This window comes from Miscanthus floridulus, chromosome 8 (assembly GCF_019320115.1).
Source record: "Miscanthus floridulus cultivar M001 chromosome 8, ASM1932011v1, whole genome shotgun sequence".
In the NCBI taxonomy this organism is placed as follows: Eukaryota; Viridiplantae; Streptophyta; class Magnoliopsida; order Poales; family Poaceae; genus Miscanthus; species Miscanthus floridulus.
The window spans coordinates 177,969,176-178,041,264 of record NC_089587.1 but is presented as its reverse complement, the minus strand read 5'-3'; the positions used below and the strand labels follow the sequence as shown (position 1 = coordinate 178,041,264).

General features: G+C 46.1%; 2 protein-coding genes across 2 annotated transcripts; both read left to right on the top strand.

Annotated features, from left to right (window-relative positions):
- Positions 1–44,347: 44,347 nt before the first annotated feature.
- On the top strand, positions 44,348–45,127 carry LOC136470229 (uncharacterized). Its single transcript, XM_066468142.1, has one exon. It carries the CDS (start codon positions 44,348–44,350, stop codon positions 45,125–45,127), a length of 780 nt encoding a protein of 259 aa, XP_066324239.1.
- A 2,198-nt stretch (positions 45,128–47,325) lies between these two features.
- On the top strand, positions 47,326–47,757 carry LOC136470228 (uncharacterized). Its single transcript, XM_066468141.1, has one exon. The coding sequence runs from the start codon at positions 47,326–47,328 to the stop codon at positions 47,755–47,757; it is 432 nt and encodes a 143-aa protein (XP_066324238.1).
- Positions 47,758–72,089: the final 24,332 nt, after the last annotated feature.

The following is a 72,089-nucleotide window of genomic DNA, read 5'->3' as shown; positions in this document are numbered from 1 at the left end:
AGGAGCTCGCTGAGGCCTTAAAGTACGTGTCCCAACTTCACAAGTCTGACGAGGAGATCGAGATCGAGAACAGTCGTATCTCGGCTGTGGTGTACGAGTTAGAGTAGAATGACCCTGCAGTGGTCATGAGTCATGTCAGTAGCTTCCGTAAGTTGTACCCCATGATGTACCCCTTATGAGATGTATTATGAGACATTATGCGTAGCACGATTCTCGCACGTCTTCAAGTGTAGCTACTGGAGATGATGCTATGTAATAAAACCCATGTAATGAGTGTTTTGGATCTTATTGCATCTTATGGATCTTATTGCTATCTTTGTAATGAGTGTTGGATAGTATAAATGTTTTCTTTAAATCAGTCAAAATCACGTAATCATATCAAATTATAAGCACTTATGGCACAAGCACTAAAGATTCCTATGATTCGTGTTGCAGATGCCGAACCGCCGATCTAATCGCCTAATGAACCATGGACGTGCGCCCACCCCTGAACCAGTTGAACCAAATGGGGGACGTGGTGGCAACAACCGTGGCCGTGGCCGTGGCCGTGGACGTGGAGGGATACCCTTCCACCTGGAGAATACTCCGCCGCCTGAGGAGAACATTCCACCACCACCACCACCTGAACCTGGCAGAAGTGATGGCACAACAGACCCAGCTTCTTGCAGCTCTGGTTGAAGGAGCAAACCGTCGCCAGGGAGGTCAGCAGTATGACTTCCAAAGGAAGCTAGAAGGATTCCTGAAGCTAAGGCCACCTACCTATGATGGCACCGACCCTGACCCGCTTGTAGCCGATGACTGGCTCAAGGAGATGGAGAAGAAGCTTGACCTCACTACTTTCACCGACGATGAGTGTGTTGGAGCAGCCGCACACCAGCTCATAGGTGCAGCACGCGCCTGGTGGGACAGCTTCAGTGATTCCCATGAGGACCCTGCCAACATCTCGTGGGATGAGTTCGCCGAAGCATTCACTGAGTATCACATTCCCAAGGGTATCATGGAGGCCAAAGCTGAGGAGTTCCGCAACATCAAGATGGGAAAGGACAGGGTGACTGAGTACACTACTCGTTTCACCAACCTTCTGCGCTATGCACCTTCCTATGTTGTGAACTCTGAGAAGGAGAAGCTATACTATTACTCGCAAGGGACTTAACCCGCACATCAAGTTGAAGTTTGGCGGTATTGAGAGCAACACATTGCGTGCTCTGGTGGATCGCTGCATCCAGATTGAGAAGGACCATGCTGAAGCTGGAGAAGAGTACAGGGAGAGGAAGCGTAAGCCTGAGGAGTCTCTCCGTGGTCGTGATCGCAAGAGGTTCCTGCAGAGATGCACCATCTAGGGAACGCTCTCGCCACAATAGGGATGACAACCCTGGATCGAGTAGGGGAAGTGGAGGCTACACCGCCAAATACTCCCGCCCTGCTCAGGATCGTTACACCCAGGGACCGTTATGCTCAGGACCGCAACACTCAGGACCGTTTCAACCGTCCCCGCTCAGCGAATGAACTGCCCAGCACAGAACCGCTCCGCACCAAGCACTAGAAACTGGAAGGCAACCCGCGCCAACCCCTATAGGCGGTACGCCTTTCACCTGCTTTGCTTGTGGCCAACCAGGTCACAAAGCCGCTGAGTGCCCACAGAACTCAGCTGCTCAGAAGTCTCAGTTCAAGGGATCTGCTACTCAGTGGACGTCTCAACCATCTGGATGCCGAGGAAGCACAAGCTGCCCCTGACATTGTGTATGGTATGTTTTTAGTTAATGGCAATACTGCATCAGTTCTATTTGACTCTGGAGCAACTTGTTCATACATATCATCCAAGTTTGCACGAGAACATGACCTTCCTGTAACCCCACATGAAGAGCCTATCATCACCAGCTCACCCTTAGGAGACCTAAAATGCACCCACATCTGTAAGGGAGTGAGTCTTACCATTGAGGGTCTTATCTTTAAAGCCGACCTAACCCTGTTACCTTCCACCAACCTAGATGTCATCTTAGGTATGGATTGGTTAACCATTCACCGAGGTATCATATCATGTTCACCTAGATATGTCCAAGTGACCCACCCATCAGGCCAAGTCATTAGATGTGAACCCCAGTCTAGAAAGTCCACCTCTATCCTATGTGCCCTTAAAGCAAGTTCAGAATCACAGAAAGAGGAGAAGACAGTTCATGATGTGCCTAGTAGGTCAGAGACTATCCCGATGTATTCCCTAAAGAATTACCGGGTATGCCACCAGACCGTGATGTAGAGTTCATCATTGATCTTTTGCCGGGAACAGGACCCATTGCCAAGAGACCCTATCGCATGTCAGTTGATGAACTGGCCGAGCTCAAGAAATAGCTTGATGAGCTCATCTCGAAGGGATATATCAGACCTCAGTGCTTCACCCTAGGGATCCCCTGTTCTATTTGTCAAGAAGAAGGATGGCTCAATGAGAATGTGCATTGATTACCAGAACTTGAACGCAGTCACCATCAAGAACAAGTATCCCCCTACCAAGGATTGATGATCTGCTTGATCAGCTTCGAGGTGCCAAGTATTTCTCCAAGATTGATCTCAGATCTGGCTATCATCAGATGAAGATTCGAGAAAGTGACATCCCGAAGACAGCTTTTGTGACTAGGTATGGTCAGTTTGAGTTCACCGTGGTGTCCTTTGGACTCACGAATGCTCCTGCATACTTCATGAACATGATGAATAAGGTTTTCATGGATGATCTGGATAAGTTCATGGTGGTATTCATTGATGACATCCTTGTCTATTCATCCACCGCTGAAGAACACGAACATCATCTAAGAACGGTGCTTGAGAAGCTAGCCCAACATCAGCTCTACGCAAAGTTCAGCAAATGCGAGTTTTGGCTACAGGAAGTTGCCTTCTTAGGCCATGTACTATCAGCCGAAGGTGTCGCAGTTGACCCAGCCAAGATTGAAGCCGTGAAGGAGTGGGATCAACCCCGTAATAGTGACAGAAATCAGAAGTTTCTTGGGATTGGCTGGATATTATCGCCTGATTCATTGAGAACTTCTCCAAGATAGCCCGTCGAATGACCAACCTTCTGAAGAAGACTAAGGAGTTTGAATGGACGCCCGCAGTGCGAGCAAAGCTTCTAGGAACTGAAACTGAAGCTTACCACAACTCCTATGCTATCATTGCCTGATATCAGCAAAGATTTCGTGGTCTATTGTGATGCATCCTGTCAAGGACTTGGTTGTGTACTGATGCAAGAATGGAAGAGTGATAGCATATGCGTCTCGACAGTTGAAAGAACACGAGAACCGTTACCCTACTCATGATCTCGAGTTAGCAGCAGTTGTGCATGCCTTGAAGATCTGGAGACACTACTTGATAGGCAACAAGTGTGATATCTATACGGATCACAAGAGCTTGAAGTACTTTTTCACTCAGGAAGATCTAAATATGAGGCAACGCCGATGGCTAGAGTTGATCAAGGACTATGACCTAGAAATTCACTATCATCCGGGAAAAGCTAATGTAGTCGCAGATGCTCTCAGTCGCAAGAGTTACTGTCACGCCTTGATCACTGAATCCATACCACCTGAGCTCAAAGAAGAGATTGATGATTTCCAACTTGAGATACTACCGCATGACTTGTTGAATGAGCTCCGCATACAGTATGATCTCACAGATCGCATCCGTCAAGCTCAGAAAAGTTGTGAAGAGATCGAATATCTCCGTGGTCTGATGAAACTAGGCTACAAGACCAACCACCAAGAAGATGAACAAGGAACCATCTGGTTCAAGAACAGAATCTGTGTTCCATCTGACCTAGCACTACGAGAGGAAATTCTGTCAGAAGCTCACGATTCCAAGTACTAGTATTCACCCTGGAGGATTCAAAGATGTATCAAGACTTGAAGAAACACTTCTGGTGGAAAGGCATGAAGACAGACATTGCAGGACATGTGGCATGTTGTGACACCTGCAATAGAGTCAAGGCTGAACATCAAAGGCCTACAGGATTGCTGAAGCCTCTTGACATTCCCGAGTGGAAATGGGAGAACATATCCATGGATTTCATAGTTGGATTGCCCCGCTCACAGAAAGGCAATGATTCCATCTAGGGTGATTGTTGATCGTTTGACCAAGATTGCTCACTTTGTACCAGTTAAGACCAAGACCAATGCCTGAAAAATTAGCGGATCTATATGTTGAGCATATTCCTTAGACTGCATGGAGCTCCCTCTAGCATTGTATCTGATCATGGTCCTCAGTTTGTGTCCCAATTCTGGGAAGCTCTGCACAAGTCCATTGGAACCAAACTTGATTTCAGTACCGCTTATCACCCACAGACAGATGGACAGACAGAACGAGTAAATCAGATCTTAGAAGACATGCTTCACGCTAGTGTACTGAATTATGGCTCTGATTAGGGAGAAATGCCTACCTTATGCAGAGTTCTCTTACAACAACAGCTACCAAGCCAGTATCAAGATGTCGCCATTTGAAGCTCTATATGGCAGACCTTGTAGACACCTTTGATGTGGTCCCAACCAGGAGAAAGATCATTCTTTGACTCCGCAAAGATTCAAGATGCAGAAGAAGGAGTTGCACAAGTAAAGGAGAATTTGAGAATTGCTCAAAGTCGATATAAGAGCTATGCTGACAAAAGGAGAAGAGAACTTGAGTTCAATGTGGGAGATTTTAGTCTATCTCAAGGTATCCCGCTACGTGGAACTGTCAGATTCCATGTGAAAGGAAAGCTTGCCCCTAGATTTGTTGGCCCATACAAGATTTGCAAGAGGATTGGAAAGCTCGCCTACAAACTTGAGCTACCCGAGGAATTGATGGGTGTACATTCAGTATTCCATGTCTCACAGCTACGCAAGTGTTTGAGAGTGCCCGATGAAGTAATTCCAACTGATACACTTGACATTCAAGATACACTCGAGTATAAAGAACATCCTATCAGAATTCTAGGGCAGAGATACCAAAGAGACCCGAAGCAAGACTATTCCTATGTGCAAGATCCAATGGAGCAATCACACAGAGAGAGAAGCAACATGGGAGAAAGAGTCTGACCTCCGGCTACGATATCCTTACCTCTTCGAAGAGTACGTTACGCTTTAATCTCGGGGACGAGATTCTGTTAAGGGGGTAGGACTGTAACAACCCAAAAATCCACACACTAAAAATACCAACTACAAAATTTTTCTTAGAACTCCCATGTGATGATGAGTGTCATGTATAGTAACCCAACCTAAGAAATGCATTAGGTGTAACCCCAACCCAAGTTAACACATAAGCACGGCATGTCATTAGTTAATTGTGTTTATTTAAATTCTAACAAATAAAGTGTTGCATACATTTATTATTCAAAATGTGATTTGGATTTCCATTTGAGTTATGATATGCTTAACAACTCCAATGAATATGGTGCACCAATTTGGGAATCCAACTTAAAAACCAAATTTGAATTTAAACCAAGGAAGTAGAAAAAGAAAACAAAAAGGAAAAGAAATGAGGGAGAAGGCCTCGCAGCCTAGGCTGCTCGGCCCGCGCCAGCTAGCCAGCCCAACCGGCCTACCAATCCTTTTCCGTCTTCCCCAGCGCACGTATGCGGCCCACGAGCCGGCCCAGCGCGTCGCCCACGCCCGCGCACCCGTCTGCCTTGCTCGTAGCCACTGGCCGCTGGACCCCGCATGACAGCCGCACCCCCGTCTACAGTGTCGTCTTCCTCACCTACGCCTCAACCGCCTACGCGACTGGCGGCCGACAGTAGTGGCAGGGGCGGGCTAGGGGGTCACGCTCGGGGCATGACCCTATCCCCTTGCGCCGCGCCCACGCAACCCGGCACCACCGTCTGATGCGATGCACACGCCTCCACCGCACGATGCCATCCGCCATGGGAGGCATGGCGCTCGGCTATAAAGCCAGCCCGCACGCCGCTCACGCCCGGCGCCCTAGCTTCTCCCTCAGCCTCCGACGCCGCTTGGTGGCCCAGCAGCTGCACCACACCGAGAGTAGAGGGCCGAGAAGGAGATCGTGAGAGGAGGATCAGAGCCCTCGCACGCTGCCGAAATCGCCGGAGCCGAGGGCGGCGTCGTTGTCATCATCACGATCGCGGGTCGGCACTGCACGGCATTGCTTCCGGAGCTACATGGCCGTAACTCGACACTGCACCGCCATCCTCTCTTCCACAGCACCTACGGTGAGCCCCCGATTTTTCCCCTACTCGCTGCCAGACCTTGCTACTCTGACCATGGCGCTCCATCCCATGAGCGCATAGGCCAAGGCCATCCTCGGCCTCTACGCACACCAGCACAGCACACTCACGTTGACCGTGACCATCCCCGAGCCCTTGGACGCTGTAGGCCTCTCCAGGTTCCCCGGACGCCGTAGCCGAGCACGCATGCCACGCTCACGACGCCGCCATGGCACAGCCACCACCGGAGCACCAGACCACCTCCGAGCACCAGACCACCGTGCCGAGCACCAGACCACCGGTCCAAGCACCCGACCACCGGTCCAAGCACCAGACCGCCATGCCGAGCACCAGACCACATGTCCGAGCACCGACCACCGTGGCCAGTACCGATCGGAGCGCCTGGCGCCTCCTTGACTCGCCTGTCCCGATCGCTGAAGCCACGAGTAACTCACGCGCACGCTGTGACCACCCCGCTGGAGCCCCGTAGTGACCGCGCGCCTCGCTGTCGTCACCATGTCGCCGTGGCCGCCGGGAAGACCCTACCAGCCACCTGGAAACTGGAAGCCCTGCCCTGAGCTCTGGACGCCCTCGCCACGTCCACATGGATCCGTAGGAGCCTACACTCCCCACTATGACGCCCCTCCGAGGCCATAGCCCCCACACCGACGCCGCCATGGCCAAAGCCACCAGAGGCCCTGGAGGACCCCTCGACCTACCCAACATGCCCGCTGGAGCATTGTGATGCCCACGCGCACCACAGAACTGGCCAACACCGCTGCACCCGTGCCATTCCCACACGCCGGTTGTGCTTGAGCCATCGTTCGCCGTGACCAGGGACGTAGGAAGCGCCATCCGTCGCCCTGACCCCACAGTTGTAGTCGCCATGGTGTGGGGAGGCTTTTCCCCACCTCAATTGGATGCCTGAGCCATTGCGAGAGCTCGCCGGTGAGCACGTCGCCGGTGGGAGTGCGTCGTGAAAGAAATGGAGGAGAAGGGGCAAGTTGAGCAGTGCAGCCCTACACCCGGTGCACAATAGCCGAGCCGAGGAGAAATGACGATGGACTCGGTCCACCATGGACCCTGTCTTAGGTCTATGGACCGTGAACATGGGTCCACCGTGAGCCACGCTCACGCCCACAGCCGGGAAACGAAGCCCAGTAAGAGCCCAACTGCACCACGTGGCAGCACCACAGCACGCCACGTGTTCGGGTCAGCCCAACCCACACCGGCCCAACCCGAGCCCACCAAGGCCCGTTTGAGACCTAGCCTGTATCGACCATTGACCGGTCAACATTGACCTGGCCCCACATGTCAGTGGCACAGCCACTCTGGACCCACCTGTCAGTGACTCAAGAGTCCCTGGACCCACCTGTCGGAACGGGTGACGTTGCTGACGTCATGCCGATGTCATGCCGACGTCCGCTGGACCCCACCTGTCAGCTCGGAACCGAGACGATGATGTCATGATGACGTCATCATGCCACGTGTACCAGTCACACCGTGACATGTGTCAGCCCAGGATTAATTCAGCCTTTATCCGATTTCAGAAATTATTTAAACTTCGGAAATTCATAACTAATTCATACAACCTCAGAAAAATACGAGACCAGGACCAAAATTCATCTAAAATCAAGCTCTACGCAATGAACTCATGTTTGAGTGCATTTGACTCTTTTGAATTTTCATTGCTTCTTTGTGCTACTCTATAGACGTCGCTAACGCGACTATAATGCAAACGTTGCAGACTCAGAGGAGAACCTGATAGACGAGGACCGTGAGTGCCGTGAGGAGAACAGAGACGACTATACTGAAGGTGCCACATCCCACCCAATCTCATAGCACCTATTACGCATGGCTAACATAGAACTGCTATCGCTTTACTTTACTGCTACAGTCATATTATAATAGGACTTGCATGGTAGTATACTTTCTTGAAAGCCTTTACCTTGACGCAACCTTACCCCTACATACCCTACTATTAGGCTAGACACACGCTTACTGCTATATATTTCATTATATATACTTCTACTATGCTTATACTACGTGCGTGGTGGACACTGGTGTTAACTGGACCATGGGGAGAGTGTTGCGTGTGTGACTTGGGTGTGTGGAGGGTGAGGGTTGTGTCGACCAAGTTGGAGTATACGATGAGCCTAGGGCAAGTCTTGCTATGGGATGCTACCTGGGCACCCCTGGAAATGAATACCTGTGGTGGGTAAATGGTATATGAGGTGTACCTGGGTGTGAACCTGTGATGGGAGGAGCCCAGGATGGAGGTGCTGTGGTGGCATGGTTAATGGAAAACCTGATGGAGACATTCTGGCTTGGTCATCCCTAAGGACTTACTAGTACTCAGATTCACCGGGAAGCCTTACTACTCGCCCTATATGGTGTGGGACGGCTGGACTACTTGGTAGGATATTGCCACTACTACTGGGTTGATAGCAGACAGTGTAAGGAGGTACGGGGCGCAGAGGATCCCCCCCCCCACACCCTTCCAAGACTTCATGGAGACCTTGTGGACCCAGCTCATGACTCACAATTTCAGCCACCCCGGACTTGACTTGTGGTGAACCAGGGTTGAATGGTAGAGTGGCATTATCCTAGGCTAGCAAGCGGCCGGAATCAGCCTAGTTGACGACGGTCAGCGAGGAAGGCAGATCTTGTGGTTATGTAAAACCTCTGCAGAGTGTATGGTTGATCAATCGATACATGTGCCGACTTGTCGGCTATGGACCTTTCCTGGGTTTCGCTTAAACTAGATAGTGAGATGAGTCCTTCTTTTCTCCCCCTGGAAGTGAGTGTTCGGTCATAGCCAAGGGCTACGAGCCTTGAGACAGTGCCGAGAGGGAGTTGGCCTATCGACTGAGCGATGGTATGGTATGGTGATGGTATGGGGATGGTGGTATGTCGATCCCAGGATCGAAACCTGGCTCTGGAAAGGGAATAGGGTGGAGTGTGTGTGGGAATGGTGTTAAAACTAGACAAAATATTATTATTTACTTGATATGCTAATGCATAGGAAACCCCAGCCTTATAGGTTCATTTTGCTTATACCCAACTTGCATCCAATTTCCACAAAGCAATGCTCATAGGGTTGGGAGTGGCCAGTACAAATCATACTGATAAATTTTGGCACATAGGTTTTGCTGAGGAGTATAGCTCCGAGGAGTTTGACGGATGAGGGGTTTGTGCCTACGCTCGAGTTTGGCGATCTTATCTTCAAGCTGATCTGAATGAATGCTACTTTTGATTCCGCCAATGCAGCGATGTAATAAATTATGTAATTCCGCACTATTTGTACTCTGATAATATCGTTGTATGGATGTGATATTCGACTAGAATTTGGGTAATATGATCTACAATGATCTTATTACACTTCGACGCTGTGGATTTCCCTTCGCGGAAATTGGGGTCGTTTCAAAAACCATCTATACATTGACAGGCTTTCCGAAAGACATGCTATATGTGTGAAAGCTCGAGCGAATCGGCTGAAATAGCCGATTCAGGTGAAAAGGGACTACGACATGTGAACAATCGACTATTTAACATGGATAGAGCCATGACCTCATCAGACTTAACCTGTTATCTCTAACAGTGGGGTTCGACCGGATCGATGGCAGCCGTGATAAAGACAATAAATCAAACATTTAAAGTAAACAGATCTATTCACATTCAACAGAATCATGGAGACACACTGTAGGCGTTAAAACATAGGCGATCGGCTATTTAGCTGATGCAGGCATAGCAAACAGTCAAGGTTACGCCTGATCAAAAGCAAATCTACCAACTAGCATCCTCCGATCTAAAGTGCCATCAGTGGGGATCGACCGGATCGTTACAGCCATAATAGCGTACTATAGACCAGATTTAACAAGCCAACAAACCTCCTCAAGATCATACATGCCTTAACCACGTACTATGCATGATCAAGATCGAAGTAGAATAGCCGATGAAACATAACCCATCGCTCAAAGTAAGAAACATCGTATTGTAACAAAGCAAACGATGACTAAAAGGATGTGAAGCCGATCTAGATCGATCTCGACCAGGCAGATTGATGTTGCTAAAAAACTAATGACAATAAGAACATCAACAAGATTGGTAACTTAATGAATCTACCCGAAGGACGCCACCCTTAGGTAGAGCCGATAACTTGACCTTAATCTAATTCGAGCAGTGGGGGTCGAACTTAACCGATGTAGTCATACTTGAACTAGATAAGAGTCGATAACTAGCTTATACTAGAGTTCGCAGTGGAGGTCGAACTTAACCGATGCAGCCGTACAAACAAAAGTATAAGCCACGACGGTACTTACAGACAAGTCGGAGGTTGGTCGGACCGATGCAACCCTGCTTGTTGAAGAACTTGCCGAGATCTACACTACTCCTACTCCTAAGGGTTGGCATGACGCCAAAAAAAGTAATTTGTATTGATTCATTGGTTGTCGTTTTACAATAGCTAGGGTCTAATATTTATACCCAGAGCCTAATCATGAATCCTACTCAAGTACGATTCATTACAATCTTTGGTATAAAAGAAAACATTCCTAACTTAAGATAACTTGGACCCTAATCTTTCCCTTTTTGTAGAGTCCAACGTGTATTTCCGATGCCAATCGTAGCTTATTGTCGTCAACTGCTGACGTCATTCGAAGAGAGCCAATTCTAGTGCTGCATTTGAATCAGCTGATATCGACCCTTATGCAATCGATTGCATGATGACATAATCTTGGAAGCTTCGAGTTCCCATGTTTGCTGGCTTAATTTTGGTGTACATAGGTACTAATTTGTGTTGATCATTGGAGATGTCTATTACAATAGCCGAGGTTCAATATTTATACCCAACGCTAAACTATGAGTCCTGGTCTGACAAGACCGGTTATGAAAACTTGGAAAACAAAACAAAACTTCCTAATTTAAGATAACTTGGACTCCAATCTTTCCTTTCTATGGAGCCCAATGCGCCTTCTTGTTTCATGCCTCGCCGATTCATGCCAATGGGGCCTATTCCCTTGGAACGTTGATGTCATCCTATTCATTTGATGGCAACTTGGTTAGCCAATCCTTGCAGAATATCTTGGCCTTCTCTTGACAAATTTAGACTTTGGGGCCCTTTTCTCCTCGAACCAAATTTTGGTGTCAACAGGTTTTAACGAATTTTTAGTGCTTTTCATGTATTTTGGAATGTGCTTTTGATGAGGGCGCATAGGTAATGGCTTTCTTTGAACAGTGAACAACATTGTGACAAAATGAACAAACTGATATAGAAACTAAACAAACGCTGAATAAACAAGCGTGCTGTCAATTACAGATTGAGATACATTAGTATTATTAACATCCAGATACATACCACAATTAACTAAGTTCAAACCATCACCTAACTCATCTTGTTGCCCTTCCTCTTCTGCACCATTTTTTGCATGTCCGGCCTACGGCAAAATGAGGGGGCAGATTGTCCTTTGGTTGTTGATTTTGCATGTCCAAGATAAAAGAGCTGGCCGGACACCTAATGTACGGTCTGGACTCGTTTAATACAACATGGCCGGACTATGCTTTGGTGGCATAAAAGATTAGGCACCTATTCCTGGGTTGGATTTGTAGAGCTAGGCATGGCTACATGCATAATAAGAGGAGAGCAGTGCTACTAGAAAGACAACATAACATCAAACCAGACTTCATATATATATGTGGAGTACATCAATGATACAAGTTCAGACTACATAACCATGCCTTCATTGACCATAATAAGAGGAGAAATGTGCCACACTAGTCATACAACTACTACATAAACATACTAGTTCTAACTATAGATGATTAACATGACTTTGTAGTAGTAATGAGCACCAGGAAGCATACTCATCCTAACTAAAAATGTTTACATGGCTTGATACTACTAATTAATTCAATGAGCGGTGCCATCCCACAGCTCTAAGCAAGTCATGCAACAAGGGACCAACAGGCACGATCAAAATTCAACACCTACAGGGTAAACCAGCCTGGGTTGAAACCAGCAAACCTCTCCACCATGTTGAACCAGAGGATCACTTCACCTGCCCCCGCCGTGGGGCGTTGGGAGCCGATCCAGCGATGATGAGCTGGACCACGATGGGGCCACCTCTGTAGAGCCCTCGAACATGTCCTCGGCGGATGGTGAGCAGGGCCATGACATTGTAGGAGACTCGCTCTTGCCTTGGGGCATCAGGACCGAATCCAGTGACGACGAGCTCGACCACGACGGTGCCACCGACGATGCCTAGGTGGACCGCACTAGGAGTAGCAGAGGCAAGCGAACCACTTGTGTCAGTGGCATCAAAATCGGGAGACCAATGCCAACCTAGGGGTTGGCATGTGGGACCATGACGGTGCCTACGACGATGGCGAGGTGGACCGCACCGGGACCGGCGGTGGCAAGGGAACCACCGGTGCTGGTGGCGTCAACATCGTCATCGTAGGTGACTAGGAGACAAATGGCAGCCTAGTGGATGGCATCTAGCGGATCAGATACGGACGGATATCATCGATATTATATTTGTTTTTATATTTCTGTCCAGATTCGGATTCGAATATGGATAGTGTCAACTATGTCGGATAGGATACGATTAGATATCGACATAATAAATATGCGATTTGAGTATTCGGATATGGATACGGTATCGGATGTTGGATATCCGGACTCGGATACAGACAGATCTCAACTCCTCTAAACGGATTCAGTTTCGAATATAGTCAGAAAATATCCGTACCATTTTCATCCCTACCAGCAGTCAAGAAGGGTATGAATAGGTATCGAAGTAGGGTATGCTAGTGCATTGGAGGAAGCGTGGACCGGAGCCTGGCCATGGTTCCTTGAGGAGGACCTAGAGCGCTTCATGGGGATGGTGTTCATGGGAACCGATGGAGTGGTAGAGGTGGGGACTTTGCGACATAGTGTAGGGCCAGGGCTTTTGGCAATGCAAGGTGGGAGTGAGGCTAGGCTTTGTACATAGAAGGACGCCAAGGCCAGAATAGGCTTCTAATGTGACTGCATGACATTCATCATTACTAGCACTATCCAAGTAGTGAATATTTTAGATGGTCGGACCTTCTATCATCCGATGAAGTACACAATGCAGTCCATTCCAAGCAGTCGCATGCTCGTGGTAGCCGAGGGGCAGCAGCTAGCTAGAGATGGCTACATAGTTTCATATGTTCTAATCGTCTGCACACCCTCGGCTGTGTTTGAAGCTGCCGCTTCAAGAATCCAATATGCTACTACTTCATGCATGCAGCCATAGATGGTGCAGCTCCTATTTGTAACATAGCCGATCAGGCAAAAGTTTTACCCATAGCTAAGAACAAAAGTTATATGTCCATCCAGTTCAAATTTACGCTGCTTGGACTATCAGGCGAACATACGGTTTACAAGAAGTAGGTAAACATCAATTCATCTAATATCATAGAAGGACATGGTCGAGGGAAAAGTTGTGAGCGAGAAGGTTGGCAAAATGCAAACAGGTGAGGGAAGGTGGGAGCCAGAAGGTAGGCGATTGATGCAATGCTATCAGATGAGGGAAGGGGATGAGAGTGAAGCGAATGCGGCAGGAAAGCTAGACCCAAGAAGTGAATCGAGAGAAAGAGCTTTTGACCACCATGACACGCTTGACACCTGAATGCCTGGTGCGGTTGTGATAGGTCTTTTCTGTACTTATTTCACTCCAATCCAAGCAGTCACAGCAATTGAGGGGCAGACTGATTGCTACTCCATATGACACTTTATTCTGTCCTACAAGATCAAATACTTAGCGGGCGGACTTTCTTGTGTTCGTAGTAAAAGTCAATAGCTATGGCTCCTCCATTTTGCATTAGATCGAGGCGAGACTTGTTCAGATGAACTCCTCGCTCCATGGTTGTTTCAAGGTCAACCAAATTTTATCGAAGGCATGAGTTGGCATCAACAGAGATCGAAGACACTCAAGAATGTTTAGCATATTATAGATCACATCAAAGACAACTAGAAAGAAATATATAGTGAAAAGCTACAAAATGACTAAAGGACATGAGCTACACCATGCTCAACAGAGTTTAACCCACCTAATACAAAGTTCAACAGAAGTTAACACCAATACGCAAATAAGAGTTCATATATTTGTAAGGGCGTCCCACAGATCAAACCTATTCATGGCTACTAATACTACTGATATGTCCCACAAATAGGGTCGAGGCTCGCATGCATGATCAGGTCCACATCCACCTTCGCTAAGATGGCATTGGCGGCCGGCTCGAATTCTCGGCTAGATCAACAATGTCATCGTCCTTTGATCCTGGTAGAAAACCCTGCTCTACCACCCGGACATTCACCGCTATGCCAATCTAAAGCTAGGCAGTAGCCAGCACCGTGGCAGCCCCCTAACAAATGGCTTTGGTCACCATGGCTCGAAGGCAGACTGGCAGAGCCCGGAGGTGCTCCCCTACGGTGACCAGATTGTCCATTGTTTCCATGGGGAAGGCCGCATCACAAGCAGATTGTGCACATAGCTATAGGGTCTAGACCCGCATCCTTAGTTCCATAAGAAGGTTCATCATGCTATGGGCCTGCTCCTTGACCATCACCCAGTTGGCTAGTGCATGGGAGGCCTCATTCTCAAAAACTTGAATTGCGTCGCACGTGGTGTCTAGCTCACCGTGCAGCATCTTAGTGTTCAGCCTGGATGATGACAACAATGCTTGGACCTTGTGGTAATCCTTCAATAATTGATGGTAGTCTACGTTGTCTGAGTATTCGCACTCTTCTGATGATTCGCCAACTTCAGAACCAGAGGGTTGTACGGGGACACATGGGCTCGGTGGCGGCGAGCGGCGACAGGACGACTCTCCGGCAACATAGGGGCGAAGCCCCATGACCGGGGATGGCGTCATCATGGAGAAAGCACTGCACAATGAAAGCCATGTTCAAGGCCATATAGGATAAGGGGGAGAGCGATCGGATTGAGAATGCAAATGACTTATATTGAACTGACTGGCGTAGTATGGCATGGAATCGCGGGTGGCTACCCCATCGGTGGATGCCTCGTGGGGATGCTTTTCGAGCGTGATGGTGGACGAAGAACTGAGCTCCAGGGCCAACGAGGCTCGAGACACTGTCACACCCACGTTCACCTATTGAGAAAGTAGGCACATTCCAAATACTAGTTAAATTAAACAGCATGAACACATACTAGCTAGTGTGAGCATTGCTCACATATTCTAGTTAAATGAAGATAAACAACATGAACAATGGTACAGTGATGATCCACCTACGAAGGGGGAATTGGTGGTGGGTCAGAGACCATGCTAATGAAAGGTTCGTCTATCGAATGAGGATTGCTGGAGTGGAAGGCATCCAGGGCCTCTCCATCTCCATGATCCTCTGTGGACACTCCAATAGCTATCATCATCAGATCGTCTACCTCCTCTAAGTGGATGGGGACACTCAACTCAATTGTAGGGTCCGTCGTGCCCTAGAACTCCCACTAGGGGTGGCCCCTCATCTTCAAGCAGAGGACCCAATAGATGAACAAGGTATGGATCACCCTCGATGCTGTCAGTCCCTGGTCTTTCAGATCCTCGATCGCATCCAGCAATAAGCACAAATGTTGCAATTTCGACAGGGTTGGTGGCCTCGACCATGATTTCGGCGTGTCAGGACATAGAGAAAAAGTTGGCAGCAGTGGTCGCTCATTGTTGGGGACATAGAGCCACCTATGCTCCCAATCTAGGTCTGTGGCATAGTGGCGATCAAGGCTCAGGTAGCGCTCCACCAATCCAAGATGAACTTCGATCGAGGCACCCCTGATCGGACAACGATGGTGCCAAGAGGACGCTGATGGAACCACCTAGAAAAGAAACCGCCATAGATTATAATGGATAGGTATTCCAAGGAAGCCCTCGCATAGCATGATGAAGACCGAGAGGTGGTGGATCCCCTCTAGGGTTAAGTCATGGAGGTAGAGCCTGTAGTAGTAGAGCAACCACCTCAGTAAGGGGTGCGCCGGCAGCCCGAACCCAAGAAGGTGGAAAGGGACAAAAGAGACGACCTCATTTTCCTTCGACCTTGGCTCCACTTCGCTTCTCGCTGGGACTATCCACCCGAGCTCCTCGGTGGCCTCCGGGATCACCCCCCCCCCCTCTCTCACAACTGGTCGAACTCAACCTAATCAACAGACGACCTCGTCCACTCCGCCATGGTCCTAGCAGGAGGCATCAATGGTGCAGTATGGTGGAAGGAAAAGGCTTTGGGATGGAATCAGGAGCTCTGGAGAGAGAAGGCAGTAGGGATAACCTTTCCTCTCGCACCCTTGTCTCTACTGCTATACTTTGGGAGCCGTCGACCAGCCCACGACCGAGATGTTTATGTGGGTGGGTGGTGGGGCTTTGCCCCATGGTCTAGGAGGCGACATCCCCTGCTGTAATAGACTTCTAATGCCACCCACGCATGCGCGCTTGCATGGGAATGCAGGAGCACATCGTTTGGGTAGTCAAGATTTTAGATGGCCAAACCTTGTGCGATCCTGTGAAGTATAGACAGTGGGGCCTAATCCAAGTAGTCATGACAGTTGAGGGGCAGACTAAGGACTTGTTTCAATTTCTCTTGGTTTGCAGAGGCACGCATCAGATTATAAGAACCAAATTCTAAATAAAATTATCTTTGATGCATGGTTCTTGCAAGTTCAATAAATCTTATCAAATACACGAAAATAAGACCACTTGGGTTCAACATAGATCACAACCACTCATGACTACTACTACTACTAATACAATTGTTGTGACCGAGTGCACTCCGTTGGCAATAGTTTTACTCACAGCTCTGTACTGTTTAGTGTCCGACGAGATCAAATGTGTCGCATCTAGAATTTCTTGCGAGTGCGGGAAAATATGAACAGCTATCTGGCTGCTCTATTTCGGTGGGACATTTCTCGATGCATATTTCTTGGAAGGCGTGCTCCTCAGAGATCATGGAGATGTGGCCTTGCCTTACCTCCTGCTATCGCCCGACATTTGCTGGAATTTGGGTCCATCAGCCGTGCGCGTCTCCTGCTATAAAAACAGAGAAAAAACTAGGGAGTCAATATAGTTGCCTTGTAACCTTGCAAACTCACCTTTCCTTCTCGCTACCTCCTCCGTAGGACCTCGTTCTTCAAGCTTGAACCATGTCGGCGGAGAAGCGTCCAAGGGATGAGATGATGGTGCGGGACCTGGACAAGATCAGGAAGGCTCTCCGTGTGAAGAACCAGGAGGCGGAGCGGCTGTGGTCATGCCTCTCCGCTATGGAGATGGCACTCACCGCAGCCGATAGTGTGGGTGACCGCCACGTTAATCCACCTAAATCAAGTGTTGACCACTTGATCCCTCAATTTAAGCAAACCAACAACGAGGTCCCCTAGAGCACACGTAGCAACTCCTCTTTAGGATCTGTTTGAGATAGAGAATACATCACAACAGTGTGTAGATCACACTACAAGTTCAAGCATTAAAGTTTGCAAGTGTTTCACACACTTAGTTCATCACACGGTCACACATTGCAATCTACATCGAAGTCTAGCGAAAGTCTTTCAGCACAACATAGTTCATGGTAACGGATACATGGGTGTGCCATAGCCATGTATCTATGGAACACAAGACCCTTCACCACACCTGATCCAGCGAGGGGTCCAGAGCATAGAAGTATCCATGCATAGGGACTACGGTGCCTACAAAACTTAAGATCACATAGGGTGAGTACTCGAATGTACTCCGCAAGACTTACCCAATATAATAAACAAGGATTATGCATTTGGGTAGTAGCAAGGAATGTGTAACTTTGCGTAAAAGCATTTATACTGTAAAGTAAAGGTGATCTATGATGTAGCAATTATTAAGCATAGCATAGGTAATCAAGTTAAGCATTAACAAATAGGAACTCGATCTTCCACAAGTCCTGATCTCCAAGCCCAACTCTAGTCCGTATCTAGAAGTAGAACTTATTGCTTTCATTGTTTTACACTCTATAGAGGTGTACAAGTTAATGCCACTTGAAACAAGAGATATCGCCCATAAGACCCGTCGGTGCAGAAGGGATATCTCGATGTCTCAACCTTTCCCTCACCCGGCCATGATGTCCAACGAAAGGTTCGGCTATGATGCCTGGTCAATGTCCCAAACATTCTCGACCGATGCCATCCCCCTTGCTAGTTTCACGGATAAGATGGTCACAATCAGTTACTTGGCTTGTCACCCCCATTGGCAACAAGTGGTATGTATAGTTTTATGTTTGTACTCACTACCATGGATACACGGTCCTTAACCGGTAAGCAAGCTATGTCATCCAAGAATCCCCATCTTACCATGACCATACCCCCTACCGACCAATGTTCATACCATTTCCAAGTGGAACTAGTGTTGATCCCTTCCCAAGGGGTTGCTTAGTGGATTATCATACTATCATCACGCGAGTAATGAGAAACCCATCATTAGCTTGACTTCTAAGATCTAAGCATACTAAGCATGGTTTGTTAAATAAGACATGTATGGTTGATTGGTGTGGCAATATATGGACAAGGCTTGACATAGGCAATTCCCTTAGCGGTTCACTAGTCATATGGTAACATAGCAGTGCAGTAGATAGACATACTTCATTATGCATTTGTAAAGCATAGGGATGCATAGGGGCCTGCCCCGAGCATCGTTGCTAGGATCGACGACTTCTTCCTCCTGAGGCTCCTCCTCAATAGGTTCTTCGAGAATCGGGTCACCTATACATGCATGATGCTTGATGAGTATATGCTCATGCTATGCAATGATTCTTAGTTGTTTATGCTTTAGTGACACATGAGTGAGTGCATAGTCAAACATTGGTGATCTGTTGCTGGTAACTATCGGATAGTCTGGCGTGGTTGTCTGACGATCGGGTGGTTACGGGGACTTAGTGGGATATTGGCTCTCTAGGTCCATCGGACTCTCCGAACTGATTTGGCCCTCTAGTATGAAGTCTGTGCTCTCAGGAACCTCTCTGTGTAAAAGGTGATCCTATCAGAAGGTTCCATCAACTGTGGCGGACCATCCGTCAGATTAGGTCTGTAGGGTGCTATGGGCTACTAAGGGTTCAGGATCCATCGAATACTCCATGAGAGGGATGGATCATCCGTAGGAACTGGCTACTCTTGGGTTTCTTGTTTATAATTCAGCGGACACTCCAAAATATCAACGGACACTCCGCTGTACCAAAAATGTGATCTAGGTTCTTTGGACACTCTGTCTCGGGTGTATAACTCATCGGACGATTTGGTGTAGTGACAAACACTCTGGTGGGTTATAGACATGTTCTGTGTAGGTGAGTAGTAAGACATTTAGTACTGACGGACACTCCGCTGGTGTTGTTGGACCCTCCATCGATACTGATAGTGAACACCTCATAGTAACTCGAGATCCAAATCTTCACCCAAGGTGCTTGCATGTGTAAACCATCTTTAGGGTAGTACTAGGGTTCTATAGAACATATCTAGCTGGTTAGTTCTAACTACATTGGGTGCAAACTAACTCTAGGCCACAAATCGATGTTTCCTAGGTTTTGGCTCCTAAAGACACAATCCTAGGTTTGGCTTGGTTAGATCCTTACCAAGGGCTGCAAACACAAGGTACCAAGCTCTCTAAGAGGATGGAGCAGCTAGAGCTCCTCCTTGGTGACTCAAAACCTTCTTCTTCTTCTTGCCTCCTTCTCCTCCTAGCTCCATATGGCAAGCGTGAGAGGGCTCCTCCCCCTTCTAACCCCTACCTCTTGTGGATGACGACCTCTAGGTGATCTCCACGGCCATCTCTTGTAGCTTCCAAGCTCCAATCCCTTCTTTTTCTCCTCCTTTCTTCTCCTCTTCCTTGCTTGAGTGTGAGAGAGAGTAGAGAGATGAACTAGAGAGAGAGTGGGAGTGTAAGATTGAGTGAGTGAGCTGGTGGAGTCTCTGCCTTGGTGTGTCCACGAGATGGACAACTATGGTGAAGTGTGGGGCCCAGTGATTCACAAAGTGACACCTCACATTTCTGCATGGGACGATTCTGTCGGACAATCCGTCTTGGTGGCAAACTCTCTGGTGGTGTTAGGTTACTGACTGACAGCGTGCTAGCGAACTAGCGGATAACCCGGTGGTGCTGGTGGATTCTCTGTCAATTCAACAGTGAGTAGTTAAATGCAGCATTCAGTTTCTAACTATTTGATTTCAAATGCAAAGATGCTCATGATGCTGATGCTCACAAGGGTGTCAGGACTAGGTCGTGACAACTCTCCCCCCCCCCCTTAGAAGAATCACATCCCATGATTCTCCAAAAATAGGTTTTATGCAATCAAGGGAGAAAATTCAAGATAAAATAGGTTTTAATCCCCTTCTAGCAACACTAAGGGTTTAAGACTCATTCCCATACTAAAAATCATTAGAAACTAATACCATGGCTCAAATAGGTGAGGATACTCTCTCCTCATCGTGTCCTCTACCTCCCAAGTGATTTCTTCGGTTGAATGGCGACTCCATTGCACTTTCACCATCTTGATTGTTTTTCTTCTAGTCTTTCTCTCCAAAAAGTCACGGATAGCAATTGGATACTCTCCATAGCTCAAATCCCTGTTGATGTCGAGATCTTGCAAATTGACCTCTTCTTCGGGTGCCTTCAAACATATCCTCAACTGAGATACATGGAAGATGTTGTATACTCCCAAAAGCGAATTGGGTAAGGCTAGTGCATAAGCAACCTTCCCTCTCTTATCATAGATCCAAAACGGATCAATATATCTTGGGGCAAGTTTTCCCTTCTTTTGAAACCTTTGGGTGCCCTTAAATGGTGTAACTTTTAAATATTAATATTCTCCAACTTTATACTCCACATGCCTTCTATGGTCATCGGCATAAGCCTTGTATCTATCTTGTGCGGCTTCTAAAGTGATCTTTATTTGCTTAACCTTCTCCTCGGCTTCATTCACCTTCTTGTTTCCATATAACCTTCTTGTAGATGACGGCCTTTAGGTGATCTCCACGGCTATCTCTTGTTGCTTCCAAGCTACAATCCCTTCTCCTTGGTCCGCCTTTCCTTCTCCCCTTTCTTGCTTGAGTGTGAGAGAGAGTAGAGAGATGAACTAGAGAGAGTGGGAGTGTAAGAGTGAGTGAGTGAGCTAGTGGACTCTCTGCCTTGGTGTGTCCATGAGATGGACAGCTATGGTGAAGTGTGGTACCTAGTGATTCACAAAGTGACACCTCACATTTCTGCATGGGACGATTCAATAGGACAATCCATCATGGTGGCAGACTCTCCAATGGTGTCGGGTTACTGGCTGACAACGTGCTAGCGAACTAGCGGATTCTTCGTTAATTCAACAGTGAGTAGTTAAATCTAGCATTTTGTTTCTAACTATTTGATTTCAAATGCAAAGATGCTCATGATGCTAATGCTCACAAGGGTGTCAGGACCTAGTCATGACAGATAGGGAGACGATCGTGGCTAAAGCCATAGCAGGTTAAGCGCAAGCGCAACTCACTAGTAAGGCATTGTCATTACCGTATCTTCTTGTTTTGTGTGGCACTACACCTTATTAATTGGTACGATTTTCTCGTTCTTGCTCTTTCAGCCATCATGGAACAGCTGAACGCCACGTCCATGCTGCCAGCAGGACCAAACTTCCTTGAGCGCGTCGGGAGGTAGTGACGCATGGCCTTCACCATAGGGTTGCGTTAGCCCCGGTCGCCGCCCACCTCCATTCAGACGTGCACTTGCGTGTGGTGGAGCTGGGGTTCCCGCCGGAGCTGCCGGTCCAAAGGGCTTCGTAGGATTTTTTTCCTATAGGATTTGGATCCTTCCAAATTTCTGTTTCTCCTCTATTCTAATGGAGCCATAAGTTTTTGAGTTTATTTTGTCCATTTCTTGGGATTCCATTTTGTAGTGTTGGTGGGGACCGAATAGACAGGGAGATCTACCCGCGCGAAAATTTGATTTTTGGTGAAAATTTCGCACCGCGCCGAGCAGTGCCGCCAACACGCCCCAAAAATTAGATGTCTCTCTTTTGCCCTCCACGTGTAAATTAGGTTTACCATGCCATCGATTTCAGACAAGGGCATTTGTGGTACTGTGATGGCCACATAAAAGAGCAAGGAGTCATTGTCTCCGACTCCGCCTCCATCTCCATCCTCCAGCCACCATCATCTCTCCTCTCGCTCCAAATCCTAGCCCCATGGCCATCCTCTCCACTCTCCAGCCGCCCCCTCTGCCACCCCTCTCTAGACCCTAGGCACCATTGGCATAGCAACTCGACTCATCAATCTCCACTATCCAAACTCACCCTCTCTCATAGCTTTTCAAACTCTAGCCGGAGCCAGATCCCCTTTGATTTGTCGATAGCTGGTCAGCTGATGGTGGAAGGACCACCTCGACGATAGTATAGGCTGGATCCAAATCTCCTACTTCGACACCTATCATGACCAGCCAGATCCAAACCCTAGCCAAAGCTAGATCTGGTACCCCTTGGTCAACATCGGCCGCACCAGTTCTGTGACCACGATGACAAGATGGCTGTGCCAATGACGAAGCGTGGCCAGGGTACATGGAGGAAGAGGTACCCAAATTATATCTATGATGTGTGCTATATTGTAGTGGTTCATCCTAGGATATGTAGATAGTGATGGGGGTGCATATTTCCTATAGTTGAGTGTAGCTGACATATGCTTTATTGGATTAATGACTTCCATATAAGCTGTAGTTACTAGTTAGGCGCTTATTTGCATACTCTTGCTCTCTGTTATGTTGACATTCACTACAAGCGTTATTTAATAAATACCTTTGTAATCTAGATGAACAACCACTAACTACTTTTGAATGAGAGCGGGAGGCACAAGTCACAAACAATCATAGGAAGATGGAAAAACCAGGGGTGGTTGTGAAGGGATTTGGTGATACAGATGAAACATATTCAGATTTACAAGATAAGCCAGTGGCCCTTTCAGTTGAGGTGCTTGTTCTACCTTGTATTGAATTCGAGCAGGAGGGGCCAGGGGGTGGGGGCTGCAGATAGCAATGCAATGCTTTGCTGTCTGGATAGCAATGCAATTTGTACATGCTTCCTGCTTAAATTTGTTTCTCCAATTTTAGCGTCCGGTTCCAAGAAGTCGTAGAGGAGGCTCCGCCAGTAGGACAAAAGGCAGCGCTGATATCAATCCTAGAGGAAGGCAATCCAAGAGAGTAAAGTCAACATGACCTGGAGAGTTGACTATTGAATCTGAGAAGAATAAGCAAAATCATGCAAAAGTGAAGTGCCACCAGGCCATATGATGTCGCTCCTATGTTGTACAGCTGCAATCATTTGTAAGTGATAGTTGTGTTTTATTGTTACTCTAGCCTTTGTATAAATAGAAACTCATGTGCACTATTAATAGAAGCAATAGTGGCAGGAGCCTAAGACCCCCTTTGGAACACAGGATCAGAAAAACGTAGGAACGGGAAAAATACAGGAATATGATTGGAATGCATGTGAAAAATAGAGGAATGAAAAAACAGAGGAATTTTGTTAGAAGGGGTGTTTGGTTTTGTACAGGACAAACATAGGAAACCAATACAATGAGGTTTCACTGGATGTTTTCCTATGAAAGTTGAAGGATAGGAAACTTTCCTATGGTTTTCGTTCCCCCATTTCTTTCTGTGAACCCAAGGCCTCTACGGTGCTGATTCCATAGGATTACTGATTTCTATATTTTTTCTTTGGAAATCTTATGAACCAAACAGGCCCTAAATTTGGAATCATCATTTAATTTTGAAGTTGCAATACCCATGCATTATGCTTATGTAATCCATACCAGTAACCTATTGTTTACTACTTGAATTTCATAGTATGTAATCCATATTAGTACATGTGCATTGTGCTTATGTATAGGATGTTTGGTTGAGGGCCACCGGCCGCCATACCACAAACTGTGGCTCGCCATGGGAACCGGAGCAGTTGTTTGGTTGCTGAGTTAAATGAGGCTGCCACAGCTTAACTCGGTAGAGAATGAGCCACTAGAGTGTGGCGGATGAAAACCCCGCCACCGCCATGACTCGCCACAGCGTGGCTATGTGTGGCCAAGATCCAAACTGCCCCATAATCCATATCAATATGAAACTTGTGTTACTTGTTATGAACTAATCTCTTGGGTTTTCAATTAAAGTCCTCTTTCACTATCTATAACCTAATGTTTACTGTTTGAATTTCTCACTAAGCTATGGAAACTATGCGAGCAGAACCTATTGCGGGCACAAACCAATGATAAGTGTTGATGTTGTTCCCATGGTCCTTTGCCTCTCCCATGGCTAGGTCCACTCAGAGGTTAGCGACAACACCCTTTTTTGAAGAATGCTTGTAACCCAACAAGCTCCGTCAGAATAGAGACATTGGCAGAGAGAATGCTTTAGGAACAACTTCTTGCTAAACAGGAAAGTTCTACTAACCTCGTCGAACAAGTGGATGAACAGAAGAGGAAGACAGAAAAGACTAAAAGGGAGTTTGAGGAGTTCAAGATACAGCAACAGGAGGAGTACAATAAGCTACATGAGGATATCATGCGCTTTAGCTCTTCTTCTAGTAACTCTCAGTCATCAACTCGATTGGCTTGATGAAGTGAACATTTATGGTTTGATGTGTGTACTCGTGTGCTAGTTTGATGTGGTGAAACTATCAATAGGTTGCTGCTAATGTGTAAACAGTAATTAATTGTATTTGATTGTCATGCTAAATAATTATGTAGACATCGCTGAATAATTATATAGTCAATCTATGCAGCAGTGACGATCTTGAATTACTTTTATGATGAATTGATTACTGGGCACATGGTAGAACCTGGGCAGGCCACGTGATCAAATAAAAATGCGACATGTGGATGAACCAGTGCATGACACGTGAAATAGCCATGGCACGGCACGTGGGCTAATAAAAATCCAACATGTGGAAGGAAGCCGTCAAGCCATGTGGCCGAATAAAAAAAACAAAATATGGACAGATAGCACCATGACACATGATCGAATAAGAAACGTCCACGTGGACCAATAAAAATACGATACATGGTCCAATGAAGAAATAACACGTGACCCAACCGCAACACCACACGTGTGCCAATAGAAAATAGACATGTGGAACAACATGGGGCCGACACGTGGTCCAATAAGAACCTAAAATGTGCAAGAACCAGAGATGGCCACGTTGTCCAATAATAAGGTGACACATACTCGAACCATCTCCAATGCAACAGGCTATAGCAGGTACACGTGGAAAGCATCTCCAACGAAAGCAACCGCCAGCTTGACTGCCCCCCTGCCACGCATGTCAAAGTAGTTCTATGACGATCAGTTTTCATCATAGATCTATCGAATCATCATAGAATTGCAAGAATGACATGACTTCTATCACAAACCATTTTTCATCATAAATTCGTCATAAAACTGAAACTATGACGAATTTGGCTCCTTTAGTGATGAAAATTGATCGTCATAGAAGTGGATATTCCTAGTAGTGTTTGGCAAGAGGGCCAATGGTGTCCGAGAGGTCTAACAAGGAGCCAAAAAAGAAGAGTTCAATGCTTAAGGAATAGAGAAATGGAAGCTCTAAAGTATAGCAGACCTCGGACATGGCGCGTCAAACAAACAGTTGAAAAGGCTAAGCCATCGGCTAATATTAATATGGTATTTATCCTACCCATAGAGTTTAGAGCTCCTTCCAAGTATGATGAAGAAGAGTACGATGAAGAAGAATTGGGAGAAGCAGTGGCTCAGCTAACCCTTCAGTCCCAATAAGCTATATTTGACAAAGCATCTCAGCATCGGCACTTGAAAGCTTTATACAAGAAAGGATTTGTCGATGGGAAGCCAATGACTAAGATGTTAGTTGATGGGGGGTGCTATAGTCAATTCGATGCCTTATACCACATTCTGCAAGCTTGGTAAAGGTCCTAAAGAATTGCTTGAAACCAACATGATGCTAAAAGACTTCGGTGGTAATGCGTCTAAGACCCGGGGTCAGTTAGCGTCGAATTGACGATTGGAAATAAGACTCTACTTACTACTTTCTTCGTCATTGATGGCAAAGGAACATACAGTCTGCTTCTAGGTCATGACTAGATCCATGCTAATTGTTGCATCCCTTCAACAATGCACCAATGGTTTATTCAGTGGCAAGGAGACAATGTTGAAGTTGTTCAAGCTGATACATCCGTAAGTGTGGCGACTGCTGATCTAGTGTACTGGGAGTTTGACGATTTCGAATGCTTCTCTGGTAGAATCTGGAAAGGAGGCATTGTCAAGATCAGCGATGAGCGTCAACAGCTAATCCAAGCAATTGGCTCTGAGAGCTTATTTTGATGACTCCTCCAGTTGGTCATTGCGGAATGGCTAAACATTGCCCTCATGAATTAATTTGTCAGAATATAGCCGTTCTGTTTTGAGGAGTCAAGTTTGGATTTAAATGCACAAAATTTAGAAGAAGCTTGATAGCCGATGATTTTAGGAATTTCATAACAAACGATTTAATACTTAAATCATCATCGGCTATTTTTGAAGCATTGTTCGGTATGGGGTTTTTAGCCTTAGTGGTCAAAGATTAATGCTCGAGTATGATCGATTGGGATCATCACTAGTGTCGACAGCCGGTACTCGCAGAGTATCGCCTTTAGAACAAAAATGAAGATCCTAACTTAACCTAAGGAGGCAAAAAGCCAATGTGGTACGCATCGCCTATAGCGCAAAGTAAAAAGAAAGAATACGAGTCATATGTAAAAGCGTCAGTGGCAAAATATTCACACAAGATCATTCAAAGAGATAAACACAGAGGAAATCAACTGAGTTTTATTCATGATTGGGACCCTAAATACAAACTATGGACCGAAGAAAATGTTGTTCATGATTCCTTTGGCCAAAGAAGTATTCACCACGGCTTGGCGGCCCCTTCAAAGCTCGCCACCAAATCATGATGGTCGTCGCCGCTTGCCTAGTCGGGCTGCAACCATCAAAGTTCATGCCCGGAGCGCACTAGGCGATGGTCAGGGCGACCGTAGCCCCATGGTGAACATCGTGAAGAGCGATCTCCTCAGCACGCACAGAGATGTCCTAGAGGTGGTTCACCAGCAGATCGCCCTAGGCGTTCAGAGCCCCAATGGCATTGTTCGCCGCCAGTTGGAGGGCCTCCAACTGCTTAGTCAGTGCTAAAGTGAAGAAGACAGGAGTCGTCAAAAACAGCACAATGAAGCAAAATGATAGAGGAACATGGTTTCTTCTGAAGACCTTACCTGCAACCCTGGCGTCAGATTCAGCCAGTCGCGCTCGGGCAGTGCTACTCTCCCCGTCTATAGCGGCGAGAGTAGTTTGGGATGCAGTCAAAGCGGCCTCCAAATGCTCAGTCTCATGGGTTGCCTCCCAATGACGACCCAGCGCCATGTCCCGCTCATGGAGATAACACCATGCGTCATCCCCGTTGTATGAGTCTATGGAATTGATAGAAGAAGTTGTTGATGCCACTGGTAGGGCTTCAAACCTTGCCAGCAGATTTTGGACGCTAGGCCGAGTGACGGTCCTGCAAAACAGAGGATTGCCAAGTTTAGATGATTATCAAAAAATTTGGAATGTAATCTGACATACCCTAGAATTTGAAGACGCAGGCGCTGGGGAAGGTCCTCTTCTAGAACATCGCTAGCCGGGCGCTTGCCATCCGCCATTGCTCTTGACGAGGTGAATTTTTAGATCAAAAGAAGGATTTATGCAATGGCAAGAATGAAGGGAAAGTGCAGGTGTGATTTCTCGGCTATCCCTTGAAGAAGTACTTATAGCCGGGATGGGCACTGGTAGATTTCTTGAGCCATGTTGGATTAAAAGGCAGTTAATGGAAGGTAGAGAGTCATTTCGGGATTCGAGGAAGTCACACACAGCTAGTTGAAAAGACGGCGGTTGCAGAGATCGCAAACGTGAATTTTTCATTCGCTAGGATTCTTTGAGTACACACTCGGTTTCGGGCTTATGGACTTGAGAATCTGAGGGCCAAGTCTGAAGCTTTCCTAACGACAATTGATTCAGAGGTAAATTGCTAATAAGAAAGCTAATAATAATGAAGGAAGTTTATGCATGGACAGAAGTTGTGTCAAACTAAAGTCTGTATCGGATGCCAAAAGTCGAGAGTGTTGCAACTTCAAAGCTACTCAAATCGTGTTTGGGGGTTTTAAGATGAATGGCGTTGGCTTCTGAAATTAGCTGATTACCCTCAGTAATCGACCCGAAGATCACTTTGATGATCTTTGGTTCACTATACATAATAGTCACCTCTGCCCTTTTTCAGGTATCACTGTTGGAAGTTGGGATAGATTGGCTTCCTCAATTTGGGTTAAAGCATATGTTTCTTTCGACCCTTTCACTGATTGCTCCCATTCAAATCTAAGTTGATTGATCTCTCGCCTAATCTGGGAAGGAGCACCATCCGGATCATTGGTTTAGGGGGCTAATAAGGAAAACGATGACAATGAAGGAGGCGCCCATGCAAGCTCAACGCACAAATACAAGTACAAGAGAAATTTTATTTATTAAAACATAACCCCTAGTTATAAACTAAGGGCCGAGGAAGACGTTGTTTATGACTTCCTCGACCGAGGTGATGTTCGCTACGGCGTCATCGGCACCCATGAAGTCCTCCAGATCCTGGTAGTCATCGAGGTCTTTGCCTTTCGAGAAGCTGGACTCCACCAGGCGGAGGTCGTGCCCCGAACGCACCTAGGCTATTGCTAGGGCGACAGTGGCACCGTGATGGGTGCCAATGAGGGCCACCTCCCTGGCATGCATATGGATGTAATGGAGACGAGCCACCAGTGTATCGCCCCACGCATTCAGAACACCAGTGACATCATCCACCGCTATTGACGGTCGTTAACATCAATTATAAATCGTCAACATAACCTGCATATATACTTAATTCCATCACCAAACATAGATATAAGGGTTTAAACTAATAAATTCTATGAGTTTTGATGAATCTATGTTTTTCGCATGGTTTCTTCAGTAAACCGTCAAGGTGGACCCAAACATCAGAATTAATCGTAATTATCCATGAGGAAAACAACTCTAGAAGGTTCCAGAAGACTCCAAGAGGCAAACCACCAAAGATTGGGCCAAATGGTGCTTGTAGTGGGCTGGCTGGCCCAACCCCTAGGCCAGCCGGCCTATGGGACCCACGGGTCAGTCTCCCCTTCGAATGGCAGTTCTCCACCGCCTCCTAGGTTGCATCTACACCTTCCTTTTAAGTTGGTTTGATCCAAGGGTCCAGAATTGACGCTACTCCCTATATATATAGCCCTATACCCCCTCCAACAGAGGCTTCCTAAAACCCTAATTAATATCCTCCTCATCAGGATCAGAGTTAGCTATCAAGAGAAGATTAGTCCTCCATAGGATCTTGTCTTGTATTAGAAATAGAGAGATAGAGTGTGAGGGAAGAGTTTGGAGGAAGTACCGGCCTATCGGTGCTATCTCTACGGCTTGTACCCTGGTGGAATCAAGTTCTCCATGAGCTTGCTTATGAGATTTCTCTGGTAATCAACTTCTAATTCAAGTAAGTAACGTGTTTATATTGTTCTTCAGGTTTGCGACTCTTTTTGAGTACTTTAATCATTGTCATTCCTGGGTTAAGATAGTATTCGTAGTGTAAGCGTGGTGCTTAGACTCGGTTACTCATGGATGTACCCTATATTTCAGATCGGTGGTAGCTCAGGAGGGTGACTCTTATAGCCTCGTTGAATCCTTTGTAGTCCACCTCCCATTTGTTTAGCAAAAGTGTCGGATTGTTTTGCTCCGGCAATATCTAGCAACGTAATCACATAGATGGAATGAGATGGTAGCACACGAGACATAGACATTTATACTGATTCAGAGTGTGGGGTGTGCTAAACCCTACTCCAGTGGTGCGGCTGCTCTTGTATTCATATGGTCAATTACAGGGCCTGTTGCTCCTAGCAACGAGGTAGATGGAATTGGTGGAAGATTGGATCCTGAGCCCAAGGTCCCTACCCTCCTTTATATAGGCGGGAGAGGTAGGGTTATAGATAGGGCGATCGGGCTAACAGATTATATTCCTAGTTTGTTACAACAGATTGATCCTAGCTATCGTCTAGATACACCCGCCTTGGTTTGCCTTGATCTCCATGTTGGTTGATTGCGTCAGCCCTTGCGGGCCTCCTCCTTGGCGGCTGTTAGGCCGATAGCTTGGTGGTGGTCATATATACGGGCGGTGCAGGTACCCCTGGCCCATATCTCTGACAAGCGACGTGATATGAAATAAGGTACTTTGAGCTCGTCCAAGTATTAGGAGATTTACATGACACTGAGTGTCAGAGGTTTTAGAGTCAGACTAGTGACCCTCCTGAATACCCCCCTGACTCTAGAGGAGCAAGGTCAATAGTGATGAGGACATCACTTCTTTAGAGGTACCCCGCTGATCCTCCAATCGTCATGCAAGGTCCAATGACCCGGGCTCGAAAGCGACAACTCAATTTAGATGTGAGCTCGTTCTTAAGCGATACTTTTCATACTATTGAGAATAGACTACTACCTAATGATGTTATCTTGCTTAGGAACATTGGAGAGGGTCATGAAGGACTTAGAGGAAGTGGTGGAGGTGATGATGACCAGCAAGGACGTCCAACACAAGCTGGACGCCCAGTCCAACAAGAATTCGAGTCTGCCTCGGCCTCCAGGACCAGTCTGCCTTAAACTGGTCATCCAAGACGCATACGGACTTCGTTTTAGATGATCCACATATGGATGGAAAGCTAATTTGATAAGGAAGCGAATACAAGTGGTTTCATATCAAAAGCTATTCGGAATCAACAGGAATCGTCGAAACAAGTCAGCATCCAAAATCTGCCAGGGTGCTGCGACACCGTCTTTTGGTCCGTTGGACCATGTATCGAGTTTGGGCCCATTAGGGGCACGTCCAGGGGTCTTGCACGACCCTAGAGTCTTCATAAACAACCGCCGCCCCTCCATTAGGGTTTGGGTTTTGCTTAGATTATTCTGTCAAGAACAGTTTCGCCGTTCATCGGTTTGTGAGACCCCAACTTCGTGAGATAATCATTCATCTGCAATTTGGTTGCGTTCTTTCTTGTTCTTGCTTGTGTTCTTCATTGCGCAAGCAGGGATTAGCCTTCTTGGCAAGGTCAACCTGGTCCATGACTTGGTTGATAACCAGAGGAGCTGTGGTGCTAAGATTGCAGGGTTCGATCTTTCGATCTAAAGCCGGATCGGTGTGTCATTCTCCGCCACAACGATAGTTACCATCACCTGATGGAAGATCGGGATCCCCGTCTCCATTAAGTGGTAATCAGAGCTAAGGTATACCGTCAGGTTCACTTTTATTCCCTAGTTTTGAGTGTTTTGCATTCGTCCCATAGTCCAGTGCCATACTCGTTTTTCCTATCCTAGAACCTTCCGCGCCATAGCCTTTGCATATTTCAGTTTCAGAGTCTGTCGTGTTGAGTTTGTGTCCTGGTCGAGATCTTGTTGCTGGTTAGGTCATGTCAGAGTCCAGTTCATGTGTTTTCCCCCATCGTTTCCATCAAATCTTTGCTGTTGTGACCAGTTTTGTGCACATTATTCCCGTTTTGTCCTCTAATTCGGAGCCAATTCTTAAAACGGGTCTAGTTTTCGCATACGAACTCCGATTTCGACGTTCCATATATCAAAATTGATCAAAAAACAATTCCGGAACCGTCCATCCCCGGCTTTGCCAGGTTTTGAAATTTTTAGATTGGTCAAAAAGTGGTCACAAGATCCTCTTTTCGTGGTCACAAGGTTTTTGTCGATTTTGAGCAAGTTTTCTAAAAATTCCACAGGCCACGTCTTTCACTTGTTTCAGCTCATATTTTCTGTGGTTACTTATTTTCTACTCCTAAGTAAAGGAAAAATATCAAAAAAATAAAATAAAAAGTTGAAATTTCCCAAAAAAAACAACGACAACCCAAAAAATAGAAAAAAAAAGAGGAGCAAAAGAGGAACAATATTTAGAGGAGCACATAGAGAAGACCAAAGTGAGTTATGTTAGCGTGTGCTATCTGGTTCCTTGTTTGTGTTGCTATTTCCATCCACCATACTTGTTTTTCATACACCTATCACCTTGCTATCCACCATACTTTTGTCACACGCCTGGTACTTGGAACATTTTAGACCAGCAACGAGAACAAGTACTTTGGACTATAATTCAGTATTACTTTCTGTTACTGACTTGTGTGCCAGATATACATATTACTCTTTGTGTGCCTTTCAAGCTCTACAAACTCTTCAGATCAGTACAGACAAAGGGCCTTGCAATCTCGGTACCACTGCCTCACAGGTATCATGAACCAGCCGCCAGTTGTACCGCCCACTGCTTGTGTTGGTAAGAACTTTGTAAGAGCTTGGTAAGACGCTTCCACTTGCGGTGAAAAGTGACACCACTGCAATCACGTAGTCATTTGGTAGGGATAACTTTCACCTGTTTGTTCCTGTTTTTGTGTTTTCAATGGCAGGAGGTGAACAGACTAGAGATAACAATCCTAAGGGTTTCAACAAGTGTGTCAGTCAAGAGCAACTACAAGCTGTTGTAGAGGATGCCCAAAAAAGGATGAATGAGGCCGTCAGGAAGGCCGTCACTGACGCACTCATTGAACTCAACATTGGCAATAGCATGGAGAGATTGGACAAGCGAATTTCCACGCTAACCGACAAGGTTACTGAATTGGAAACCTTTGTGGCGGGCAACAATGACATCTCCGGTAGCAACACCAATGGACAAGACTCGGTGTATGATGCCAATGGGAACATAGGTCGAATAGCTTTCCAACAAGAGAGATTACGACAACGTCTTCGCCGCAACACGATAGGTATGGGTGGTGTCCACCACCACCACCGTCAAGGTAATAATCACCGTGTGCCCGATGATCCTTATGCTAAAATTAAGTTCACAATACCATCTTTTTCGGGTCATTATGATGCTGAGGGGTATCTTGATTGGGAGATGATGGTAGAACAAAAGTTTAGTGCCCACCTTGTACCTGAGCAGCATAGAATTAGACAAGCTACTAGTGAGTTTAAGGATTTTGCTATTATTTGGTGGAATGGGCTAGCTGCACAGAATGCTTTACCTGGTACGTGGGAAGAACTTAAGGTAGCTATTCGTGATCGTTTTGTTCCTCCTTCTTATCATAGAGACCTGCATAAGAAATTGATGCATTTAGAACAAGGAGATAAATCTGTACAGGATTACTATGGTGAGCTCCAACAGGGATTGATGCGTTGTAGTGTTGTGGAGGGAAACGAAGATGCAATTTGTCGTTTTTATTCGGGTTTGAGGCGTGAGATTCAGGACATTGTTGATTATAAAGAATTTAACACTGTCAACCAGTTGTTTCAGTTTGCTATGCTTGCAGAAAAGGAATTGTAGGGGCGTGAACAGCAGGGCAAGAGCAAGGTCAGCACCAGCACATACACGCCACGCTCGGCACCATCTTCGGGGCTAACCAAGCCAACCACTTTCCGGGCGCCTCCACCAGCGAGCAAGCGACCAGTAACCTCTGGAGTTTCCGCTACACCTAAGGCACCTCCCGCACGACCTTCAGATTCAGGTAAAAATTCTTTGTAGGTGCCTACCAAGAGTTCCTCATCTGTTGCATCGATGGGACGCACTTCGGGTATTCAGTGCCACCGCTGCCATGGCATTGGCCATGTGCAGAAGGACTGCCCAAGTCAGCGGGCATATATTGCTACAGAAGATGGTTACATCAGCACCTCTGACATTGAGGATGAAGAAGACCAAGATGCAGATGAGGAGGACGGCGAAGTCCTTGGTGATGAGGCCACGGCGTCCTATAGGAGCATCATTGTACAGCGGGTGCTCAGCTCATAAGTCCAGCAACCTGAGAAGCTACAACGCCGTAACTTGTTCTAGATTTTCTTCGTCATCAGCAACCGTCGAGCACGTGTCATTATTGATGAAGGTAGCTGTAACAATTTGGTGAGTTCTGATTTGGTCAAGAAGCTTGGCTTGACCACACGCCCACACCCACATCCATACCATATTCAGTGGCTAAATGATTCTGGTAAAGCAAAGGTAACACAAACTTGCAGAGTTTCATTTTCCATTGGTTCTTATGATGATTCTATTGATTGTGATGCGGTACCTATGCAAGCTTGTTCACTCTTATTGGGTCGTCCTTGGGAACATGATAATGATGCTACACACCATGGTAGAAGTAATAAATACACTTTTGTGCATAAAGGAAAGAAAATTACTTTGGTACCTTTGACCCCTGCTCAAATTGTACAAGCTGATAGAGAACGCGCTGCTAGTTTCAATGATGTTCAATCTGAAATTCAGCAAGTTGCTAATTCTATTTTCCCACCTAAAAAGGATAAGTCTACATCTATTTCTAAGGCTGAGGGGATTAAATTGAAGGGTGGTGTTATGCTTGCAACAAAATGTGACTTTGCTGAAATTTCTGATGATGATATTTGCTATGCTTTGGTATGCAAACGAGCTATGTTTTCGCTTGATGATATTGTTAGCTCGGTACCTTCTGATGTCACTAACCTTTTGCAGGAGTATGAGGACATCTTTCTAGCTGAGATACCCCTGGGGCTGCCACCTTTGAGAGGGATACAGCATCAAATCAATTTGATTTCGGGAGCGACCTTGCCCAACCGAGCTGCCTATCGAACCAATCCTGAGGAGACTAAGGAAATTCAGCGGCAAGTCCAAGATCTTTTGGACCGTGGGTATGTACGTGAAAGCCTTAGTCCTTGTGCCGTTCCTATACTTTTGGTTCCTAAGAAAAATGGAACTTGGCGTATGTGTGTTGATTGTAGAGCCATCAATAATATTACTATTCGGTATCGTCATCCCATTCCTAGGCTAGACGACATGCTAGATGAGTTGTGTGGTTCTATAATTTTCACTAAGATTGACTTGCGAAGTGGCTACCACCAAATTAGAATGAAACTTGGAGATGAATGGAAAACTACGTTTAAAACCAAATTCGGGTTGTATGAGTGGTTAGTAATGCCTTTTGGTTTGACAAATGCACCTAGCACTTTCATGCGCTTAATGAATGAGGTTTTAAGAGCTTTTATTGGACATTTTGTGGTAGTTTACTTTGATGATATATTGATTTACAGCAAGTCTTTTGATGAACATATGGATCACTTACGTGCTGTTTTTAATGCTTTACGTGATGCACGTCTATTTGGTAACCTTGAGAAGTGCATCTTTTGCACGGATCGAGTTTCTTTTCTTGGCTATGTTGTAACTCCACAGGGAATTGAGGTGGACGAGATGAAAATTGAAGCCATAAAGAGCTGGCCGGTTCCCCAAACCGTCACACAGGTGAGGAGTTTTCTTGGTCTTGTAGGATTCTACCGCCGCTTTGTCAAAGATTTCAGCACCATTGCTGCCCCATTGCATGAGTTGACGAAGAAAGGAGTGGTGTTTCATTGGGGAGAGGCACAAGAGGAGTCCTTTGACACTTTGAAGGACAAGCTTACACACGCACCATTGCTGCAACTTCCAAATTTTGGTAAGACTTTTGAGCTAGAATGTGATGCTAGTGGAGTTGGCATTGGTGGTGTTTTGATGCAAGATGGTAAACCAGTTGCTTACTTTAGTGAAAAATTGCATGGTCATATTCTTAATTATTCCACGTATGATAAAGAATTGTATGCACTTGTTCATTCTTTAGAGACGTGGCGTCATTATTTGTGGCCTAAAGAATTTGTTTTTCATTCTGATCATGAATCGCTTAAGTATCTTCGCTCTCAAAATAATCTGAATCGTAGGCATGCTAAATGGGTTGAATTTATTGAATCTTTTCCTTATATTATCAAACACAAGAAAAGGAAGGATAATGTGATTGCTGATGCTTTGTCTAGAAGATATACATTGTTGTCCCAACTTGATTGCCGGATTTTTGGTCTTCAATCCATTAAAGAACAATATGCGCTTGATCCTGATTTTAAGGATGTGTTGCTTAATTGTAGAGAGGGACGCACATGAAATAAGTTTATGATCAGCGATGCGTTTTTGTTTAGAGCTAACCGCCTATGCATTCCAGTTGGTTCTATTCGTCTTTTGTTGTTGTAGGAGGCACATGGAGGTGGATTGATGGGACATTTTGGTGCCAAGAAGACGGAGGAGGTGCTGTCCACACACTTCTTTTGGCCAAGGATGAGGCGAGATGTAGAGCGGTACGTGGCTCGGTGTGCCACATGTCAAAAAGCTAAGTCGCGGTTGAATCCACATGGTTTGTATATGCCTCTTCCTGTTCCTTCTACTCCTTGGGCTGATATATCTATGGATTTTGTGTTGGGTTTGCCAAGTACTAAGAGGGGGAGGGATAGTATTTTTGTGGTGGTTGATCGTTTTTCTAAGATGGCACATTTTATTCCTTGTCATAAGAGCGACGATGTTGTTCATATTGCTGACCTTTTCTTTCAAGAAATCGTTCGCTTGCATGGTATGCCTTCTACTATTGTTTCTGATCACGATGCAAAATTCTTGAGTCATTTTTGGCGCACGTTGTGGAATAAATTGGGGACCAAGCTGCTATTTTCTACAACATGTCATCCCTAAACTGATGGGCAAACTGAGGTTGTGAATCGAACATTGTCCACCATGTTGAGAGCCATTTTGAAGCGCAATCTGAAGATGTGGGAAGAGTGTTTGCCGCATGTGGAGTTTGCATATAACAGGGTGGAACATTCCACCACCAAGGCAAGTCCTTTTCAGGTAGTGTATGGTTTTAACCCCCGTGCTCCTATTGATCTTTTGCCTTTACCTACCACTGAGAGAATACATAGTGATGCTAGAGAGCGTGCTGATTTTATTCGTAAGTTGCACGAAACAACTAAAGCAAATATTGAAAGAATGAATGAAAAGTATAAAATTGCTGGTAGTAAAGGTAGAAAAGAGATTAAACTTGAGCCGGGTGATTTGGTTTGGTTACATTTGAGAAAAGATAGATTTCCTGAGCTGCGTAAGTCTAAATTAATGCCAAGAGCAGCTGGTCCTTATAAGATCATTGAGAAAAATAAATGATAATGCCTACAAACTTGAATTGCCACCCGAGTTTGGGGTTAGTCCCACTTTAACAATGCAGATTTGAAACCTTATTTGGGAGAAGAAGATGAGCTTGAGGATGACTCCAATTCAAGAGGGGGATGATGAGGACATCACTTTTTCAGAGGTACCCGCTGATCCTCCAACCGTCATGCAAGGTCCAATGACCCGGGCTCGAAAGCGACAACTCAATTTAGAGGTGAGCTCGTTCTTAAGCGATACTTTTCATACTTTTGAGAATAGACTACTACCTAATGATGTTATCTTGCTTAGGAACATTGGAGAGGGTCATGAAGGACTTAGAGGAAGTGGTGGAGGTGATGATGACCAGCAAGGACGTCCAACACAAGCTGGAGGCCCAGTCCAACAAGAATTCGAGTCTACCTCGGCCTCCAGGACCAGTCTGCCTTAAACTGGTCATCCAAGATGCATCCGGACTCCGTTTTCGATGCTCCACATATGGATGGAAAGAAAATTTGATAAGGAAACCAATCCAAGTTGTTTCATGTCAAAAGCTGTTTGGAATCAACAGGAATCATCGAAACAAGTCAGCGTCCAAAATCTGCCAGGGTGCTGCGACACCGTCTTTTGGTCCGTTGGACCATGTATCGAGTTTGGGCCCATTAGGGGCGCATCCAGGGGTCTTGCACGACCCTAGAGTCTTCATAAACAGCCGCCGCCCCTCCATTAGGGTTCGGGGTTTGCTTAGATTATTCTGTCAAGAATAGTTTCGCCGTTCATCGGTTTGTGAGACCCCAACTTCGTGAGATAATCATTCATCTGTAATTTGGTTGCGTTCTTTCTTGTTCTTGCTTGTGTTCTTCATTGCGCAGGCAGGGATTAGCCTTCTTGGCAAGATCAACCTGGTCCGTGACTTGGTTGATAACCAGAGGAGCTGTGGTGCTAAGATTGCAGGGTTCGATCTTTCGATCTGAAGCCGGATCGGTGTATCATTCTCCGCCACAACGATAGTTACCATCACCTAACGGAAGATCGGGATCCCCATCTCCATTAAATAGTGTATGAATCGCTACCGCTTACACCTACTAAAAGGGGTGAGCCAGGTATAGTACCCAATCTGAGTATCAGATCACTCACCTACACCGGCTAAGGTGATGGTGCATCAAATTTTGGACCTTTTGTTCCCACGACCTCCGCGGTTACGCGGATGGGTTCCTTCTCTATGAAGCTGAGGCGTCAGTTTTGGTGGCTCATCTCCCCACATGTCTATCTCAAAAGTTGTGCCTCTCAGAGATCATGGGGCATAGCCGGGCCTTAACTCTCGCTTTCGCCCATGGAGACTACTGGATTCCATCGACCGTGCACATCCCCTAATGTGTTTCTTGGTGTAGTGGTTTCTCATCAGCACGCTCGATGTCGTGGCCCGCTACCGTTTGAGAGGCCCTATCACCGTCACATCCCCTGGCAACACAGGTCATGCTACCGCTGGCCTTGCCATCTTCCTTCGACGATAAGGAGGCTAAAGGAGACAAGCATGACATCCATAGCGTGCGAGAGGAGCTGGCCATGGCCGGGCTGTCCCTCCAGAACGGGTGTTGGGAGGTGGAACGGCTGAAGGAGTGTCTTGCAACGGCCGAGGTCACGCTCGGCGCCATGGACGGAGAGGCGGCCGATGTCAGGGCCACCAATGTGGCGGCCCACACTGAGCTCACCAGTGAGTTGAACTTCTTTGCTTCCTTTGTGAAATTGCTTCTTGTCTTGACTTTAAACCTTCGTGTTTCTCAGCAGTCCAAGAGCAGCTAGGCGCTATCCTGGCTGAAGCGAGGGATATTCACTAGGGCAACAAGGAGCTAGCCGGTAGACTGGTGGAGGTGACTCATCTATGTGACGAGTCAACAGATTGGGCTCGTGGCGGTGCCACCATGGCATGGATTAATAGCAACTATTGTGTGGCACTACATAGGGCAGTGGAGGCCGCCATCATGTTCATGTAACCGACGGGGTCAGACCTTCATGAGCATGCTCTTCGCCTCCCTGTGCGAATCAGAGAGGTAACAGCACATGGTGCTCGCCATGGGGCCACGACGGCCCTTGCTGCCGCTCACCTTTGTCTTTAGCTAGAGGTGGGCCTGCATGCGATGGAGCCTAGATTCCCGCCATGGATGGAGGTGCCCGAAGATGTCGATGTCAGACAGCTGATAGCCAATTTCAGTGTTGGCACTAATGCCATTGTGGTGGTCATAAGTGTAGAGCAGGTCATCAAGGATACTCCTCGTTGAGGTCGGGTCACGTTGGTTTGCTTTTTGTGTAAAATATTATCTGAATAAAATTCTGCTTTGTAGACTAGTAGTTGTGTGATTGTAGTTGTAGCCCCCAAGCACTTGGGTAGGTTAGTATAACATGTCTGAGTGCTGTGATCACACTAATCAATGCGACTATTTCGGGGTTGCCATGTCAATGCAAAGCCCCCAAGCTCGAGTGTCGACTAACCAGTATGGATTTACTCAGGGGGAGATGTTGCGTAGCATTTAGGACATAGCCCCTAAGCCATTCTCTAGGAAAGTGTTTCCTTAACTGTCTAAGGAGTAAAACCCTTTCATGCATAGCAACCATATATATTTCCCTTTTTTTGAAAGGCGGGAAAACAACGATTAGTGTGTGTTAACAGCACTGGTGGAGGTTGTCCCTCCTATGCTTGGGGTTGACTCAAGGTTTATTGCTGTTTGCACCGTTGGTGCTCTAGGCCCCGGTCATGGGGTCCTCCTTGGTGGCCAGGTCATCTTTCTCCTCTTCTAGTTTTGCTTCTTCAGGCAAGTCGGGTGCCTCTGGTGGCATCGGTGTAGCCGGCGAAGCAAAAATCATAGAATCATGAGGTAAAATGCTGGCCAGAGTTTCTAGCATGAACCAATGCTCTAGGGATCGAGGCGAGCGTCGTGGCGTTCCCGAGCCCATCCCTTGTTTATCCTCAAAAGCATGTTTTGACTCATCCAGGATCAGGTCCTATTGGGCCTGTTCAATAGCCAGCCTCTCACACTCATATGCATCTTGAAAACAACCCGTGACAGTGATGACACCGCGGGGGCCTAGCATCTTGAGCTTGAGGTAGGCGTAACTGGGGATTGCCATGAATTTGGTGTAGTAGGGTCTCCCAAGTATGGCATGGTAAGGACCCTCGAAAACTACAACTTCAAAGGAGAGTGTCTCCTTGTGGTAGGGTACCAGGCCACCAAACATGATAGATAGAGTGATCGTGCCAAGGGGCATAACCCGTCATCTGGGAACAATCCCATGGAACAGAGAATGCGGGGGACGTAGTTTGCTTGTCTCGATGTTTAGCTTCTTGAACGCATCCTTGTAAAGGATGTTTATGTTGCTTCCTCCGTCCATAAGGACTTTGGTCATCTTTATGCCTCCCACGACCACGCTGACCACTAGAGGGAACCGACTAGCCTTGATGACATGATCAAGGTGGTTGTCCCTATTGAAGGTGATCAGGTGCTCCGACCATCTTAAATAGATAGGAACTGCAGGCGCAGTGGCAAAGATGAGATGTTGGGTTACCTTTTCACGACGACAATCCTTGTAGGCCTATGGGCCCCCAAAGATGATCATGACGCCCTCGATGTTGGGGTAGCTGCCTTCATCATACTCAACGGCGTCACCCTTCCCTTTCTTCGGACGGCTGCCCTTCATCTTGCCCTTGCCAGCTTCAATGGTCTCACGTTTGTAAGTATGGCAGTCCCTGGCCAAGTCATTCACCGGGAAACCATGGTTTTGACATACCTAGTTCATGATTTCATCGAATTTTGCACGGCTTCTACGGCTTTGTTTGAATTTGTTGCCTTCTTGTTTCTCGGCATTGGCCATGAGCTCGCCTCGATGCTTACGATCCTTCTTGGTTAGTGCAGATTGGTCCACGACGTCAGTGAGTCATGACTTATATTTGCTGTTACTGGTGTTAAAGCAATCTTCACCGCCGGCGTGCTCGTGGGCTAAGGCGAACATGTCACGGAGACTGATGTTCTTCCTTCGTCCAAGTTCCTGAATGAGGGGTTCGCTGTCGACGCCGACGGTGAAGGCAGTGATGATGCTAGCATCAGGGACATCCTCAAGCTTATTCTTGCGCTATGTGAAGCACTTTATGTAATCATGGAGACTCTCGTCGGTCTTGTGATTGCATCCTAGGAGGTCCCACGAGGTGCCTGGCTTAGTATAAGCCCCCTCAAAGTGATTACAGAATGCCTTCTTGAGGTCAGCCCATCGCTTGATCGTGGCTTCCCGAAGGTTGTTTAGCCAATTTTTGGCGGAGTCAGTGAGGTAGATCGAAAGGTACTAAATCATCAAAAACGTATCCGGTTTGGATGTCGCTTTCATGGCGAGTTGGTAGTTTACTAGCCAAATCTTCGGGTATGTCTCTCCGTTGTATTTTTCAATGTTGGGAGCACAATACCTGCGGGGCGTGGGAGCCGACTGGATTTGGTATCCGAACGCGGGAGGTCCTACCAAGTCACAGGGGTCACCACCGGCGGCGCGTGGCGTCAGTTTGGGCCAGTTCCTGGGATTTCTTTGGTCGTGACGGGTATCGCCCTCGCCATTAGAGCAATACTGCTCCCTGAATTGTCATTAGCCGCGTCGGCCTCGTGATTTCCTCCATTGGGAGAGCGCTCTCTGCCGCCACCTCCCTGTCCGCCACCATTGTCACCCGGTTGTGGGGCGGGATCTTGGCGGCGTCCGTGGTTGTGGCATGGGGATCTGTTAGATCAATGCGGCGGTTGAGCCCCGAGTTTTGGGGTGCATAGATGAGTGTAGCAGATGTATCACTGGGTGCTGGTATGCGGTCGACAGCGGCCACTATCAGCTCTTGAATCCTTTGGAAAGCTTGTCGGTCCTCTTCTATGGATGGTTGTGGCATCGCCGCCGCTTTCCTCATGGCCTCGGGCAAGTTTTGCTCGGCGTTGGAATATACCGGAGCTACTTGCAGAATGTCGTTGTGGGCCTAACGGCCCCGAGCGGCATTCTGCTGTTGGAGCTCACGTCGGAGTTTTTTTATTTTCATTTGCTAACACATCATTGTGATTAAGCAAACAATCATGGGCCTGCTGGCTGGTCTCGTAAGGTGCTGCATAATCAAACTCAACATGATAGTGGGGGAACGTTCGGGTGTGATGTACCCGTTCCCCTAGTGATCGGTCACACCGAGATAGCAACTGCGTGTATGTGAGATGGTGTCATCATCGTCAACATCTGTGTGGGTAACTTCATGTGGCCGGTAATAGTCATGTTAATGAGCTCGGTGGCTCCCATGTCATGGCGCCGATCGCTCTCTTTGGAGTAGTCCAATTCTTCAAGGACAGTACTGCCCTGGCTGAGATTGTGGATGGTGAACCTGACTAGGTTCAAGCCAAAGTCATCATTGTAGTGATCCCGATCAGTATGACACGGGTTTTTCAGTTTCTCCATAGGAGATCTAGAAGGTAGCATGACAGCCTAAAGGGGCTGGTTTAGGCAAATCATCACCGCACGGCAGTCCCGAGGATCGGGAATGGGTCAGATCGAGTACCGCATCCGTTGTGGGGATTGGATCCCCGATCTTGCGGAGGAAAAGGGTGTTGTTGAGTCTAGGCTCTTGGCCGGGTTCGGCGAAAAGTTAACCACGGCGGGTCAGATGGCGAGCGATGGCGAGCAGTCCTCCGTCGATAGCCTTCTCTAGTTCAGCGGTGAAAGCACAGATCTAGAGCGACTGCTCCTCCTCCCGTTCAGTCGGCTCGGGCTCCTGAATGCGCAGGTCCCCGAACCGGTCGGCGATGAAGTCGATCTTGCCAAAGCCGATCCTCGTGCCTGGCTGCATCTTCTCCGGTTCATCACCGAAGTCGAAGGTGATTCCCATCTGAAACACAAAAACAAATCTTAACATGAAAGGCCCCTACCTGGTGCGCCAACTGTCGGATTATTTTGCTCCAGCAATATCCAACAATGAGGCACAGAGATTTATACTAGTTCGGGGCGCGGTGTGCGCTAAACCCTACTCCAGTGGTGCAGCTGCTCTTGTATTCATATGCTTAATTACAGGGGTTGTTGCTCTTAGCTACGAGGTAGATGGAATTGGTGAAAGATTGTATCCCAAGCCCGAGGTCCCTACCCTTCTTTATATAGGCAGGAGAGGTAGGGTTATAGAGAGGATGATCGGGCTAACAGATTGTCTTCCTAGTTTGTTACAACAGATTGATCCTAGCTATCGTCCAGATACACCCGCCTTGGTTTGCCTTGTTCTCCACATTGGTTGATCACGTCAGCCCTTGCGGGCCTCCTCCTTGGCGGCTGTTGGGCTGATAGCTTGGTGGTGGTCATATATACGGCGTTGCAGGTACCCCTGGCCCATATCTCTGACAAAAAGCGTGTGTGTTAGATGTTGGTATAAATAGCTCGGATGTTGTTGAGTTGTGTTATCGCTTGAACCGCCAAAAAGGCACTATGTACTGAACACTACCATCAGAGTAAAATAGCTCTACCATCCGACAGTTGCCGTTCCTGTGTTCGTCGTGTTCATCATTCTGTTCATGAGTTCATCATTCTGATCGATTGTTCCAGCCACCATATAGTAAGTAATCGTGATCCTGTACTAACATCTGGTATCAAAGCCACTTTACTCGTGGAGACATCCACAAATCGAGTCCATGTCGATCGTTCCTAGTGGAGAGAGGGTGTGAGGCGGCGGTGGTGACCGTCATCTGTACCCGGCGCTGACGAGCACGAACTACACCAGCTGGTGTATTCGAGTGCAGGAGATCATGGAGGATCAGGGGGTGTGGGAGGTGGTGGAGCCGGTGGCGGGGACGTCGACAACGCCGTGTGAGGCGGAGGCGGCGAAGGCAACCGCCACTGACAAGAAGGCGTGGGCACATCTTCTGCAGTGCCTGCCTAACAATTTGTTGTTGCAAGTCGTGTCGAAGAAGGCGAGGAAGGAGGTCTGGGAATCCCTGAAGGCTTAGTTTGTTATAGCAGATCGGGTCAAGGACGCGCGGTTGCAGACGCTCAAGAGCGAGTTCGATGCCATCTGGATGAAGAAGGATGAGTCGCTTGACTAATTTGTTGGCAGATTGACGGCGATGTCTGTCAAGTACAGCAATTTGGGGGGTAGCCTGGATGATGCAGCGTTGGTGAAGAAGCTGTTTGATACCGTGCCTGAACGATTCCTCAATGTCGTGGCCTGGATCGAGCAGTTCTTTGACCTAAAGACGTTGGCATTTGATGAGGCGGTGGGGCGTCTGAACGCGTTCGAGGAGCGCACATGGCAGGGAGCTGGCGGCGTGAGATTCAAAGGTGGGCAGGTGTTGCTCACACAGGGGGAGTGGGAAGCCAAACAGAAAAACTCCGGTGGTGATTCTTCGGGGAAGGGGAGGAAGCAGGAGAGTGGAGGTCGTGGGCGTGGACGTGGGCGTGGCGGTGGTAGCAGTAGCCGTGGCGGACATGGCGACGCCGGCAAGGATAGCATGGGGAAGCGTGACAAGAGTCACATCAAATGCTTCAAGTGTCACAAATACATGCACTATGCAAATAGGTGCCCAGTTGAGAAGAAGGGAGAAGAGGCACATTGTGTGAAGGCAGAGGACAAGGAGCCGACGGTGTTGTTCGCGGAAACGGCAACACCGGGACTGCTTGAGCACCCGCCAAGAAGCAATATTCAGAGGATGTTTCTGAATGAGGCAAGAATTGTGCCTGAACTTCATCTCACTGGTGGAGGTGATCCAACAGGAGACGTGTGGTACTTGGACAACGGAGCAAGCAATCACAAGACGATTGATCGAAGCAAGTTCAGAGATCTTGATCATGCCATCAGTGGAAAGGTACGGTTTGGTGATGACTCCACTATTGAAATTCAGGATTAGGGGGGAGAATGTTGGCGTAATCCTGATCACATTGTGACTTCGATAGCAGCTGAGGAGTGGCGTGGAGTAGCTGGAGAAGCTAGGCGGGAAAACTTCAGTTTGAAGTTGGAGCACCACGGCGGGGACAGCAGTTGCTGGTGACCGCGCCCACGTTCTGCGTCTGTCTGAAGAGTGTGTTTCACAGTGTGTTTGTATCACGTTCTAGGCAGTTTGTTTAGCATTAGCTGTTGGTATAAATAGCTGGGATGTTGTTGAGTTGTGTTATCGCTTGAACCGCCAGAAAGGCCCTATGTACTGAACACTACCATCAGAGTAAAATAGCTTTGCCATCCGGTAGTTGCCGTTCCTGTGTTCATCGTGTTCATCATTCTGTTCATGCGTTCATCGTTCTGATCGATTGTTCCAGCCACCATACAGCGAGTAATCGTGATCCTATACTAACAAATATCTCATATATACACCTGACATATTTCGTGGCTCTTTACCATATTGCTAAGGCTGTGTTCAGCTCGCGAAATTTGGAAATTTGGTTACTGTAGCACTTTCGTTTTTATTTGGTAATTAGTGTTCAATCATGGACTAATTAGACTCAAAACGTTCGTCTCGCGATTTCCAACTAAACTGTGCAATTAGTTTTTTTTTCGTCTACATTTAATGCTCCATGCACGTATCGCAAGATTCGATGTGATGGCTACTTAGCACTTTTTTGGAAAGTTTTTGGGAACTAAACAAGCACTAACTGAATTTTTATAACGATTGGGTACGGTGGCCGTAGGGATTAATCTACAATGTGGGTCCGTGGAAGGTATAGTAGTTGTTGATGCATTGCTAGGGCATTGTTGACGTACAAGGTACAACCAATGCTGCCATGGCATGGCATCCGGTCTATTATATGGTGCCCGATGCCACTTGCTGCGTATACACACAAGGTACGGAAAAGTCGAATAAACCGAGAGGCATCTAGATTGAAGACCCAACCGAGAGCAACTCACGGTGTCATCATTACCTTCGGGTTAAGGGTTCAGGTGTCTGACAGTGGGTGTGGACGAGACGGCGGCGGCGGGAGCCGGCAGGATGACCACGTACCCGATGGCGCCATTACAAGTTTCCCCTGTCCAACATGCAGGTCGTCAACCTTTGAGATGTCACGAAGATATTTTATTTGAAGCTACTGAGAGTCTTTGCCGTGACATGATTCACTGCTGAACGGGAACACGCGGTGACGCGGATTGCTGCACCGAAAACTATGGATCGTTTAAATGTCAGCCTTTGCCGTGAGCGGATAGATGATTCTGCAAATTTAGTTGAGGGAGACGTGTCGACCGCTAAAATCGCATTGCCTTTTTCTTCGGTTTGACATTCAAACAGGAAGATGTCCATTTCAAAAGCGAATTGGTCTTTATAAGACCTTTCAGCGTGAAGACATACTGGGGCGCACGAGATGTCAAACACACATTTGACAACGGCTCTTTTGATGCTGTCATGCTGAGGTGAGGTGTGCTTCTCTTGCGATGACTCCACAAACATGAAAGAGAAAACCTCCAACATATTTATCTGCACTCGGTAAAGATAATCACTTGGTAAATCTCTCTCTCTCAGCGCTCCTCCTTGCTATCCGTTTAGGCACCCTCTCCCTTCGTGGTTTTCGAGCAGTTTCCCTCTCTCCCATTTGGTTTTCAAGTTTTATAAAATTAATTACGAGGAACTATTTCTGTGGTTGAGCAGGTGATTTGAATTTTCAAAATTCCCAAAAACAGGCCGACAAAATAGTAAAAAATTTTGTTTCAATCATAGGAAGCCCCCCACTAGCTCCAACTTCATGGTACCAGGAAGGTGCTCCAGCTCCAAGGTTCGTATTACCAACCGGCGGTGATTTGAATTTTCAAAATTCCCAAAAACGGGACGAAAAAATAGCAAAAAAAATTGTTTCAATCCGTGCGCTTGCGGATTTCTCTGTTTGCGTTAACAAACACCAAGGGGCCACCCCCAGCGCAAAACCTGGCCGGCGACGAGTCACCACCTCCCAGAGAAAGCGTGATGGCCGTCACCACGCGCGGCCGCTAAGGGGCTGAACCGTTGACTGGGCCCCTCCTGGACCCCCGGCGTGACCTCAGAAGTGCGGGCGACTAGAGCCCACCACCGTTGATGAAGAGCTCGACCGCCCCGGCACGGGGGACTCCGAAGGGCCCTCGACGACGATGGACGACTCGCTCAGCCGGCAGAATTCACCTTCCGGTGGCCTGACCTCGGCCCTCGCCAGCGAAGCGTGTGCGCCAGGGGAAGGCTCCCCCCAGCCAATTGGGGCCCCCGAGGACTGGATGATGCCCTTCTCTGACTTCCTCCAGCGCGGGAACCTCCCCGACGGCGCCACCGATGCCCGCAGGCTGGTGCAGCGTGCTAAGAGCTACAAGCTTGCAGGTGGGCAGATCTACCGTCGAAGCGCCTCCGGGGTACTCCTCCAGTGCGTTCCCCCCAAGGAAGGGAAGAAGCTGCTCCTCGACATCCATGCCGGCATCTACGCGCATCACGCCGCTCCGAGGGCCCTCGTCGTGAAATCTTTCAGACATGGCTTCTACTGGCCGACGGCCCTCACCGACGCCCGAGACATCATCAGGACGTGCAAAGGATAACAGTACTAAGCCAAGTAGAGCCACTTACCAGCACAGGTGCTCTAGATGATTCCCATCACCTGGCCCTTCATGGTCCAGTGCCTCGACATGGTCGGGGAATTCAGGAAGGCACCCGAGGGGTTCAACCACATTATGGTCACCATCGACAAGTTCACCAAGTGGGTCGAGGTCCGGCCCATCGTCAACCTCAAGTCAGAACGAGCGGCCGAGTTCATACAGGACATTATCCACAGGTTCGGGGTTCAAAATCGTATTATCACTAACAATGACACTCAGTTCACAGGTTGCAAATTACTAGATTTCTACGACTCCTGGCAAATTCGAGTAGACTGGACATCAGTATGCCACCTCGAGTCCAACGGCCAGGTCGAGACCCACATCTATAACAAGCTCAAGATTCACTCCGACCGATGGGTGGATGAACTCCCCCCCCCCCCCCCCTTGCACTGGAGCCTCAGGACGAGTGTGAACCGCTCAACTGGTTACACCCCCTTCTTCCTCGTCTACGGGGCTGAGGCAGTCAACCTGTCAGATATATGGGACATGGGTACCTACACCGCCCGTATATGTGACTATCGCCAGGCTATCGGCCCAGCAGCCGCTAAGGTGGAGGACCACAAGGGCTGACGCGATCAACCAACATTGAGGTCAAGGCAAACTAGGACGAGTATATCTGGATGATAGCTAGGATCAATCTGTTGCGCATATCGTGTAACAAACTAGGAACTCAATCTCTCAACCCGATCGCCCTCTCTTTAACCCTACATGTCGGGGTCATAACCCCAGGGTGTCTCAGGGCACCGATTTGTTAGTGGGCCGCATGGCCCACAACTCAGCAGCTAGCAAAGGCCCGAATGACCGAGGCCTAGCAAAAGTAGAGCAGAGCAGGCCAGACGCTAAGGTGAGGGCAATCACGATCCCTTCCTCCGGCATTAGCCGCGAGATGCTCAAATGCGTGACCTCTTCCCCGTAACGACCCCTAGGAGACAGGGAGAGGTCGAGCCCCACGCGATGTGCCTATTCTAACGAAGGCAAGCATGTCGCGCGGACCCCGCAAGGACCGATATGACAGTAGTCACCTCGGTCTGGTCAGGCGCCAACCCAACGCCATACCACATCAACGAGACAACACCGCACATCGGTGGCAATGGGTACAAAACCCACCATCCGAATATGGACCGACAGGACGCGCGTACGATCCCACCCACTATAGGATGAGATCCATGACAAGGGCCTCTACCTAGAGACCTCCCTGGCTCATAGAGTGCCCCGACCCCAACGATCAGGGTCGTGGCCCTTAGCCTCATGAAGCGACTAGGTGAACGATGACCAAGGGTGGCTACCTACTATGGGTATGATGCCCCGGGGAACCTGGAGAAAACGGTGAAGACCATGAAGGATACCACATTACATAGGGCAGCTGACGAACTATCACCATGGCTACAGTGCTGCCATAGCCAGCATAGTAGCACCACGTCAGACCCTGCCGTGATGTGGCCACAAGACCATGATGACAGCCATGCCTAGGCAAGCATCAGAAGACGGCGTAGCTTGCAAGCCAAGTTAGCTAGGACCTCCCTTAGTCTCTCAACGCTTCTCTTTGTAACGAGCCCTAGCCCCGAACTCTATATAAGGGCGGCCAGGGCCCCCATCTCAGGGGATCTTCACATTCTTTATCCTCTACAATTCCATCCATAGCAGTAGGGCTCCTGGAGCTTCTCTTCGAGCTGCCCCTCATCTAGCATAGGTTCTACCACCTCTTCCACCATTCTTGCACCCCCCATTGTAAGAACTTTAGAGCATTCAAGCGAGGAACACACACTTGATCTTATCTGAGACTGGACGTAGGGCTCCGACCTGAACCAGTATAAATCCTTGTGTCTATTGGAGGCTACCATCGTCTTTCTAGAGCAGCGCAGCAATCGTATAAATTTACTAGTCCGGTTTATGAAACACCGACACTACCTCTCCTGCCTATATAAAGGAGGGTAGGGACCTCGGGCCCAGGATCCATCTTCCACCATTCCAATCTACTACATAGTAGGAGCAACAACCCCTGTAATTGAGCATATGAATACAAGAGCAGCTGCACCACTAGAGTAGGGATTAGCATGCACCATGGCTCGAACCAATATAAGCTCATACTAGAGCTCATAGTGGAGGTCGAACTTAACTGATGCAGCCTTACAAACGGACATATAGGCCATGACGGTACTTACAGGCAAGCCGGAGGTTGGCTGGATCGATGCAGCCCTGCTTGTTGAAGAACTCGCCGAGATCTACACTACTTCTACTCCTAAGGGTGGGCGTAAAGCCAAAAAAAGTAATTTGTATTGATTGATTGGATGTCCTTTACAATAGCCGGGGTCCAATATTTATACCTAGAACCTAAGCATGAATCATACTCAAATACGATGTATTACAAACTTTGGTATAAGAGAAAACATTCCTAACTTAAGATAACTTGTGATGTAGACTAGGCCCGATCTTCCGAAAGGTATGATAGCGTCGATTGGTGGAGACTCGACGTTCATGATCTAGGCTTCGAACTAAGACTGATTCAGACCCCCGCAACCATTACACCACTGCTCCGTTGGTTATCAACCACGCGAACGCGATTGACCTCACCGAGAAGGCTTTCCTGCAAGCGAATCGAGAACACAAGCAAGAACGGGATGAACGCAATCTGAAATTGCAAATAAATATGAGGCTTATGATAACAAGAAGGAGTTCAAGTCTTTATTCGAAAGGACTAATCGCCACAGGCGAACAAGATCAAGAACTGGGGCCCTGGTTCATAGCAAGCAGCCTTTGTGGCACAGTTGCAGCAAAATGATGTCTGTTTTACGAGGAAATCAAGAACTAAACAAAACCCAAACCCTAAAGAGAGCGACGGCTGCTATTTATAGAGTCTTGGGCGTCACCCCCTAGATGCGCCCTCTAAAGGGCCCAAACACGATACACAGTCCAACGGACCAAAAGACGGTGTTGCATCACCCTGGCAGATTCTGGATGCTGACTTGTTTCGACGATTCCCGTTGATTCCGAAGGTATTTTGATGTGAGACCACTTGGATTGGCTTCCTTATCAAATTAGCTTTCCAACCATATGTGGATCATCGAAAACGGAGTCCGGATGCGTCCTGGGTGACCAGTTTAAGGCAGACTGGTCCTGGAGGCCGAGGCAGACTCGAACTTGAGTTGCTTTGGGCCTACACCTCGGGGATTCGAACCGAATTAGCCTTGGACCTCCTTCTTGACTTAGACACCCTTGCTGGACTCCTACCCCTCCATACCATGCGCCAAACATGGTCATATGTATGGGTGTCATGTCCTCATTAACTTGGACCCTAATCTTTCACTTTTTGTAGAGTCCGACATATCTTTCCCGACGCCAACCGTAGCTTATTGATGTTATCTGCTGACGTTACCTGAAGAGAGCTGATCCTAGTGCCACATCTGAACCAATTGATATCGATCCTTATGCAATCAATTCTTTGATGACACAATCTTGGAAGCTTCGAGTTCCATCGTTCTTCTTCCCAAATTTTGGTGTAAATACATGCCCCCCAATTTTGCGATAAAAATGATTTTATTCCAAAATTCCTTTTTACCTGTTCACCATGTCGCAATCGTTTATTCTGAGATATACGTGTGACTCTTGATATTCTCAGCCCAAATTTTATATAATACCCCAACAGCATCATTTCCAATTCATTCAGCCCATCTACTTTCCCCTTTTTCTTCGAGCAAATCGTAACAGCCGACGCCGCCATCGCTAAGGCCTCAACACTAGCCAATCCACTGCTCTATCAAACTGTTATTCAACCAACCTTCCTCAGATTCGAACCTATTTTGGCTACAATGACGACCAGCGACCACGTCCCTGAGGTATGATTTCAAGCTCCCGTTTTCTAAGTATCAGTTGTTACCCTGCACTTCCCTTCTTCTCAAATTTATTTTATCGGGTTCCTAGGAAATGAGGAACGAAATTTTGATTCCATCGGCTGTTGCTCCCAATGTCTATTTTCTTAGGCCTATGGGTGATCCTGATCCATCTAACTATATCTGTCAAGAAACCAACCGAAACCCCTTCAAACAATCTGTAGTGGATTTGTCCTCCTGGAACACCAAAACTCTCTTTAGAAACTGGCCCAAAATGCCTAGGGGGTGGAGAGATTGGTTCCGTAGGGTAACGGGGAAAAAGGCTGGTGATTAGGAGATTTATGACTTGAATCAATGCTTGACACTCTCATTGTCTGAAATGGAGATGAATGATTCACTTCTGATTTCTGCATCTTATTTTTGGTCTAACACCCTAAATGCTTTTGTTTTTGGTCATGGCCCAATGACCATCACTTTGGCCGATGTTTATATGTTGACCAGCCTTAGAATAACAGGATCAATGCAACCTTATGACTTCTTAAGTGCCGGATCCAATAAATTAGCCAAAATATCAGACTGCACATGATGGGCAAGCTACATTCTGAACCATATTGGAGACGGATCAACTGTTAGCGAAAGGGAATATGTGGCTTTCCTGAACATGTGGTTAGAAAGATTCATTTTTTGTGGGTCATCTAGTGGTCCGACTTACAATCATAAACTCATGGCAGAGCATCTCATAGTAGGCATCGAAATTCCTCTTGGCAAATATCTGTTGGGATCAGCTTACCATTGGATCCATCAGCTGGCCGCTCAGCTGCTGAAGAATGAAGCGGTGCACACCATCACCGGCCCTTGGTGGCTAATACAAATGTGGTTAAACTTGTACATGCATAAGATTGTAAGGCCAAATCTTCAGAATTTGAGCTTTCCCTCCTCCAACTTTGATGAGGAATACAGAGGCAAAGAAGGAAGAACCCGTCAGGGTATGAACTATGGTGAAGCCGCATCGGCCATAACAATTGTTGTCGATGTTGGCCATCTCTTCAAGAAGTTTTATAGAGGGTTTGATGCAGATATCCTGACTTGGCTACCCTATGATGAGGATGAGAACAATGAGTTGGTCTTTCCATTCAAATTTTGATTTGAATCAGGCTGCTCAAACGAAATGGCGGCTGCAATCTTCAATTCCTTCATCAAACCTTGTGTTCTTCCAACTGAATTTTGTCATGGCCGTGGCAAAATGTCCACTAGCTCCTTCCTTCTGGGCAACCTTCCAACCTATGAGTTTTACAACCCTTCTTTTGTAGCTCGTTAGTTTGGTCTTGGTCAATTACCACCTCAACTGTTCTTCAAGAATATGCTGAAGCCAAGAGAAGGTATCAGTGAAGTAATGGAAGCCTCTAGAGTCTTTCAACTAGGATCAGACCTTCCTTCCTTCTGCTTGCATGACTAGACAAGAGTCCACTTCTCTTCCAACCTTTTTGACTCATGGTGGTAAGTATGGCACTCCCATCTCTTCTGTGGGTCAGTCCATCGTAGATGCATAGCTCTAGATGGAGATTTTGCTTCTTACAATGAGGTAACTTACCATTCCCTTTTTTAGAAAAATTATTTGATAAATTCTCCTGCCAACTGTTCTAACAGACCTTTTCAGGACACCGAATTTGATCCCCCAAGCTTGGATAGGAAGGGGCATGGATAGGAAGGGGCATCTTATGGAGTATCATCCACCATGTCCAGCCTCAAGAATGGGATCAACTGCACCCACACTGAAGAAACTGATGAAAACTCAAGCTGCCTCTACCATTGTAACGTATCAATCCTCAAAACGCAAGGCAGCCCAAGGGACAACCTAGAAAACTGTTACTGGAAAAAGACTTTGCAGAACAAGACCATCAACTGTCTAGGTAAATAATTCATCTTTTCCTCAAAATGATATTCAACTTTTAATTCCCTTTCTTCATAGTTATCAATCATTGTATCCCAATCGGCTCTGGGTGCGGAACTATTGTCCTAGGCATTTAATTCAGCATCAACTGAACCTTCATCAGCTGATCCTCAAGAGGAGCCAATTTCGGTTGAATCAACCGATGCTTCTAAGACTGTAGAAGATGAGAACCCTTCCACTTCAATCCCTGATGTTGCCAAGGTTTTTTTTCAAAATTCTTGATTCTTATTCAGTTTTCACCTTTCTCTGACCATTTACCATGCCAGACATTCCCTGAAGAAACATTTATGCAAGGGCAGGAGTCTGGTAGTCTACCCATTGAAGGTGATCCTATTTATGTTGACACCCGGACTGTCGAATCTCCAGTCCATCAAATAATTGATGGTAAGAAAGTCATATGCTTAGTTTATGTCTCTACAACAAATAGGAACTAAAAATCTTTCTCGATGTCTGTAGATAGCAATGTTGAGAGTTTAGAGCCGATTCAACCAGATACCATTGGTGCATCATCAGTCGTTCCTCCTTCTCAGATAGAAGCTATCCTAGAAAAGGTACCATATTTACTTCATCATTTATCTTATTATCAACTGATTCAATCATCTTAACAAGATTTTCTTATATATAAGTACTTCATCTTCTAGCTCTGAGCTACTCTTTTAATCTTGAAGAGTATCTAGATGAAGATAAAATTAGCTCATCAGCCACCTCTTCTAAAGAAGCTTTATCAGAGGAGACCAGAAATTGGCTAAGGAATATATTGCCAATGCTTGAGAAGAATACAACTGATTTAGTCCAAGATGCGGATTCAATGCAAAGAGTCTTCTTGGCCTTTAAGGATAATTCATCCCTAGTTCTTACCAAAGTCTTGTAACCTTTGTCTATCATCGAAGATCAAGCCCCAAAGGTGAAAAAGGCTCAGAGGAACTTGTCTAACCATGAAGCTTTATTGGCCAAGAAGAACTCCAACAGGCAAGAGGCCAAAGAGCTGACACAACTGATCGATGACTTGAAGAACTCCCTCAGGATCAATCCAGAGCTGACCCAACTGGAAAATAGGCATGCAAAACTTGAGAAGGAACTGGAGAACATGAAGGCTACCATCGATCGCCATAAGTCCAACCTAGCTCAGATACCCAATGCCATTAAGCAGAAGAAATAGGAACTACTGATCAAGGTTAGAGAAGGCAGGGCCATCTGCATCAGCCTTGAAGATATTCCTGGATCAGCCGAAGAAGACAAGCAACAAATCGTAGAAGTTGATGCTATCCGGCTAGAAGCATTGAAAGCAATCTAGGATTTTCTAAACTTGTAATCTGCATATCAATATGTATTTTGTGTAGAACCAGTGATAATCATATATTCTGTTGCCTTATTATATTTCCTATCTCGGCTAAAGAGCCGATTTGAAAATAGCCGATTCCAGACTTCTAACCTTAATCCGATTAAGTCTGAAAACATGGCCTTTATCAAGAAAACACCTCAATCTTCTGTCCTCAATCATCAACGCCGCATTCTCTTCAGCATTAGTGAGGTGGTGCTACGCCTCCTATTAATTGTAGTTGCCTTTTGCACATCCCGAGACATCCACCACCTCGCTTCATGGCTACAAATACCAGCCTAGTGCCCCGGCCTCTAACACATCTATACTCGCAACTGCTCCTGTTTGTTTGCACTTCTCCACCTTTACAAACCCTATAGCGGTTTCCCTCCTCCTTTCTGTAGATCCAATCAATCCTATGGCTGGTGAGGACAACCGAGGCAAGCGTGCAGTGGAGGAGGTTCCGGAGGAGAACCTGCCGATGAGCAAGCACCTTCGTCGTATGAGGTGAGATCGATATCTTCTGCTCATGGCAATAAACTTTTCTAACTTATTTATAGGTTTGTCTTGAATGACAGCCTTCGTCCTCTTCCCCCAGGGCCGGTGAGCCCTCTAATGCCGTATCTAACGCTGCCTCCACGCCAGACTCATCATCGGACTCCTCCGATTCCTACAATGGCGACGACGCCTGGTGTTTCCTCCGAGAGTGGAGGGCAGCCCAGGACCGTTATTCTGAGGCTACTCGGGAAAATGGATAGCTTGAGATCCGCCTCAGGGTCTCTCAAGCAGCCTTTCACGCCACCGAGGAAGAGGCCAGCGCCGCTCGGGCGTGGCTGGCCGAATCCGATGCCATGGTGGTGGGTAAGATGGACTCCAAGAACATCTTTACTTTGATTTCTACTATCTTTATCTTGATAGTTCTTTTATTTCTGTGATCGCTAGCCCTGATGGTGCAGTTGGAGTCCCTCCAACTGGCGGCGAATGTGGCTATGATGGTCGTCAACGCCTGGGGCCCCCTCATCAATGCCCGCCTCCACGACGTCTTAGTCCGTGTCTAGGAGATCGCCCTTCATGGTGTTCGTCAAGGCGCATCGGTGGCGCTGGTCGTGGCGCAAGTCCAGACTAGGTACGTACTCCATACCATGGAGATCGGTTTCTCGATGGGCGATGGCCCCGAGGAGCATGAAGAGTTGATCGAGGAGTTCATCGATGCAGCGGAGGCCATCGTGGACATCACATCCGCTCAGGATGTGATAAACAATGTTTTTGATTAGTTTATATTTAGGACAAACTAATCATTAAAGTCTCTATTTTTTCCATGATCATATCTCAGCGTACTTCTGCAATGTCTTTGTATACATCATGATTGGTTCTGTGTTTGTTTTTGCTCTGTAGGCGATACATCTCGTATCAGCTTTTCCCTTTTTTGGGTTAATTTTGAGCTAAAGGCGATACCCTTCTGGTACCGGCTATTAGAGTCGATGACTGAACAAATCAGCTGTCAAGTATTGATCCAACCGCTAGGATGATATTCCTTCAAACATTTTTCATCGATCGCTTCTTGATAGCTTGCACCAGAACTTTTTAGACCAAAGATTAAACAATTGACCGATCTAGGCTAGGCATCTCATTAAGCAAAACAATCTTTCAATTTCCTTTAATAAATCTATCAACTCTGGCTTGTACTCAGGATTCAACTTAGCGCTCATATATGTTGGCCTAGGCCTATCTCTAGGCCGATGTCTATTTCCTTTAATTCACCGGCCGACATGAAGCCATGCCCTAGCTTACCACCTGTACCATCTATCGAATTATTCATCAAAATAAACTCTTAGAGATGATTGCTTCGATCAGCTATTGACTTTCATCATTGATCTTAATGAAGCCTCCTTCCCATAGCTTGCTAGAAAAACATTCGAAGTCTTCTAGCTCCTAATACATTGGATCAGCTGTTGCGACACTTGCAGAATCATCAGCGTAAACCAGTTCAACATAATCTCCATGCCATTGAATCAAGCATTGATGCATAGTCGATGGTACACAACAATTTGCATGAATCCAATCGTGACCAAGGAGTAAACTATATGACCCCTTTCCATCAATGACAAAGGACGTGGTGAGCAAAGTTTTACTTCCGATTGTCAATTCGACGTTCATTGCCCCCCAGATCTTGGATGCATTACCCCTAAAATCCTTAAGCATCATGTTGGTCTCAATCAAATCTCTTGGTCCCTTGCCAAGTTTACGAAAAGTGGTGTAAGGCATAAGATTGACAGAAGCACCTCCATCCACCAATATCTTGCTCATCGGCTTCCCATCAACAAAACCTTTTACATATAAAACCTTTAAGTGTCGATGCTTGACTGCCTTATCAAATATAGCATGCTATATCATTGTCAACTTGGCAACTATCTCCTCATACTCTAATTCATCAAAATCTAAATATACTTCTTGATCTGCTGGAGCCCTGAATTCTAACGGCAACAGAAAAGCCATTTGAATATTAGCCAATGGTTGACCCATATCGGTTGTTTGTTTAGCACGCCACACTTGAGGTCTATCAGATGTCTAAGCCTATTCTAGCTCTCTGTTCCTTAGGCGTTGCACCCTTCTTTTCTGGCTTCTTATCAAACCTCCTGGACATCATTGCCCTTCCTGCCAAACATATTCTTCTTCATTATCTTCTTCTTCATAATCAGCCTAGTTTTGATCAACAACTCACTTTCCTAGCCGATCATGAACACTTCTACTTTTTAAGCGCCGATCCATATTATGATGATACTCATCTTAAGCATGGATAGACCGGTGGTTGGCTTGAGATTGCCTAAACTCCCAATATTCCTCACTGCACTCTGGGCAATTATTTCTAGTAGGCAATTTCAAACCTTCATTCCAACAATGTCTGAAGAAAGGACAATTTCAATGTGATTCAGCTTGCTTTCTTTTATATCTCTCTTTCTCTTGTTGACGCTGGTATTCTTTCTCTTCTAACCAACGCTGATAATCTTTTTCCTTCTGCCGCTGCCATTTATTCAACAAAATTCGAGATGTAACATGCGGCCTTGTCGCCCCATCCCTTGATGTCTCTCCCTACTCATATCGACTCTTCTGTTGGTCACGATGCCTTTTAGTCTCTTTATATTCACCAACCGATATTTGCATCTTTGGGTCGATGGTTCCAGTTTCTTTGGCCCTAGTTGATGTTAGAAGTTTAGTCTTCCTTTTGAGCAACCTAGCATCAACCATGTTCTGATCTCTTGGGAAAGGATTATCATCAACTTTCATCTTCCGAGTCCGAGGTGTATCGAATTTGAGCTTCCCTTACTGAATAGCCTTCTGTATTTATTGCCAGAAAATTCTGCACTCATTAGTAGAATGAGAAGCAGCGTTATGAAACTTGCAGAACCTCTTATTCTTCAACTGATCAGGAGGCGATTGGCGAGCAACTTGATCTATCCCTTCTTAAGCTAGAAATCGAAGAGCTTGTCTGATTTTGTGACGTCGAAATCATAGCTCTCTTCAACTCCACTTCTCCAAGGATTTGGTACCATTACTGTCTTCTTACCCTAATTCCATTCAGCCACGACAACCCCTTCTTCTTCGTCGTCCTCATAGCCGTCATCGACTGGATATGGATTATAGGTTTCGGCAATTGCGGCACTTTTTTGGAATTGGGTATCTCTGCGCATGTTCTTCAATTGGCTATTGAGCGCTGCCACTCATTGAGCCAACTGACTTAAATTGTCAAACTCTTGCCCAAGCAGCTTCTCTCTCCACGTTGGCAACATTCCTTGAACGGCCAAAGCAGCTTGCTGATCATTAGTTAGATTCAATGAGAAGCACAAATTTTTGGTCTCTCGGAATCTCTGAAGAAACTCGGTGCCCGATTCATTAGTTCTCTACCTTATGGTCGTCAAATCAGTAATTTTCTTTTCTCCTGTCCTAGTATAAAAATATGTATGAAACTTCTTCTCTAGGTTAGCCCAATTGGTAATGGAATTGGCTGGTAATGATGAAAATAAAGTGAAGGCTGGTCCTGACAAGGACAAGGAGAAGAAACGAACTCGATGGGCCTCTTCAATGGATGCTTCACCCAACTATGTAAGATAACAACTGATATATTCTATTGTGCTTGTGCTATCTTGGCCAGTGAACTTAGCAAACTCCGGGAGCCTGTAATTTATAGAAAGAGCGAACAAATCATACCACTCTGGATATGGGCGTTTGTACGAGAAGGTCTGCCCTTTTGGCTTCAAACCGAACTGATTCTTCATCATCTCGATCACTCTAAGCAGCAAATCATCAGCACTTGAATATGGATTTCTCTACAATTGTTGACCCATCTGTGGATTAAAATTTCAGGTACATTGATACCCCGGATTTGGAATTATATGAAGGGTATTATAATATGTGCCATAATGATACCCTTGTGGAATCTCTATCTGCTGGGTCCTTTGGTGGTTTGCGGCTTGAAGTCTCTGATTGTAAATGATGGGATCTGTGTCTCTACGAAATCTTTTGAACTGATGGTGCTATTTTTTGAGCCGATGGCGGTATCCCTGCTGTGCCAAAATTAACCATTTAATTCTGAACTTGCCCCATTGGTTGTTGCACATGCTGCACTGACGATCTAGGATTATACTGTATCTGATTTGTAGTAGCACCCTGAACTTGCTCAGATGAGCTTTGAACTGCCTGGACGTCATCATTACCAGCTGGTGCTGCTTCTTGATGGCTAGTGCCGGCTTGATTAGTCCCCTGAGTCGATGGATGTGGAATATTGTAGTAAATCCGTCCAACCTGATCAATTGGATATTCATGAAACACCTCCTTCATGGTGTTGTGGAATGTGTTCAAGAAAACTATATTATAGTTCAAAATGGCATCATGAACAGATTTGTTTACAGCCTCTATGAAGAAACACCTATCTTTAGCTTCGTCCGTATCTGACTGCCCATGCAACAAAACTCTTGGTAGTAGATATTTCTGAACAACTTTATTGTCACATGTCTTGGTATAGAACAACAAACACTTGTTCTTAAATTCTTCTATAGCTTTACTGATAACATCTTTATCCTCATCAGGTAAGTCTTCATAAGGCACCATAAGGATGTCACTGTTGTTGTAAGCTGCCATCAGACGATTGTGGTGTCCCACCGGGCGTGCCAGAACGTGTGTCGGCACAAAAACATGTCAATGCGCCTGGCACACAGTAAGTCAGAAGGATCTACTTGATGGAGTAAGGCTGGAGATCCGCTTGGCTTCAACGTAGGGCTAGCCGATCCTATGAATTCCTTCCGAAGGCGTGCTAATCAATTTGACCTGTAATGGATAAGAAGAGAAAGTTTATTAGTAATTTAAGGTGGAACATGCCGGTTTTACCAAAATAGTTCCAAGTGTGCCGCTACAAGAGCAGCCAGAAGGGAAAATCGACTAAATAGCCGATACACAAAGAAATCGATAGTTTACGGACTGTATTGCTCATGGGTTGCGATTGATTTTATGATGATAAGTACAATGCACGCAGATATAAGTAAAATCATCAACTAGGTGGAAATTACCGATGTAAAGCATTGAGCTAATGAATCTAACGAGAATGATATAACATATAAACAAATCGACTATCTAGTACAAACGGGTCTACAAACGCTCTGAATCTAATCTGTTACCACCAACAGTGAGGTTCGACCGGATCGATGGCAGCTATGATGATAGTAACAAACGAAACCGAAGAATCCATAAAATCGTCTATACATTGATAGGTTTTCTGTAAGACATGCTATATCTATGAAAGCACGGGCGAATCGGCTGAAATAGCCGATTCGAGTAGAAAAGGCGTCATAGCATATGAACAATCAACTATTCAATATGAGCAGACCTATAAACTCCTCAAATCTAACATATTATCTTTAACAGTGGGGTTCGACCGGATCGATGATAGCCATAATAAAGATAACAGATTAAACCTTTAAAGAAAACGGATCTATTCACATTTAATAGGGTCATAAAAACATGCTATGAACGTTAAAGTGCGGACGATCGGCTATTTAGCCGATGCAGGCATAGCAAACAGTCAAGGTCACGCCTGATCGAAAACAAATCTACTAACTAGCATCCTTCGATTTAAAGTGCCATCAGTGGGGATCAATCGGATCGTTATAGCCATAATAGCGAACTATAGACCAGATTTAACTAGCCAGCAAATCTCCTCAAGATCAGACATGCCTTAACCACGTACTATGCACGATCAAGATTGAAGTAGAACAGCCAATGAAACTAATCCATCGTTTAAAGTAAGAACCGTTGCAATGTAACAAGATAAATGATGGGTTAAAAGGATGTGAGGCTCATCTAGATCGATCTTGATCGAGCAGGTTGATATTGCTAAAAACTAATGACAGTAAGAACATCAGCAAGATTGGTAACTTAATGAATCTACCTGAAGGATGCCACTCTTAGGCAGAGCTGATAACTTGACCTTAATCTAATTTGAGCAGTGGAGGTCGAACTTAATCGATGCATCCGTACTTGAACTAGATAAGGATCGATAACTAGCTTATACAAGAGCTCGCAGTGGAGGTTGAACTTAACTGATGCAGGCTTACAAACAGAAGTATAAGCCATGACGGTACTTACAAATAAGCCGGAGGTCGGCCGGACCGATGCAGACCTGCTTGTTGAAAAACTCACCGAGATCTACACTACTCCTACTCCTAAGGGTTAGCGTAAAACTGAAAAAAAAGTAATTTGTATTGATTGATTGGATGTCCTTTACAATGGTCGGGGTCCAATATTTATACCCAGAACCTAAGCATGAATCCTACTCAAGTACGACGTATTACAAACTTTGGTATAAGAGAAAACATTCCTAACTTAGATAACTTGGACCCTAATCTTTCCCTTTTTGTAGAGTCCGACATGTCTTTCCCGACGCCAACCGTAGCTTATTGATGTTATCTGCTGACGTCACCCGAAGAGAGCCGATCCTAATACTGCATCTGAACCAGTTGACATCGATCTTTATGCAATCGATTCTTTGTTGACACAATCTTGGAAGCTTCGAGCTCTCGCGTTCTTCTTCCCAAATTTTGGTATAAACAAGAACCTTAACTAAGCAAGATATATAATCAAAGTAAATATACCATGTAGATAAGAATATGATATATTATAGCGAAGTCTCGCAAGATATGAAAGTGAAGACACAAGGGCTTTACCGAGCCTTTGAGACTAGATTCGGAACTTGAGCATGAGCCCGACTCAACTCTAACTCCCGAGCTACTAATCTACTACATTGGAGAGATCTAGACTTATTCCTCCTAGAGTCTTTGTGGTTCTCTTCTGTAGGGGGTCTATGGTCCTTTTACAGGGGGCACTCGGTACCCTGTGGGCCCATGAAACCATGGCACAGCTCCATCTCGACTCATTAGAAACCCACCTTGATGCATGGTGGAGATTGATCCTTGGAGGCGGTGGAGAATGCCCGTATCGCGGCGAGGCAAGATGTGAGGCCAAAGGATCAGCCAACCTAGGGAGGGGGTCGGTCGACCCCCTGGTCTCCTCTACCGTCGATCTTTGTTGGTAACTCTTAGACGGTGGATTGAAGCCCAGTGGAGCCAGTTTCGTTGCGGATAAACTTGATTTGTTGAGATAGCAAGGCCCACTTGGTCCATTTTCTGGATAAACCCTCCTGCATTCACATAATCACCAAAACTTATGGAAATACTTAGTTTAAACCACTACAATGTTGGCCATTAATTTTAAGGATAAATGCAGGTCATATTGACGGTTTATGATTGACGTTAACGACCATCGACAATTTCATAGTATCATATGATGGTCAATAATATTGACATCATTGGTGATGAACACATATTAATAGCACGTAGTAATCTAAAGGCAAAGTTTGAGATAGAAGATATAGACTAAACCAAAATTACAGTTTGTGTTTATGATCCAAGCATATTGTCTCAGGATTTTATACAAAAGCTATATATATATATATCCAAATCATAAGTGATTCAATATGAAGGTATCCTATGGTTGTTTCTACCTCATGATAGAGGAAAATTGTTTTAAGCCATAGTGATTGAGATGAGATATTGGGACATGTGGTCCATTATTTCTATGCTGTTCATGCGCCGGTCGGATATTATTTTGCAGTGATTTGCTATCTAGTAGCGGCGCTACTCCTACCAATTAAATGTTGATGGATTAGAGTTAAGAATATCTTTTGTTATCTCAAATAGCAATGTGATCTTGGTGTAATCCAGATCATTGATTGGATATAATGATTCTGGTTATCTATAAGATCCTCAAATTCCAGATCATTGAAAGGCTTTGCATGGATATGGAAAGACCATTTTGTGATAGTCTTTAAATAGACATTTAATGGTCAATTCCATTAACCATTCTGATATTGTATTTTACAAGGCTTCACACGAATGTGTATAGGTTGGCAGAATGATATATCACATACTAAAGTTATGTGGTGTTGATTCTATTAAATCAATGGTCATTATCGATATAGGTAATGCAACTTGTGTTGTGTAGATGGAGACAAGTTATACTTAATGCAATATTTTTGCACTAAGATGGTTCTGTTCCATAGATAATATGGGCATATGAACATTTGCAAACTAAGTATTGTAATAATCTTGCAGAGATATTCACTGAGTCTACCATACTCCACATTTTTTATGTATTGAGTGCATTGGTATGATTTACTTTGACATTTGCAAGTATCAGGGGGAGAGTCTATCTGATTAATAACTTGTTGCAAACATCATATTGCACTCTTTTTTGTACGAGTTTTCCCTTTGGGTTTCTTATATAAAGTTTTCAATGAGGCAATATCAACACAAGGTAATTCATACCATCCATTTTCCCCACATGGGTTTTTAGTGGATGATATTGGAATATAAGATGTATTGTACTCTTTTCTTTATGGAAGTTTTTCCTTTTGAGTTTCTCATATAAAGTTTTTGATGAGGCAATATCAACATAAATTTATATGCTTGTCGTCTATTTTTTCCCACTAGGGTTTTTGGAAGATGATATTTGACGCATATTGACCATATGGTCAAAGTGTTTCTAGACTAAGGCTTTGGGTTTGTTTCAAAGGGTCTAATAACATTGGTGATTGTATATCATGGTGTTTCTCCTTATTTTTTCCATTGGGTTTTAAGGAGTTTTGTCTGGTATGCCGATATTACTTTGGTTTTCCCATAAGGTTTTTCAAAGATTCATAATAATGTATAATAGATGAACAGTGAAGACTACAAGGAGCTAATTGATAAGGGGGAGTGTTGGGAATTATTATTTAATGATCAATTAGGGATTAATCCCAAAGGGTGCCTTTCACCCCCTCTCTCTTTTAGACTTGTAACTGCCTATCTGGGCTCCTGCATATATATGTACAACGTTGTACAATGGAATACATAGACAATCATTTGGCATCACTCACTTTGTCTCGCTCTCCAATTGTAACAGAGATCATACTAGGTTTTTATTATTTTTTAGAAAATAGAAAAAACACCTTTAAACCAGCCATAGCACCAAATCTATCTCTTATAAATCTAATCCCCACTACAAGTCTATGTCGATATGCAAGCTATCCACAGCATCCTCCACTAACTATCCACGTCATCTCCTATTATTAGCCATGTTATCCCACTATCATCCAACCTTTTAATTGTAAACAATTCATATCGTCTTCACTTAATTTCATTCCAAATGCTTCGTAATCCCTGTGGCATAGCGCGGGGTATCTTCTAGTTTATTCAATTTTGGTATCAATACCACACTACCGTGTATATTATGGATTGAAAAATGTACTTTACCTTTTTATATGGTAAAAAAAAAGCATATACATGCAGTGGGTGCATTTAGCATGGGGTGTGTAGCCACCTTGGCCTATACCTGGCTTCCCCCTGCATCTAGGGATCAGAAGAGACATGATAAATTTCATATTGTCTCGTCCCGTCATATATTTACTATTTCGGTTTGTCCGGTCTATTTTTGTATCTATAGAAAATTATGGTAGTGGTACTGGGATTAGGATGAGATTCATCGGGATCGACACCCGAAAAGAAACGGGGATTATTTTCTCACGTGTATTTGTGGACTCACGTTATCCCATTTTGAGATGATCCCTTTCTCATCCCGTTTTTGTTTTAGCTGGGATGAGCGGATGAGCCCACCGGGTTGTTCACTAGTTCCTTAATTTTCATTATGCGATACACTCTGCGTCAAGCTTGGTGGCCCGCCCACACTTAGTTCTTGTTTGAATGTGCATGTATTTATCTCAATCCACATGTGTTGAAGTGGATTGGAGTAGAATTAAACTAAATTCTATTTCATTCCACTTCAATACATATAGATTAGAGTAGATACACGTGCATCTAAATAATGCCTTAGATGATGTTTGGTTCAGAAAGTGTAACGCAAACAGCAATGTGATTGAAAAACAAGCGTAACATTAATAAAGTATCACATCACTTTCCAAGCAATTTTGAGGCCATGCGCCTCGCCAGTCGCAACATGCGGAGCGAAGAAGACCAGTGGCCGGCCGCAAGGAACGGGCCTGCGCCTGGTCCTGAAGATGCGGAGGAGAGGAACCGACGCACCGGTGTGCATTTATTGTGCTCCAAAGGAAGCTAGCAGCATGTTTGTTTCGACTTATTTGCTCGTATTTAACTTATAATCCACAGCTTAAATAGTATTTTTCTCTCGTACTAAACCAGTCAGCAGTATTTTTAACTATGGCTTATAAGTCAATTTAGTCCAAACGAACCGACGGTAGATTGCTAGCAATAAATGAAACAGTGTCGCTCACGTGTCCCTCGTTGACGTTGAACATGGGAATCTGGACGAGGACCATGGGGCAAGCAGTGGTCTTCGGCGAGGCGGCGGCGGGAGCGCTTGCGGTGCCCGGTGCAGCCAGAGCCCGGTGGTCACGGCCGCCACGTAGAGGCGCTGGAGGAAGAGCATCAGCGACATGGCCGCGCGCATAATGACGGACGGCAGCATCGTCATCGCCAGAGATGACAGTGAGGCCATTCGTAGAGGAGATTTTATGGTTCAGTTTCCAACACACTAATATTTTGAAAACAGTACATAAGTGTTTTATTTTCATAAAACTATATATACTCCTATAAAATTTTTATCATCTCTCTTCTTATCAATATACTACTATGTTAACATATTTAATGTCTATAGAACCCTATAAAACTTCTATTGAGATTGGGCTGATGCGGCTGCTTCCACAGCACCCAACAACCCGATCGAGCCTCCTCATGACTCTGCCTTATTATTAGCTACAGCTTGGAGCTTGCTCGCCGATTAATAACCAAGAACAATCGGCGGCGTGTGTAGGCAATAGGCATGGATCCGATTGCAGGGTGCACGTACGTGTATACTGTGGAGTGAAGAGGTCTGTCCGTGTATTTTATCGTCCCGTTTGCTTGACTTATAAGTCGTATTTTTTCAGTCAACGAATAATATTTTTTTTTCACAACAAATCAACTAACAGTATTTTTAGCCATGGCTTATCAGTCAAGCGAACATGGCATATATTTATATACAAACAAATCCTGGACTCTACTAGACCAAAAAACACATACGGTAGTGTATAAAATAAATAAATATACGACTACTTAATTTTGACATGTACAGTAGTTTGTGTTAAGTGGAAACAGTAAAAGCGAGAGCGATCAATGAAATTACCGATCTCGCTTTCACCGTTTCCGCTTAACACGTTATCACCACGCATCGCCCTTCACACCACTGACACGAATAGGAGTTCGAAGGCAGGAAGGAGGGAGTTCACCGGGACTTCACCAGCGTCGCTGCATCTCAACCCAAGGTAGAAGATAGCAAACCCCATACCTTCCATGAACGCCATGGTCGACTCTATCACCAACGCCGTGGAGACCGCCATCGCTCGCGGCAACCACGCCGGAGGCCATCATCGCTTCATGCTGCAAGGCGCCGTCCGCCGTGCCCTCCGGGACATTCACGACCACCGCATTCCTCCTCGCCGCTTCCACGGCATCTGCACTGGAGGGAGCAGTGGTCGCCGTTCGTCGCCACGCCCGGAACCATCGCGGTAGTTCGCCCCCAGCGTCTGCCTGACGCATGGCCCGGCCATGTTCATCAGGCGCGTGGGGGCGTCGCCGGTGACACCGCCGATGCCGTCGACATTGCCGAGGCCACCGACGACACTGTTGCCGCCACCACCACCGCTTCCGTCGATAGCGCTCGCACTGCCATGGAACGGAGGCGGTGGCTCCATGTCCACGCGTTGTGGCGCCCCTCCGCTCCCCAACCATAGCACTGGCATGGAAGCTTGGCCGCCCAGCTTCGCCTACGACCTCGACGTCGCCCTCCCTCCGGCGCCTCCACCGACCTGCTCGCTCTCCTACGCCGACGTGGCGGCCAACCGCCACCAGGGCCTGCGCTGGAACGTCCTCCCGCACGGACACGTCGTTGGAGTCGGGTTCATCTCCTCCTCAGATGAGGAGGGGGCGGCTCCCTGCCTCTGAGCGGCCTAGGAAGGGCCGGTGGGGACAAATCCACTGTTCCTGGCTCGCAGCGACGGCCCCTGTGCTCGGAGCTCGCCGGGTATGGGAGGGGTCCGCCCTGCCGGTCGGCCTCCATGGCTGGAGTAAGGGCCTTGGCCCGAGCCCGCCATGAGAGGAGGGGGATGAGGCAGAAGAGGCAGACGACGACGAAAGGCATCAGCAAGAGCAGGAGAAGCGGTAGCAGAGGCGGCGGTAGTGGCGCACGACGGTGGCTAGACGACGGCGACGGCTGAAGGTTGGGGTGGTTAGGGTTTCCCAAACCCTAACCGCCACCCTTTTATAGGCCTGTGGAGGGGCGGCCAGGTGGGCCGAAACGGCAGCCCAGGCCCAAGTTACGGCCTGGCGCCGGCGTGTCCCTATCCTCCTTGGCTCGCTGGGCCGCGCCCTGGCTAGCTGGCTGGGCCGCGTGCCATGCTGGGCCTGTTGCTGCTCGCCTAGGCCAAAGTTGCATGTTTTATGCCTAGAAATTTTGTTTTCTTTATTATTTTTCATTTCAGCAGTAGTACAATTAATTAGCATATGGTTTAGCTAAATTAATTTTATGCAAGACATCAGTTTAACTGTATTGTTTGATGTTGCTATGTACTTGTTGTACCTTCTCATTGTATATAAATGTGGTTTAATTTTATTATATTACAATGCAATCTGTGATTCTATTATATTTTGGACTATGTTGGTGCATCCAAAAAACCCTTTTGCACCACATACATATTACACTTGTGACTTTGATTATTAAATTGGAATATATTGGTGCACCCAAACCCCCTATTTTGCACCAACATATATGTTGCATTTGTAATTTTATAATAGAATTTGGTATGTAAGTGCCCACAAACCCCTTTTTGCACCCCATATATTTTAAATTAGCGAGTGACTTAAATACAATTTAACAAAGTTATCCACAGAATTAGAATACTTTAATTACTATAGGTTTAAAATTACAATATATATCTTGATTATTTTGGTTAATTAACACAAGGTAATGCAGTCTATGGCATTGGTTGTGTTTAATTCCTTGTGAATTATCCTGCCTAGAGACCGTACCATAGCAGCGATTAAATCACCCATTATTAAGAGGTCTACATCATGTTTCTCTAAAACTTGATGATTACCTATACTGCGTTTTTACCCAAAATAATAGTTTTGGATTGTTATAAATGGTCTACATCCACGCGATGATTACCATTTTTATCATATTATTTTTCTATTACACAAGATGGTAGAGACCTAAGCAATGGTTGCGTTTAATTCACTTATGAATTATCCTGCCCAGAGACCGTGCTTAAGCAGCAATATATCAATATATTTGCCTATCATAAAGATCTACTCTTTGTCTTTGACTTAGAGACTATATGTTTGTGTATATTAAAATTTATGATGATTTGTTGTAGGGTATACACAATCTTTTTGATTACCTACAACACTCCAAAACTATGATAAGATATAAAATTTAAAAATATTGCATTTAGTATTACAACATTACCATGTTGATTTTAATTTACCATATGGTAAATTAATTAATCTATGGTTGTCCACGTAGGATCATGTCCACTAAGGAGTTCGAGAAACTTGTGTTAAATGGCAGCAATTACCCTACATGGGCTTTTGATATCAAGATAGCGCTTGCATCTCGTAATCTTTTGACTACAATTCAGGAACCCCAAACTGGAGTTGTCCTACAAGATAAGCATACCTATACTGCTTTGGCTTTGCTACGATTTTATATTCATAAGGACCTTAAATCTGAGTACCTTATGATTGAAAATCCTCGTGAGTTATGAGTCACTCTTAAGGAGCGATATGAACAGCAAAAAGAACTTATTTGGCCTCAGGCCAATCATGAATGGAACCATTTACGTCTCCAAGATTTCAAAACTATGGCATACTATAATCACGTTGTTCATAGGATTTGTTCTAAGTTAAAGTTTTGTGAGAAAGAGCCAACGGATATAGACAAGATAGAAAAAAACACTCGCTACTATGCTTCCGTCTGATAGAGTATTGCAATAGCAATACAGGGCATATAATTACCAGCTTTATTCCTAGCTTATTCATACATTGACTTAGGTAGAAAAACATGATGAACTTTTTCTGAAGAATCATCATAAGCGCCCTATTGGTCCGACGCCTCTGCCTGAGGTTCATAACATACAGTAAAATACTATGTGTAAGGAAAATGGACCCTAAGCCCATTTACTTTGGATTTTGGTGTTTGATGACCAACACAACCAAATTGGATTAATAAATTTGCAAGTGTTTGTTCTGTAGTCCAACAGGGTGCAAGACATGACTTGGACGAAGGCGACGTGATGATCCGATGATCAACACCTTAAGAAAGACCTTAGGAGCACAAGAAAAGACCCAAGATATCAAGCAAAGTCCAAGCATGAAGATTGGAACCAAGCCGTACGCAAGATCACGAAGAAACGGGCTCGCAGAGGCAACCGGACGCTGGACCGGACGCTGGAAGCGCGACCGGACGCTGGACCGGTGGCTCGGCAGACAGGCGACCGGACGCGAGGACCGGACGCTGGTGGCAACCGACCAGATGCAGAAACACAGCGTCCGATCGAGTACAGAGAGGTTCTAGGTGCGCGAAACTGCGACCGGACGCGTCCGGTGGCAGGCGACCGGACGCTGGCAGCGTCCGATCGGTAGTTCGCGGCTGCAACGATCGGGACGACCGGACGCGTCCGGTCAGGACGATTTCAGCATCCGGTCAGTAGCAGAAAAGCGGGATTTCGTCCCCAATGGCTACTTTCTCAGTGGGGCTTATAAATACAACCCCCAACCGGCCATTTAAGTGTGGTGGAGCTGAGGAAACTTACCAAAAGTGTTGATACACCATTTTAGTGATCTCCACATGCATAGTGCTTAGTGTTTTATTAGGTGATTAGCATAAGTGCTTTGCGAAGTGCTTAGGTTGATTAGACCACCGCTTATGCACTTGCTCTAGGTGTTTGCCTAGTGTTTAGTGAGGTTTGCATACCTCTTGCCACCCCGTGCTTGCGAGCACAAGTGTTGTACATCGGAGGGGCTTGAAGTCTTGCGAGATCACACCAACCGCGTTTGTGGTGTGGCCGCCACCGTGTACCGGAGGGAACAAGGCCCACGGCGTTTCGGCCGGAAGCTTGATAGTGAAGACGGCGGGGAGCATCCGGGAGAGGCTTGCCGAGAGGCACATCGGAGACCCACTTGCGCGTGGGGAAGGCCCGAGGCTATCCACGGAGTTACCTGACCGGGAGCTTGGCCCTTGCGAGGGATTCCTTGCGAGGGGCTCCAACGAGGACTAGGGGGAAGCTTGCGCGCTTCTCGATACCTCGGTAAAAATATCAGAGTCATCGACGGGAGTTTGCATATCTCTACCGAGCTCTTTAGCTTCCGCATTTACATTGATTACTTTACTACATCTATGGTAGAGATAGCAACACACTAGCAAAACCGTAGTTGCATATTTAGATAGTTTATCTTTTACATAGGTTTTGCTAAGGTTGAAAAAGAGGCCATAGTTTAGAGTTAGATTCTTAAGTTGCCTAATTCACCCCCCCCCCCTCTTAGGCGTCACGGTCACTACAATTGGTATCAGAGCCAGTTGGCTCATATTTGGACTTTTGGTTTAACCGCCGTTGAGCCGACGCTATTGTAGAGTGGTTGGGATGGATACCGCTAGGCCTCCACAATTTGACGGCACTAACTTCTCATACTATAAAGCTAGAATGGCTTGCCACCTTGAGGCAGTTGATTTGGGTGTATGGAGAGTCACTCGTGACGGGATGAAACCCATCAAGAATCCCGAAAAAAACCCACAAAGAGTGACGAAAAGAAATGCATTTCAATGCTAGAGCTAAGAATTGCTTGTTTGAATCCTTTAGCATGGATGTGTTTAACCAAGTGTTCACCTTAAATACGGCACATAAAATTTGGTTAAAACTCCAAGAGCTTCATGACGGCACAAGTAATGTCTGTGAGCAAAAACATTGTCTAGACAAGCAAAATTATGATTCCTTTGCTATGAATGATGATGAGCTTGTTCGTGATATGTATTCTCGATTGAATCTAATTATCAATGAGCTCCATTCAATAGGATTATTAAATCTAAATGATGCGGACATCGTAAGGAAGATCATCTCCATTCTACCACAAAAGAAATATGCAAGCATCATCACCATCCTTCACAACATGGAGAACTTGAGCACCATGACCCCGGGCATTGTCATTGGCAAGTTAGTGGCATTTGAAATGTCACGTAAGATGGGTCAAGGAGAAGCATCTTCATCAAGCAAAGGCAAAGCTCTCACTTGTAGCGAGAAGAAAAAGATGAAGGGCAAGAAAGTTGAGTCAAGCTCAAGCTCAAGCTCCTCAAGTGAAGAAGAAGAAGATGAGGATGATGATGATGATGAACTAGAATCAAGTGATGATGATCAATCTTCCTCCTCCACCTCCGACCTTGATGAAGAATCAATCAAACTTATCAAAAAGGTGGAGAAGATGATCGTAAGGCTCAATGTCAAGGGTGTGCCCATCCAAATTCAAGACCTCGTTTTCACTCATCAAAGAAACGAGCAAAGAAAGAGGGGATGCTATGGATGCGGCGAGTT

What these genes read in the sequence shown, in the direction of transcription:
- LOC136470229 (XM_066468142.1), top strand. Translation starts at nt 44,348, where the DNA reads ATGTCTGTCAAGTACAGCAATTTGGGGGGTAGCCTGGATGATGCAGCG.
- LOC136470228 (XM_066468141.1), top strand. Translation starts at nt 47,326, where the DNA reads ATGGACGACTCGCTCAGCCGGCAGAATTCACCTTCCGGTGGCCTGACC.